The sequence below is a fragment of the Pinus tabuliformis genome, chromosome 9 (assembly GCF_031772625.1).
Source record: "Pinus tabuliformis cultivar Carrire ecotype Pingquan chromosome 9, CPIR1, whole genome shotgun sequence".
NCBI classification, from domain to species: domain Eukaryota; kingdom Viridiplantae; phylum Streptophyta; class Pinopsida; order Pinales; family Pinaceae; genus Pinus; species Pinus tabuliformis.
Genome location: NC_142307.1, coordinates 284,241,727 through 284,313,815, shown reverse-complemented (window position 1 = coordinate 284,313,815; position 72,089 = coordinate 284,241,727). Strand labels below are relative to the sequence as shown.

At 39.6% G+C, this 72,089-nt stretch overlaps 1 protein-coding gene across 1 annotated transcript; it reads right to left on the bottom strand.

The window, feature by feature from the left end:
• Positions 1 to 19,168: 19,168 nt before the first annotated feature.
• Positions 19,169 to 26,344, bottom strand: LOC149148283 (uncharacterized). Its single transcript, XM_089441447.1, has 8 exons — positions 26,120 to 26,344; positions 25,901 to 25,991; positions 24,949 to 25,094; positions 24,590 to 24,833; positions 22,820 to 22,924; positions 22,480 to 22,662; positions 22,136 to 22,337; positions 19,169 to 19,857 (listed from the first exon to the last, which is right to left on the bottom strand). The coding sequence occupies exons 1-8, from the start codon at positions 26,257 to 26,259 to the stop codon at positions 19,355 to 19,357; spliced, it is 1,614 nt and encodes a 537-aa protein (XP_089297573.1). The 5' UTR covers positions 26,260 to 26,344; the 3' UTR covers positions 19,169 to 19,354.
• Between the last annotated feature and the right edge of the window lie 45,745 nt (positions 26,345 to 72,089).

Here is a 72,089-nt window from a genome sequence, read left to right as displayed (position 1 = left end):
TCATTGACATAAAGAAAATGAATGAGCCCCTTAGGCCTAAAATTTACAACCATCTCCTAAAAATGGCGCCAACTAATCAGCAGAGATTAATGTCTGCCTATGACATTCAGGAGCAAAAAATGGCTCTTAGTCATTTCAGGCCCACCATGCAGCAGCCTCAAACAGCTGCTGATTACATCAGAACAAATCTGGAAATCTTTGCCAGAGACATCCACCCCTTGGACCAGATTGAGCTACACAGACAAACGAGGGAAATGATATATTCCACACTGGCTGATAAGACCTTGTTGGCACACCAACTACAAAATTCTCTGCACAACACTGCTGCTCAGCTGGAATTGGAGAAGGCATCATCCCAGGCCAAGGACAACAGAATCAAGTCCTTGGAAGAGATCATCATAGAGTTGGGTCATGATCCAAAGGACCCCAAGGGTGTGCAAGCCTTACTGAAGAAAAGGGATGAAGATTTAGCAAGCCATGAGAAAGCAGATCAAGTTGCCAACTACCCTTCACCCTCAAACTGGAGAGATAGCAGAACAAAAGAAGGATCAGGATGTAATGACTCTACTCCTGAGTTTATATAAGAGGTTAATGGAAACAGAGAGTGCACTAGAGGTGGCACTAAAGTCAGGACAAAGTGAGGCACCCATGCAGCCAGCACAAACATCTGCATCTACTGAAGGGGTGCCACTTTCCACTACTATAGCAGGCCCTCCCACAGGACAGACATCAGAAGCAGGCCCTTCAACATCAGCACCAGCAACAGCACCAGATCAGGGACCAAGCCTAAGCATGCAGAAGATGATGAAAGAGATTGAAGCTTTAGAAGCACAGATGGCAGAATTTAATGAAACTAAAGAAAAATTGGCCACAGTCAATGAAAAATATGATAAGTCCAAGCAAAGTGTAGCTGAAAAAACAAGAGAGGTAAGAGCTCTTGAGAAGAAAATAAAGGAACTTGAGAAAGAACTCTCTCTTGACAAAGTGGTGGTTGAGATTAAGAAGATCCTATGGACCAGCATTGGTCAATCTATAACAGACCAATGGCAATATATAGAAACTATGCATGAGCATATGGATCTAATAAACAGAGCCCAAAAAGAAAATCAAAGAGCAAGATCATCTCTAGGCAATATGCCTGAAATAGCTAATAGGATGATCAATGTCCTGAATAACCGCACTGGCCCTCAGCTGGCAGCAATGGGTATCATTAACAGGACTGATACCATTTTACTTGTGAAGAGAGTGCTCACTCTAAAAAATCATGTGCAATCATTGGATAGAAGGTGCCAGGAGATGCAGACAGAGGTGAACAGGTTCATTGAGAAGATTACAACATTACATAACAGGGGCCTTCCCAGCTTAGTAACAAGTGCAGGAAGGTTACTATCTCATGAAAATTATGCTAAGAGGGTAGACACATATGCCACAAATCAAATCATTGCAGCATCAAGTACCTCAGAGGGATCAGGGCCTCCATCTGGGCAAAGTCTCTATGACCAAATAGAGAATTTATTTTTCATTGCACATGAGATCAGACATCTTTTTGAAGTGCCTCCAAACTACTACAAATATACTGAGGCAGATGAGACTCTAGGCATATTTTTGAGGCACCAATTGCCTACTCAGGAATGGTGGACAGGCATGATACAAACACTGCTGTAAAAAATTAATTGTTCACCATATTTTTGTATTTTCATCAGAAAGTCAGCAATTTCAGGAAGTTAATACATGTTTGCTATGACTGGGAAAGCAATTGAAAAGGCCAACTCAGCACTCCAGTTTGACCAGAAAAGCAGATGACTACAGATGCAGATGACAGGGCTGAGATAGCCGCACCTTGACAGAGCAATAAAGAGCGTATCACTCAGGATCAATGTAAAGCACCCAACCGACCCAGTGGCCTCCAAAAGTCAAAGAATTCCTGACAAAGCTAAAAAGGCATTCATTGTGTATTTAAAGTAGCAATAACTTTTGTATCGACTATTTTTGAAAGTTGGTAAACGCAGTTATTAAGAAAATGACTCAGTGTTATGATATTTTGTAAAAACAATTGTATAAATATCCCCTCGCATAACCTTATTGGGGTTGTTGATTTTTCTTCTGGAGAAGCTATGCTGTAATTTCAGACTATCAATACAGAAAGCTAATGGAATTTCTGAAGTTCTGAGTTGTTTTGAGGTGTTATGGTGTGCTTTCTTGCTGCTACAGGATTCTTACGCTATTTCGTGTCACAATAAGTTCTCTGAACCATCTTGTAATGTATTTCGTTCTTTCATAATCCACTCATGCTCTATATTTCACAGGTTTAATAGCGCAGAAAAAGAATAGTTCAGGATTTGTTCATAGAACACCCTAAACTCAATCTATGCTGTTATGAATGTTTTTCTTCAGTATTAGTTGTGAATGTGTAATTCTTAGTTGCTCACCTTCATACTAAATCTATCACAGTAAATACTGTTCAGGAATTCAAATCTACTCCTGAGTAATATTTCCTTTCCCCACATCACCAGCCTATTGAAATATTCTTAGTTGCCTTTCACTGGCTGGACATGTTTCATATTCATAATTCTAAGTTTGTTTCATAATATATTTATATGGCCCTGCAGTTTCATAAATCTTCCTCAATACCTCAAACAACATATAATCACAGACTCCATTGCCCAATGGACTGAAACTTCTGAAGACCTCATCTTAGCTGCTGGAAAACATCATTCAACCACAACTTTAAACAAGATTCAGTACATCATATCTAGCCTAAAACCTTGTCAAAACAAAGCTAAATCCTAAAGAGAGAGCCCTCTCTGATTACAGGTAGGCTAGGACCTGTAATCCAAAGATTGGTTTGTGGTTACCTCGGCCGTATTCCCTTAGGAGTCAAAGGCAACAACCTGAGTGATAACACGCCCGATGGGAACGCCGGAATCGACAGGGATTAAGCCACGATCTATAAGAATTCGACGTCTGATTTGGCCACCAAGGTGGCAGATGAATCATTCCACGACATAACGGAAAAATTGAACTGACGAAGCAAGCTGGCACAGTTGCAGGAGGACAAGTGGCCACTCCCTGTGAACCTGATGATGACGCCGAGACAAGGAACTCTAAGCGAAGCTATAGCAGGAGATCTGACGGGAAGTGGAAGGGGAATCGAACAGCCATGAGATCAAATGGTTTTAAATCCATGAGCAGACAAAGTAGAGGACATTGAACACCAAGAGGGAGACAGAGAGAAAAAGGAAGAAGACAATGAAAACGAAAAAAGACAGTGAAGCAAAAGAAGCAGAAAGAAGACAGAGGGCCGAGCTGACCAAAGGTAGCGTTGAGCACCAAAGAGCTTGAGGGATTCAAGCCATCCTTGAGAGTATCTGTCGGGACTGAGCACCGCACTAGGCTCTTTCCATCAAAGACCAGAGAGGTCAAAGAGCTGGTGAGGAAAAGAGCGTGTGCACTCTAGTGGCCTAAGGAATCCAAGAGCCACTCTGCTAAGCAAATTCTGCTACAGGAGACTCATATTGAGCTCTTTCATTGTAATTCTCTGCATTAAGACACAATAAAAGACGGACACCACTGAGAGTTGGACCGGAGATGTAGCCCTGGAGGATAGGGTGAACTCCTTATTAAATTCTTGTGTTCTTATATTTGCTTACTATATTTCTTTGTTGTTTTCCATTTCAAGTGTCTGTGTATTCGCAATCTGATCGATCCGTTGCCTAAATAACATAGACACACACTAGATCAAAGCTCAAATTAGGAGAAGGAGAGTTGGTGGAAACTAATCCTGAAATTGGGAGATTCTAACCTCAGAAGACAATGTCAGAGGAAGGTTCTATGGGGCCAGACCCTCAATTCATAGAAAGTTTCCTAGCTATAAAGTCCATGGCAGAAGAAATGTATAGGGACTTTAGAAAACATAAGGATGAAGACTTATCAGGCTCTAAACAAGACAAAGAAGAAGATGAGTCTCACTTCCATGACCACTCCAAAGGAAAGGGAAAGAGGAAAGCTTTCTCACACCTCCTAATAGCCCTGTGCATAACAAGAAAGCATCTTTAATAAAGCTAGATGTTAAATTTGATTTGATTATATATGATGGAGAGTTAAATGCAGAAAAGCTGGACAATTGGATTAGGCAGATTGATGTTTATTGCAAAGTATAGAACATCGACTTAGATAAGAGCAAGATTCTGCTAGAAAGCCTACGCCTAGAAGGCACTGCCTTGGTTTGGTGGGAAGGCAAAACCCAAGCTGATATGAAAAGACATGGTAAGACTATCTTTGTCTGGAATGAATTTGTTTCTGCAATCAAAAAGTAATTCTACCCATTGGCCTAGATGCAACAAACCATGATGAGTTGGCAAACTCTTTGGCAGTTGAAAGGGCAAAGTGTGCAAAGGTACACTCAAGAATTTAGAAAGAGAGCATTGATTCTAGGAATTTCATTAGGCTCACTAGAGACTCTTTTGAAGTAAATTGGTGGTCTACACAGCTACATGAGGCATACCATCCTCATGTTTAATCCAACTAGTATAGATGAGGTATCTGTACAAGATACTCATCTAGAAGCTAGAGGAAAGAATGGAAATCCAGAAGTTGGGGGGAGCATCCCAACCCACTGCAAGCAAGAGCAAGGAGAAAAGAAAGCAGAAGTGGAAAGCAAGGAAGGCTAATACTGCATAGAAAAGCAAAGTTTCTTGCACTCACTGTAAAAAGGATGGGCATGACGATGAGCATTGTTGGATTCTGCATCCAGAGCTGAGGCCTAAGAAGTTCGAGGGCAAGAAGAAGAAGACTGTTGCAGCTATTTAGAAAGATTTGGGGTCAGACTCGGGAGATGAAACAACCATTGCAGCCACAGGTATCAAAGGTAAGAATTTGGAAGCATCTACTAGTAATTCTTCTCAATCTGTTATTGATGAAGAGAATGAGAGAAAAAGACATGAGCTTTTCTATATTCGAGTTGTTTCCAAATATCAAAAGATTGATACTTTGTTTGATAGTGGCTCACAAGTAAATTTAATTTCTGAAGCAATTGTAAAGAAATTGGGATTAGCAACTACACCTCACAAGAAACCATACCCATTAGGATGGTTGAATGATAAAGCACAACTACAAGTGACTAGACAGTGCAAACTCAAGTTTTTTTTTGGGTCAGCATTTGTAGATGAGGTGGAGTTAGACATAATTCCTTTGGATATATGCGGAATTGTTTTAGGAAGTCCTTACTTGTATGATAGAGCTGAGAACAAGTATCTACTTGTTAAAGATGGAATTGAATACTTTGTAAGAGCTCATAAGTTCAAGAATAATTATACTCTCATAAACTCAGGACGGATGAAAAGAATGATAAATTCATGCAAACAATTCTTACTTATGGTTGTAAAGGAAAAGAAACCTGATAAAACTAATGTATTTGAGGGTTGTAATGCTAAACAACAAGCTAATATAGAAAAGGTTGTTTCAGAGTATGATATCTTGTTTCAAGAACCTAAAGGTCTGCCACCCAAAAAGGAAATAGTACATGATATTATTTTGCAGCAAGATGTTCCATTGCCTAACATTGGAATGTACAGGTTGTCAGCTTTAGAGAATGTTGAAATCAAGAAGCAGGTACATGAGTTGCTCGAGAAGGGGTTTATCAGGCCTAGCACATCACCATGTGGGTCACCAATCATTTTGGTGAGAAAGAAAGATGGATCGTGGAGAATGTGCATTGATTACCAAGCACTGAATAAGATAACAATAAAAAATCGTTATCCCCTTCCTCGCATAGATGATCTTTTACATCAATTGAAGGAAGCTGTTTATTTCACCAAGCTAGACTTGCACAGTGGATACCATTAGGTCAGAGTTGCAGAACAAGATGCATGGAAGACTGCTTTCAAACCAAAGAAAGGATTGTATGAGTGGCTGGTTATGCCTTTTGGCTTAACTAATGCTCCTGCTACTTTCATGAGATTAATGAATGATGTACTCAGACCTTTTCTTGATGATTTTGTTATTGTGTATCTAGATGACATTCTGATTTTTAGTAAAACATGGGAAGAACACTTAAAGCATGTTAAGCAGATACTAGATGTTTTGAAAGGAAAAAAAACTTTATGTTAAACTCTCAAAATGTGAATGTGGCAAAACATCTCTGAATTATTTGGGTCATATAGTAGGGGGTGGTGAATTGAAGATAGATCCTTCTAAAGTGGCAGTTATTGTAAACTGGCTTAAACCTAAGTGTTAACACCCAGGTTGTTCCCTATGACTCCCAAGGGAATACGGCCGGGGTAACCACTAACCAATCTTTGGATCACTGTTTCTAGCCAAACTGTGATCAGAGAGGGCTCTCTCTTTATGATTTGTAACTGTTTATGATAGGGTTTTAGGCTAGCTATTATGCACAGGTTTTGTTTATGTTTTGGTTGAAGAATTTCCTTCAGATCTTTTGTGATGTAATATTCAGAGAGTCAGGTATCATTGGGCAATGGAGTCTGTGGCTGTAGGTGTCTAGAAACTTTGAGATGAACCGGTGAAACTTACAGGGCCATTTGGATGCTTCATAGAACAAATTTTGATTAATAACAGGAGACAGGTAAGACAAACAATGAAAGCATTCAAGAATTTTCACTCATTATTAACTGTTTCCACCAAACTGGTTATGAGAAAAGACAGATGTCACAGGGGCAAACTTGAATCCCTGGGAATGTCTATCACAGCGAAAGATATAGTTTCAAAGTGCAGCAACTAAGAATTACACTTCTGTTACTGTATCTGAGGAAAACATGGATAATAGCTCAGTTTGAGTTCAGGGTAATCATGGATTAAGTCCTGGAACCATTCTTCTACTTTGCTATTAAATGTAAAACATCTGAACAATAAAAGAGAACAAAAGACTCGAAAACATGTAGTACAGAGATTTGAGAAGACTTATTGTTTTATGAAACACTCTGGAATCCTGCAACATTCACCATTCATCACAACGCACCAAATACACCACGCTTTGGAAATTCCATTCTCCCTTTGTATTATTTCTCTGAGAATTTTTACAGCAAGTGAGAGTTTCCAAAGGAAAATAACAACAACCCCTTAAGCTTCTGTGAGGGGCCAATATATACTTGCGATTGTTTACAAAAATATCTGAGTCCTGAGTTATCTCAGACTTAATGCTCTTACCAACTTTGAGATATTATTATCAGAAATTTATTACAGCATTGAATACAAAATAAAGGCGCTTTAATGTTCTGTCAGAAGATATTTTGGCCTTTGGGATCTGCTGAGTCGGTTGAGATATTTTGATTAAGTGCTGGAGAACCCGACTTTATGGCTTGTGCGCTGTATGCTGTGTTTGTCACCTGTGATTGTGACTGCTGCAGTGGTGAGAGAATAGCTCTGCTGAGTTGGCTCAGCTTCTGCCTCTTCCTTGTAGATTTTATTCATCAAAATTGTGCCCGCGTATGACTGCTCATGTGCTGGAGAAAAAACCAACCTCACGGGTTCGGACCTGATAAGATTACCTGTGTCAGATTCCTCCACTCTTCCTGTGTGGGCAATTGGTGTCTTATGATTGCTCCCATAGTCTCATCTGCCTCAGTATACTTAAAGAAATTCGGTGGTGTATCAAACAGATGATCAATTTCATTCATAATAAAAAACAGATTATCCACCCTATCATACAGATTCTGCCCCGATGCTGGCCCTGTGTCTGCTGAGGTACTGGGCTGTTTTGCAATTTGTGCTACCGCATAGGCATCAATCCTTTTGTTGTAATTTTCTAGGGTGAGCAGTCTTCCTACACTGCTTAAAATGCCGGGGAGGCCTCTGTTCTGTAATGCCAGGAATCTGTCCAGGAATTTGTTGATTTCAGTCTGCATGTCCTGTGTTCTCCTCTCCAATGTTCCAACTAGGTTTCTTAGTGTCAGGACTCGTTTAACTACTGAGATTGTTTCAGTCCTGTTAGTAATTCCCATGGCAGCTAGTTGAGAGCTAGTTTTGTTATTTAGAACATTGACCATTCTGCTGGCAGCATCTGGCATGTGGCCAAGGCTTGCTCTTGCTCTGTGTATTTCCTTGTTTGCCTTGGTGATGAGTGCTATTTGCTCATCCATAGTCTCAATGTACTGCCACTGATTGGTGATGGATCGACCGATGTTACTCCAGAGGACTGCCTTTAGTTCTGCTGTTACCTTCTCTAGTGCAAGCTCTTTTTCTAGTTCAGCTATTCTCTTTTTTAGAGCTTTTATCTCTCTCTCCTTTGTTGCTTCATTCTGCTTGCTTTTGTCAAATTTTTCATTCACCTTGGCCAAAGTCTTCTTGACTTCATCAAGCTCTTTCATTTGGGATTCAAGAATTTGGATCTCAGCTTGTAGCTTCTGCATATCCAGACTGGGAGTCTGTCCTGGTGTTGGTGCAGTCGTTGCTGTAGATGGTGCTGTAGTTCCCGTTTGCTGAGGAGGAGGAGTAGTTGTTGGAGGGACTTCCTCAAGATTAATTATCATAGGAGGAGGCTGGGAGGGTTGGCCCTCTTCTCTTTGCTTCATTGCTGTTTGTAGTGTTGCCTTTGCAGCTTCTGATTGTCCTAGCTGGTCTTGAGTTCGAACCAGCTCCTTGTACAGGGATACCAGCAGGTCTGTAGTATCCTTTCCCTGCCTTTGCTGGGCAACCTCATCTGTTTGTGGATGGATGGTAGCTGGGAGCTTGATTTTCTTTCTTAAAGCCGCCATGTCTGCATCCCTTATCTTCAGGAGTTCTTGGATACCCTTAACATCTTTAGGATCATGTCCTATTTCGATAATTACCTCTTCCAAGGACTTGATCCTGTTGTCCTTGGCTTGTGATGATGCTCTCTCCAATTCCAGCTGAGAGGCTGTATTATCAAGGCTGCTCTTCAATTTGTAGTTCTCCAATGTCTCTCCTGCCAAGGAGGCATACACCATTTCACCAGTTTGTTTATGTAATTCAATCTTATCCATAGGGTGTATGTCTTTGGCCAGCACCTCCATGTTGGTTCTTAGGTAATCCGAGGTAGATTGAGGATGCAGTGTTGTGGGCATGAAGTGACTCATGATCATCTTGCCTTCACTTACATCAAAGGCAGACATGAGTCTTTGCTGATTTGTAGGAGCCAGGTTCAGCAAATGATCGTACAGCCGTATTTTAATAGGATCACTCCTCCTCTTAATGTCAATAAATTGCTGCTTGATGCTTGACTTTCCCTCTCTGTGCTGGCTGGAGGAGCTGACCTCTCCTCTTATAGTTCTATCATGTTCATGCTGAGATGAACTGGCTGAAACTTCTCCACTGGGTGGGCCCATGCCCATTGCTTGCCTCACTGCTATGTCATCCTCTTGGGAGTCATTTAGTCTTTGTCTTTTCTCTCCCCGATTAATGGATGAAGTTAGGGGAGTCTCTCTATCCCTTTTCCTGGTGAAGTCCTCCTTTTGTGGGGTTTGGAGGACCGAGGTATCAACAGTGGTTTCTGCTCTAGGAGGCACCACTGTCTGAGCCTGTTGCTCAGTGGAGCTTGGAGGATCAGTCACTTTTTCTTGCTGCAAGGGCTGCTGTTCACTAAACTGTTCCTCTTCCTGTTGCTGCCCGAATTCCTGTTGCTCCATCTCTTCTTGCTGCTGTAGCAATGTGTCCACTTGTTCTTCTGTCAATAGAGGTGGTTGTTCCACCTGCTTCCCTTTATCCCTGCTTGCTGTCTGTGGTGCTTTCTCGGCACTTTGCTGCTGTGCTGTTGATGATGTAGCAGCTGCTCCAAGTTGCTTTTTGTAGGAGAGGGGCACCTATCCACAAGTTTCCAAGTCAGCTTCCTTTTGCATATTTCTAGCCTCTCTCTCAAGTAACTCTTCATTAGTAATTTCCTCCTCTAGGGTACCCTCCTCCCAATTTGATGCATTGGCATACTGTTCAATCTCGGGTTGTCTCTTGTGTGCATAGCTACCCAATTTGTATCTAATCCTCCTGAGGGAGATAGCATGATTGGGGTCATAGGGTATCCATTCAAAGCTGGTTTGCAGTCTGAGGCCTTCCAGGATAATGTTTGCCTCTTTCCATCCCTCTTCTTTCTTGTTATATAGGAAAGGACCCAGCTGGTTCCTTACCTTCAACTGTGACTTCTTGTTGTTGCTCTGAAAATGAAGATAGTCTGAGTTCCCAAACTGTCTGAAATATTCCAAGGCAAAAAGCCTCATGGGGACATACCTTGGCAACCTAAATGGGTTCAACTCACAGCCATATATCCTGATGACTGTGTGGTTTTGGTAGAAGTACCAATTACCAATGCTGTAGGACTTATTCAAATGGAGAATTCTCCTCATGTCATCAGTTAGTCTAGGAGGAGGAGTACCATGCAATACTGTCATGACTGGATAGATGAATAAGTCAATGAACTCAGTGTATGTGTAAGGTGATACAGAGGTATGATGAAAAACAGAAGTCCAGAACACAACTGACCTTGGAATTCCCTGGGCATTGAGTGGTTTCAAAGGAACAGAGAAGGTGGCTGGCTGATAGAACAAGAATAGATGGTATATATATGAAGTATACCTGAATAGTCTTTCCCTCTTCAAGTTCATAAACTGCTCATGGATTTTATCTGCAATGTAGGTTGCATAGTCATAATGTACAGCTGGGGGTTTACCAGGAGAGAATATAGACAGCATTGCCATTAGGCTATCATCCACATCCTCTATCCCCTGAATCCTAGGACATAACTGATTAAATCCACTAACATCCTGCCCAAATCATTCAAGTAGTGATACCCAATAGGAGGGGTTCTGACTGATTCAGAGCCTGGTCTTACAAACAACTGATTGATTTTAATGATTTGGTCATTTGACAGCTTGGTCCCTTTGTTTATCAAATTCTGCATAAAGAGGGGAGTCAATTGCTTGGCAGTTTGGAAGTGCAGCATTCCATTTATACTTTCTGGGGTAATCTGGAATAGGATTGAGCCTGTGGGGCTGATGACAGCTCTTTGGCTTGGGTCATAACATTCCTGGCAGCTGTAGATGAGTTCTGGCATAGGATTTACTTGGGGAAGGTTGTAGATGGGTAAATTTGAGTCCCAAATTCCCAAGATGTCTGCCCCACTCAGGTGCTGGGCTTTTAACTCATTCATCATCTGGATATTGTATTTGGTTCCCATAGGGAACCAGTCCAGCATTTGGTAATCCATGTCTCCCAGGGGTTTCCATGCTAATTCCTGGTGAGGAGCATTGAGGGGCTTGATATTTAGAGCAATAGGAGTCTCCATAGTTCTTCAAAGTGCAACAATTGTAGGTGAATAGTCAAAATGGAAGCAACACAGAATAGAGGTGATTCTCTGTAAAGACAGTTTGTATTTTGGACACCAGAGGGGAATTTACTCAACAGCAATTGAAATACTGTTTGTTTTTTAGGAGCAGAGCTTCTCTTAAGGTCTGACTATGTCCTCTTTTTGTGGGTAAATTGAGACCAACCAGGAATTTTCTGAGAATACACAGTGAGTATTGTTTTTGGGTGAATTTACCGGAATTATGGCTCGGCTGGTGTTTTTCGACTTCACAGTGGCAAATGTGGACTTGCAGAGGGAAATGGGCGGTGTAAATATAGTTTTTGAGGTGCCTTTATCCTTCTGAACAAATTAAAGTTCGATAACAGTGGTATGGAGGGCAAGACAACTGTAAATACCTGTAAATTGGCGAGCAGAGGTCGAGCAGGTGTGCACGTTTGCTGCTGAGGAGGTCGCTCGGGTTAAATCAACAGGTTGGCGGAAATTCGAACGTAAACGGTCATGCAAGGAGAACAATAGCGACAGGAGTGAAAGTGGGAAAAACACGGCTTTTTTGGGTAAATATGGGTTTTTTACCATTTTGGCGCTTTTTCGTGATGACGTCAGCATGACGTCATTGGTGGGTCACGGTGAGGTGACGTCAGCTGACGTCGTCGGGTGACGTGGCAGTAGATTATTGGTCCAAGGGGCGATGAGGTGGCAACCACGTCAGCGGACAGGTGGACGAATAACAGAGGTGAGTACGAGCGGACGCGACGTGGCGATGAATTAGCGGAAAATAGGTGGCAGTTAGGACCGTAGCGGTTACGGTTAAAGCTAACCGCTACGGTTTCTCGGGGCGGTTTGGGTACGGCGCGGAAGTTGTCAGGCCCGGCTCCGAGATACCTCAGTGCTTGACGCGTGGAGAGGCCCTGACGCGACGCAACGTCAGCATCTCGGGCGGTAAAGGACAGCAGTGGGAGCCGCTCCGATATTGACGTGGATCGTCAGATCTTCAGGCCTTGATCCGACGGTGGGCGGAGTATGGAGGTGCTCGGGTTATATGCGGGCGGGGAACTTTAGGTTTTATGGGTTTTTTGTTGGTTTTTCGAATGATTTTTCATTAAACCAATAATGCGCTAACCCTTTGGAAATGCGCCAGAGGCGGGTTTTTCAACTTTGGTAATTTTTTCAAAGGATTTGAAGGCGGAATAGGGTTTTGTAAGGGTTTTCCAATGCAAATGGTGATTTGAGGAGCAGTTTGACTTGCAGCAAGGGGGAATGGGATGGGACAGGTTCACCAAAGTGACCAGATGTCACTTTGGTCCCTTTTGAAGACCATATGGCTATAATGCCAAGGGGAGGGAGTATATATAAGATTTGGGGCTTTATACACCTTAGTGTTAGTATTATTAGGGGAAGGGGTAAAATAGGGGAGCTATATAGTAAAATTAGAGGTTAATATGAATGAAGGGAGCAAATGAAAGGGATTTTACTGAGTTTATCTAAAATTGACTTGGTTTTGGGAGTAGATCAAAATGAAAAGATCTTAGACAAGAAATGTGGATTCTGAATGAACTAGAACCACCATAAAACCATGATCTCTCTTCATAAATCTCAGCTGAAAGAAAGGGAGTGTTAGTAATGGAATAAAGGGGAAGAGGGAAGTTAGTCATGCTCCTTGCTGTAATATGATGGAATTAACCACTTTTTCTATTGATAGATTTTGCCTTGGCAAAACACCTGTTGACATATGTGTAATGGTGAAAATACCCTTTCTGCAACCACAACTGCCTACCCAGCTATTTCCCTAGCATTTTTTGTTTCTCCATAGAGGGTGCATTTGGACTTGCAAACCCTTACTTGCCTTTTCTTTTCTTTGGCTTTTTCTTTTTTCTTTTCTATCTACTTCTACCCTTATCTCTTCCAAGGTCCCAGATTAAGCTGTTGGGAACCTTTGCTTCTCTACCTAAACTACTTGTCTGCCAAGATTAAACAGTTTGGACAGACTTCTTTCTCTATTCTATAACTCAAAATTGAACACATGGCATGATCCAGATTAGACTGTTGAATCATCCACAAAATTGAAATAAGGTCCTCAATACTTGAAACACTTTACCCACCTCTTGCTTTCTAGGAAATATGGGATCTTTGGGATACCAAAGCAGAGCATATTTGGCCTTTCCCTTGCCAATCATGAAATATGAAACCTATTGGTATAGGTATCCAACACTAAGTATGCTACAGAAGTGAGAAGCTTCTTAGGAGCAACACAATATTGGAGGAAGTTCATTTCTAATTTTTCCTCAATTGCAGCTCCCTTACATGCTTTAACAGGATTGAACAAGGTGTTTCAGTGGGGAGGCAAACATCAGAAAGTCTTCGGCACCTTGAAAGAAAAGATTAGTACAACACTTGTACTAGCACTGCCTGATCTGCAAAGACCATTTGAGATCCAAACTGATGCCAGTGACTATGCCATGGGAGCAGTGTTGACACAGCATGGTAAACCCATATGTTATCATTATGAGACTTTTAATCATGCAGTAGTTAACTATCCTATACATGATAAAGAATTGTATGCATTAGTTCAGAGTGTGAAAAAGTGGAAACTTTACTTAATGGGCAAAGAGACAGTAATACATACTAATCATCAACCACTTCAATATCTACACTCCCAAACTAAGTTGCAACAATCAAGACACTACAGATGGATGGGTTTTCTACAACAGTTTCATGTATTCATCAGATATAAAAAGGGCATACATAACAAAGTTGCAGACATGTTATCTAGACCCATTATAAATGCATCTACTATACTTAAGCATAATTATGTGCTACATGAAAGCTATATTGAACAATATGCTCAAGATATAGACTTTAAAGATGTATATGCAACTTTGAGTCAAGACAAAAGAGTAGAAGAAATTGATTACCATATAAAGGACCGACTCTTATACCATTGTGGGAAACTCTGCATTCCACAAATTGAGAGAATAAAGATAATTAGGGAAGCACACACTTCTCTAATATCAGGTCACTTTGAGATAAGTAAAACAGTTGCACAGTTGCAAAGATTTTGTTATTGGCAAAAAATGAATGAGATAGTTTCTAGATATGTAAGAGAGTGTACTATGTGTGCTAGAAGCAAGCCCATCAACATAAAACTAGGCTTGTACACTCCATTACCAGTACCTTCTCACCCTTGGGAAAGTGTTTCCATGGATTTCGTTGGGGGGCTGCCTAAATCTAGAAAAGGTCATGATTATCTACATGTTGTTGTGGATAGGTTCAGCAAAATGTGTATTTTGATACCTTGTAATAAACATATTACAATTGAACAGACTGCAAAATTGTTCTTTGAACATGTATGGATTCATTTTGGATTACCCACTTTCATTGTATCTGATCGAGACACCCGATTTGTGGGGAAGTTTTGGTCAAGTCTGTGGGAACTGATGGACACCAAACTAAGGAAAAGCATAGCTTTTCATTCACAAACTGATGGCCAGACAGAAGTAGTTAACAAGACAGTGATTCAATTACTCAGAGGATATTGCAACAAACATCCTAAGCTTTGGGATGAACATTTGTGTTATGTGCAACATGCTTACAACAGAGCAAAACATTCTTCTACACAGAGATCTCCTTTTGAAACTTGTTTTGGTTTCACACCAAGGTCTCCTTTGGATTTTGTCTTTGGTAAAGATACCACAGTTGATGGACACAGCGATGTGGACAAGGCAACTAGATTCATTGAACAAATCCATGAGATCCACCAGGAAGTATAGGAATAGCTAGAGAAAAGCCAAGCCAAATACAACGCTAGGCATGACAAGCATCGGATGGAGCATAGTTTTCAAGTTGGTGACCAAGTCTGGCTGTATATCAGCAAGGACATGATGCAAGGTGAAGGTAAAAAGCTAAAGCCTATCAGGTATGGACCTTTCAAAATACTTGAGAAGATTGGTGAGAATGCTTTTCACCTTTATCTACCAGCTTACATGCACATCTACTCAATTGTAAATGCAGATTGCTTGAGATTGTTTGAACCTTCAATGATTGAGGATCCTGAAGAGCAGAGTCTATTGCCTTCTATTGATGACCTGCTACCTGAATATCTTAATGAGTTGCAGGAAGACACAGTGCTAGACAGGAAGGCGAGGACGACGTGTAGAGGAGATGTTGAGTACCTCAGAGTAGGGTTCAAAGGTTCAAAGTCGAGCAGTGCAAAGTGGATTGAGATTAGGAAAGTGAAAAAACAGTACCCTCACTTAGTCGATGCTTGAAAACCAACTTTTGGTGGTCCAAAAGCTTTTTAGTGGGAAGGCCGTGATCCGAATTGGATCCATGAAGAAAAATCAAAGAACCATGACTGTATCAGGTTGGACAGGCTTCAAAGAATTAAGAGCAGTGATAAAAAACACATCTAAACAGTGGCAGTTAGCAGCCAGCGTGGAACAACGAGGACCTCGGTCAAAGCGTGCTGACTGAGGCCCATGGAGACTACGTAGGAGGCGAAACTAGCCCCTGGGAGGCCCGGATCGGGAAAAGGAGGCTTAGGCAAAACCCCTCAAGAAGGAGAGGCCCTGAGCGCTCGGTCGCATAGGAGCCGGGAAAACCATGGGGAAAAGGCTAAAGGCTAAGGCGGGACTCGCGCTCCAAAAATCGGTGGTATTTATCGGGGACACCCTTGGGCGGTAAGCAGTTTTAGCAAAAACGGAGCGATTCCATTCAGCGGCTGATGCGTGGCAAGGGAAGGAGAGAAAACCGCCGCTCATCGCGCGCTAACGGTCAAGAAAGTCCACTGTGCGAAATGTGCAAATAACGTCGGATCTGGAGGCCCCAGATCTAACAGCTGAGATCGCGCCTGATGGAAAAGCTAGAATCGACAGGGGAGTAAGCCACGATCTATAAGAATTCGATGTCCGATTTGGCCGCCAAGGTGGCAGATGAATCATTCCTCGACATAACAGAAAAACCGAACCAACAAAGCAAGCTGGCGCAGTTGCAGGAGGACAAGTGGCCACTTCCTGTGAGCCTGATGATGACGTTGAGACAGGGAACTCTAAGTGAAGCTGTAGTAGGTGATCCGACGGGAAGTGGAAGGGGAATCGAACAACGATGAAATCAAATGGTTTTAAAGCCATAAGTAGACGAAGCAGAGGACACCGAACACCGAGAGGGAGACGGAGATAAAAAGGAAGAAGACAAAGAAAATGAAGAAAGACAATAAAGCAAAAGAAGCAGAAGGAAAACAGAGGGCTAACTGACCAAAGGCAGCGTCGAGCACCAAAGAGCTTGAGGGATTCAAGCCATCCCTGAGAGGATCTATCAGGACTAGGCACCACACTAGGCTCTTTCCATCAAAGAGCAGAGAGGTCAAAGAGTTGGTGAGGAAAAGAGTCTGTGCACTCTAGTGGCCTGGGGAATCCAAGAGCCACCCTGCTAAGCAAATTCTGCTTCAGGAGACTCATATTGAGCTCCTTCATTGTAATTCTCTGCGTTAAAACACAATAAAAGAAGGCCACCACTGAGAGCTGGACCGGAGATGTAGCCCTGGAGGATAGGGTGAACTCCTTATTAAATTATTGTGTTCTTATATTTGCTTACTGTATTTCTCTATTGTTTTCCATTTCAAGTGTCTGTGTATTCGCAATCTGATATCAGATCATATTGTATAAAGTTCAAGCATATGGTGATCTGGAAAATGTTATGAGAAGATACTTATTACAGTGGCAGTAGTATAATTGTTACTAGAGAGGAGTTTATCTATATCTGACTAATAACATTGAAGGAAGTAAGTTAGGCTCCATTAGCTATATATTTAAATAAATAAATAATTACTTTGATAAGGAGATGTGACAAAGACTGTTTGGATCTCCTGCATTGTATGGACATTATTGTACTCAACAATTTCTTTGACCTACTTTGTGGTCAATAGTTGGACATAAATATAATTATCTTATCTTATCTTATCTTATCTTATCCTAGCAAGGGTTTTGGAGAGATTGGAAGGCTGGTACCAGCTTTTTATAAGCAAAGTATGCACTTAAACTTCACCTTTTATCTATATATATATATATATATATATGAAGGTTTCAGCGGTCCAAAATGAACTTATTGCTTATTTGATTATCATCTAACATTGTCATCACGGTTTGATAAAAGTTCTAGCACTTATATGTCTTGCTGACTTTGACATAAATTAAGGGTGAAATTGTTAAGGAATTTAGCATTACACTAAAGATAACAGAACATATTTACTGCTGTAAACCTGCATTCATTGCAATGATTTCAGATCTAGTTTATGCATGCACATGAAAAGATTGCCCTAAAGGGCTGAAACTCATTGGCTTTGGCAGCCGCCTTAAAGCTCAGAATGGCAGCATTTCAATGTTCAACATAAATACTAAAATATCTCAACTAATTCTGTCCAAGACACAACAAACACATCAGCCACTACGTTTTGGTCATGGAGGACTACTGACAGTAAAGTCAATAGCTTCTGCCACATATAACAGAATATAGACGCTTCTGCACTGACAACAAGACGCGATGGAGAGTGCCAACCTTTACAAGATAAAAATTAAATATCCCTGTTTTTAATCAAATTATAGATTAAGGGTGCCAACCTTTACAAGATAAAAATTAAGTCTGGAAACACGCTAAAAAGCAACAAAGATAAAGAAAGTACACTTCTTATTGAGCATCCAAAATTTTATTGTAACGAGAAAAAAAAGCCCTGCTTCATAGTCTCTTTTTTGTATGCTTGTTGAAGTAGGGTTTTATGGATGACTAATGTCGTCTTGCCTTCTTTCATAAATAGATTTTTCCTCAGATTACTTTCCCTTGTTCATGTCGTCTTGCCTTCTTTCACAAATATATTTTTACTCATATTACTTTCCCTTTTTCATTAATAGTTCCTCTTGATTGTATGCTTTCCCTTGTTCATTAATAGTTCCTCTTGATTGCATCCTTTGTTAAATAAGGAATTAGGCAATATTTCAATTATTTTTCAGTTCTGTTTTATTAAATTCACGCATATTATCTACAAAAAAACACAATGAATTCAGGACTATTTCTTTTTAAAGGCACAATGAATTCAGGACTATTTCTTTTTAAAGGTAAGTACTTAGCTTAGCTGCTAAAGGAAAGGAATTATCAAGGTTATGCTAATGTTTACTTTAGCCCCATGTTGGTGAGTGGGTGAGAATTGATTATTGTGTTTGATCTGGTTTCTTTGATTGACCTTGACCATCGTTAACATCAATTTAATTAACGATCTGGTTTAAAATTAAATTTAAATATACCTTTAAGATTTAGGGCATGTAAGTTTCCACAGTTGTACATAATGCTCTGATTGTTTCTGAAGATAAGCCATGTGTATGGGAAGGAGATACACAAGAAGCAATCGAAGTACTTTTACATCTTGAATTCCGACCCATGTTTTTAGGTATCCAAGCTCTCCTCAATGTGGGAGGTGTTTATGGTTAAGGTGTATACAGTGGCTGACGGCAAGTGGTGTAAACATACGTTAATGGCAGCGATAGGGTTGACGATGACAAGTGATGTACATACCTCTGTCATGTAAAACAATGTAGAGCAACCTATACACTAATTCAGATGAAATCCTGACTTTATGCCGAGTAATCCATACCCTGTTAATCCACATGGAGTTCTGATATTATACTATATGGTGGTCACAGTGTAATGCCATCTCCTATCATCCATAATACAGATGAGCCACTACTCCTTTCACATGTAAGACCAAGCTGACAACCTTGACATGATCTTTGTCTTCGCCCTGTTTTTGGCAAACCCTGCTCCTTCCCTGGACCCCTCCATGTGATAGTTAATGCAAAGGCCAGGCTCAATATAAAACAGAAAATCAAATTCATCGTTCTCAAGATAATAAACCTGTTAAGAAACAAAAATTTGCCAAGCATTCTTAACAAAATTGAAACCAATAAGTCCATGATGCCATAGTTTATCAGAATACAGAGAGCTGATGATTATTCATCCGAGAGATACCAGGATCCATTTACATTTACAGCAGCCGTGATTCTTTCATTTGTCTTGATCGTTTGTATTTTCTTTTCTTTTTTTCTATTGATGATGATGATGGCCGCTCTGCAAATTCATGCTCATACTGAACCCAAAAGGGAACAATGGATCGTAATCTTTATCACCCACATTCATAGGCAGTTGATCCACGCGTTTAAACCACGTTCTGGGCAGTTGGCCTTGAAAATCATAATCCCCAAATATAACATCCGTAATACCCCGCCCTTCACTGCCAGGTAACCATGCAGCTACGAACGCGTCCATCCTGTTCAAATAGGGTTCCACGACCAGCGGCCTCCCCGATATCAAGATCACCAGGCACGGAAAAGCGTTGTTACATACATTGTTTATCACATCGATTCCCCCAAGAGGGATGGTCATATTGGTGTTATCTCCCGTTGATTCCACGTAGGGAGGTTCCCCGATTACTGCAATGGCGTAAGAGAATCCCTTCCCTTTGGTGAAATTTGCATCTGGGTTCTGCTCGTATACTACTTCGGTTGATGGACTCACGGCTTGTTTTATGGCATCCAGAATGGTGGTTCCTGTGGAGTGCAGAACAGAACAATGGAGATTTCAGATTTCAAGGAATTAATAACCTTGGTGACAAATCCTAGAGCACATTACACAGAATTTGTGAATTCATATGAATTTTACAGCGGTGAAATTTAGAAGGACAATAGTTGCAAGGAGAAAAGGAACAAGGTACATTCTACAATCAAGGGGCTCGCGTGCTCCATTTACTCTTAGTATAAAGATATATCTTATTGGATATAGAATCCATAAGAGTCATGTAAGCCCAATGGGTGGGATGGGGTGATCCATCGACAGTTATATCCAGAGGGATGCGTTCGGTCCATTGAATATAGACCCCAGCACCAACCGATCAAGTTCTTGTGGGTGTAAGGGTGATACTTCGATCCATCCACTCTTCGTGTAAGGATATATAGAGCTTAAATGATGGTAGATACATTAGTGTATTAGGTAGAGTTACCATGCACAAACCCATGTAATCCCAATGGGTTGGTGTGATCCATCAAACAAATTTATCCAAAGAATATATTGGGTGCCAAAATCCATTATCCCTAGTTGGGATGGGAGTAATTCTTTATATATTGGATGTATTGAATATAGATTCAATAGAGTTATAGGTAATTTTAACATTTTTTTTAATCTAGATTGAATCTAGAGTAGGGTTATTCCTAATATTGGACGGAAAAATGATTTGTCCAACCACAGGATGCTGTCATCAGAATTTTGTGAGGCTCAGTCAAGCCTGGACAACCCTTGAGACAGTTTCTATATCCCACTGTTAGCTACCGCCCTCAACCCCTCTCTATGGAATTTGAACCTAAGAATTGACAGAAACTAAACTCCACAGAAACCAACTAGTTTACACCTCATAGGTATCTAGTTCAGCTTATATATCTACATGATATATTGAATACATTGAATATAGATCCAACAAAAACCCATCTAGTCTTGTATGGTGGGATTGATCCTTCAACCTATATATATTATAGACAATGCATTGGGTGCATTGGATACAAATCTAGCAAAGACCCATCTAGTCTTGTAGGGTTGGGATTGATCCTTCAACCCAGACAATGCATTGGGTTCATTGAAAATAAATCTAGAGAAAACCTATCTAGTCTGAACAGAGAGGGAGATGATCCACCCATACACATTTGAAGGAGGAAAGCATCAAATATCAATGTGGAACAAAATCTGGACATAGGGATATATCACTGTTGTCAGATAGTATCAGGTGCATTAAATATAAAGCACCGCACAAACCTATCTACACACATTGAAAATAGGAGCAGGAGATTGTCAATGTGAAAAAAATCCCAGCATAGTAATAAGATAGTATTAAGTGCATTGGATCTATATTACAACACAGACCTATGTATGTATTCCCTATGGGAATGGATGTGACACATTGCATGCATTGAAAGATCCCAGATCCCATCCCAATACACAGCCATCTAAATAGACATCTGATGTGTACACCTAAAATTGTGGAGTCCCAGGATATATATCGCAACTTCAAAGTTCATGCAAATAGCTTGTTGAGGGCTGATAGAACAAATATTGGAGCTCCAAACAACCTCGACATAGAATGTCACCGTTGTAAGTATTGGGTGCGTTGAATTTATAGATCACAGCACAGACACATCTATCTAGTACATATGGGGTTGGAGGAAATCTATCAACATATATTCATGCAAATGGCTAGTTGAAGGCTGATAGAACAAATATTGGAGCTCCAAACAACCTCGACATAGAATGCCACCGTTGTAAGTATTGGGTGCGTTGAATTTATAGATCACAGCACAGACACATCTATCTAGTCCATATAGGGTTGGAGGAAATCTATCAAAAAAATATTCATGCAAATGGCTAGTTGAAGGCTGATAGAACAAATATTGGAGCTCCAAACAACCTCGACATAGAATGTCACCGTTGTAAGTATTGGGTGCGTTGAATTTATAGATCACAGCACAGACACATCTATCTAGTCCATATGGGGTTGGAGGAAATATATCAACATATATATCCAATCGAAACATTTGGCGCACTGAGTACAGATACCATCCCAACACAGACACATCTAAATGGACATCTGATGTGCACCTGAAATCATGAAGTTCCAGGATATATATTTCAACTTCACATGTTTGTGCAAATGGCTAGCTGATAACTGGAATATCGGAGCTCAAAGAGATGCATATCAGACCTTGGTTTAGAGGGGGGGTTTGTGGCATGTGCTAGCAAATAACTATTGGTGGGAGCTAGCCCTTTTAAATTTGTTGGGTTTACCTACAGTTGTTGCACCACTGCCACCTTCCCAGCTTATAGTCCATCCTCCACACTGGTACCCCAGATTGTCTGCATGACTGCCTGCTACAAGTATCTTCGGAGCATTCTTGTCAAGAGGCAATAATGGCTTTCCAGGCATTTTCCCATTCTTCAAGAGAACGAGAGACTTGCGTACAGCTTCTCTGGCCAGCTCTCTATGTGCCTGAATCGTAAAGAAAGACAATGGAATTTACGAATCAAAGGGAAACAAAACTTGTACTTTTTACAGGAAGAAAGTCAGGCGAATATAACATTAGAGAGTGGAAATATAGAGAAGAAGGCAGGAAGAAAAATGTTATGCTTACAAGATTGCCAACCATGCCCAACAAGGAGCGGTCTGTTTTTGGGTGCTCAAACAAACCAGTGACGAATTTGACTCTTAGAATCCTCCTAACTGCATCGTCTATTCGGCTCATGGAGATCACACTCGAGTTCACTAGAGCTGTGAGCTCATCAATGTAAGTTTGGAAGTTAAAAGGGACCATCACCTACAATGTTTAAAACAGCATATTTCTTCAGCGATACTAAATAACATAAACGATTAGAGCCTAATGAGTTGAAACAAAATAAAGTTGGCAAAACAGAGTACAAAAGGGAGAATTTCAAGACCTATTAAAGAAGAGAATATAAAACAGAATTATCTACCATGTCAATTCCTGCATTGATTGAAGCAGAAATACTGTAGCTGTAGTTTGCCCCTGGTGGTGAGGTAATCCTGTCTATTGCTTCCCAATCTGAAATGATGAATCCCTGTACGAAATAATCAAGAGAATAATCAATGCCAATACATGCTCCAAAACTTGCTTAAGTGTATCCTGACATGGCAGACTCGGAGTGATTGTCATGTCTTAGTCAGAATTAATAAATTGCCATCTATAATTGTGATCATGTTTGATATTGGGTAAAAGATCAGGTCCTCCTGTTCACATTTGCGCAATTTTCCTAATAATAACCAGACACAACCTGATTAAGTAAAAGGACCCTCTTTCCAACCACAAATCCAATGAGAATCAATAAAACGTTCCAGACATTATTAAAATTCCACCATAATCTAAGATCGATGCATGGTAAAATGATGCATGCAGGTGTAAAATCAACCTAGGCCTCAAAAAATTGATCACGGCGGCATAACATAGGTAGGTTGGGAGCCACTACCCATGGCAACCCACAGCCCAATGCAGGCATGATTCCACAGCAGTTTAAGTCATGTTTCCGGCTTTCTGGGCTCTTCTAATTGAGTGAGCAAGCCGGCATGTTTTATTTGCGTTTAATGACAATTAAATGTATTATACAACAACTCGTCTAGCAATTTTGTACCGATACAAGGCAACTTTCATTTTTTACTCTGGATACTTGCACTCTATAGGCTGCATTTGTGGACTTTCTTTCCTCTTTATAAAATGGCCATATTATACCAGTTCACTAGCTTCTGCGGTTAGATTCACTCTGAGCAAGACTTTCTGGGAAACGGCATCTTCCTAGTTTAGGTAGACATTTTGAATAAGACTAGTGCAGTCCATCTTAAGGAAATGATTCGAAACTTGTCCATCTAAACCAAGAGGATGGAGGTTATCTAGAAAATCTGTCAATTGGGGTTATTGTGAGTGTTTATTGGAGTGGTTGAGCGAAATGATTGTTATCTTATTACCCATATTCAAATCCCTGCTAGTGACATGTTGAGCTTTGATGCTTTGAAAAATATTGTTGTAGTGACTCAAATATTGTTATAATGACTCTTAAGTGAGCATAATTGTAGTCTGGCCTGGTACCAGCAACCTCAACCTCAATCTTGCCTTTGGGCTGAGAGGGAGATTGATTTCTTGTATCAATAAAAAAAAGTTATCCAGAACCATTTTTACCATGTTCTGAAAATCTTTATAAGCAGTATTCCTAGATTTCAACTTGGTCCTGGAAGTTTTATGAGCAGTATTTCTAGGCTTCCTCGCTAGTCCTGGCAAAAGTGGGAGTATTTGTCTCTTAAAAAAAATTCAGGAATATATCTGAAACCACGGTGAGAATTTCAAATAAATAAAATTCTGAAGGGCTATGAGAAATTGGAAAAGAAGTGAACCAAAAAAAGGGTTGATCCAAAAAGCAACTGGGAAATTTTTGGAAAAATGGGTTGCAAGAAAAAGTTTAATCACATCTTTATTGGAGATATATCGTGAAACTTGATTTCAACAATGATCAAACAAAACAAAAACTTAGGAGACTTTTTGAAGTGAAAATAGCATAGCGTTTTCAAAGAATTTATGTCGGTGACAATTATCCGCAGCAGGAAGCAAAATCAACCTAAGAGAAAACAGCTTCTACATATATTTTCTTCCAACAACCGGCTGCAACCTGCGGTGTTCTGATATCATTTTTCTCACTTGAAACAATCAAAAGAAGATAAAACATTAAAATAGCATTTACCTTGAATCCCATTGTGTTTTTCAAGATGTGAGTTAGAAGGTAATGGCATGCATGCATTTTCGCTCCGTTCCAGCTCGAGTAAGATGCCATGATAGTCGATACTCCCTTTGCCAAGGCATCCACATATGGGCGCATGTGAACATGATAGAGTTCGCTGTAGCTTGCAACTGTATTGTCCTCGTTGATCCCTCTGGTGGTTCCACCATCTCCAACAAAATGCTTTGCACAGGCCACAACAGTCGTTCTGCAATTCAACTATAAAATAAGAATACATCCAAATGGGCAGTTTAAAGCTCTGAACATTGAATGTTACGAAAAAGACATGAGAAATTACAGGATAAAGAAAGTGCCCCACATACCCTCCAGCAACATATGGATACCCATTAGGATGTCCCTCAGGAGGAGAGCCCTGCAGGGCCAAGATGATATCTGTCATCCTCCGGACCACTTCTGTGTCCTCACTGTAACTCTCATAGCACCTTCCCCATCTTGGGTCGCGGCATACCTGAATATGTAGAATATTTTAATTTACTTTCTGGGGAGATCCTTAACTGCCATTTCCCACAGGGTTGTTTCTACCTGCTTTATGTATACTCTGGAGTCTAAATAGTGGTGTTTTAAAGTTCTAAAACATCCTTAATATAACTAAACATAGCATCTTTAACATAACTAAACATAGCATTATAGAATCATGAATTAAAGCAATCATCAAGGACGTCTATGAAACCTAAATAGATTATAAAAGAAAAAAAAGAACAGTCTCTATATCTTAATTCTTGCTGAGTGTGCTAAGTCATAAATTCTTAGTATATTTCGCCATTAAATATACTCTTAGTGTTTAGTTAATCTTGGGCTTTGCCCAGATTACTCCATACAAAAAAGAAAATTAAAAACAAAAGTCCAAGAAATCTAAAGCAATCTAGGAAACCTAATGGGCCACAAGACTAAGAATCTTTAATAAAGCTAGGAAATCTAGCAGATTGAAAATTGATGGACAACAAGACTATAACGAAGAAACAAGAATCTTAATAGAGCTCGGAAATCTAGCAGATTGAAAATTTATAAAAATATCCTCAGGCATCTCTGATAAAGGTATGAAGCCCATTACATAAAAATATCCTCAGGCTTCTCTGATAAAGGAATGAAGCCTATTACAACCAAAAGCAAGTACAGGTATCAAGGACCTTAGGCCTAATAAGCAGCCTTAAATGACTCGATGCCTGCAATTTATACAAAAAACCAATGCCCACACCAGCTATTTGGCATTATTCAGACCAAGTGGAACATTCAAGTTCCAGATCGAGTGCTTACTGCTAAACAAGGAGAAAACGCATATGGTATACCAGTAGCCCTGACCTCAAGAGCAGTCGCAGCTCCTATTCTCTTAACCAAATCAGGATCTCTGCATATAGAAATCAAGAAAAAGTCTGTGAATTAGTCTACAAAGATCGTGATATTTATTCTGTATTAAAGCATAAAATGCCTGCAGACAATAGAAATTGTGTAACCATGGAGACCTATCGCACTTGCCTGGTTGCCCCAAGGCCTATATTGTGCGGGAAAATCGTTGCACCGTAAACATTGTTGTGACCGTGAACAGCATCTGTTCCAAAAATCATAGGAATGCTGAGGCGAGTGCTCATAGCTGCATCCTGGAAGCTATCAACCATATCAGCCCACACACTAGCAGATGCCTGTGGTGCAGGTGCACTCCCTCCACCATTCAAAATGCTTCCTGCATTAATTAGCGAATAAACTCAAGCCCATATACTAAAATCCCTCACCAACATTTAATCCCATATGAAAATCTACTGTTTCCTATCTTTGTCTACACCATTCAAAATGCTTCCTGCATTAATTAGCAAATAAACTCAAGCCCATATACTAAAATCCCTCACCAACATTTAATCCCATATGAAAATCTACTGTTTCCTATCTTTGTCTACATTTTCAATGTAACCTATTAAGCATTAAGCAATAGTTCTTTGAAAGCCAATATGAAAGGAAATTACCCATAGATTCTTGTAAAATGTAAAGCAAATTCAAACAAATAGAGATCCATGAATGTACCTATTGCAAATTTCTCAATTACTTCAGGGCTGGCCACAGCACGCTCAATCTGAGTCATCTGCCCAATTTTCTCAGCCACAGTCATCCGAGAAAGCAAATCCTCAACTCTTGCTTCAACGGGTTGGCCAGGATCCTTGTAAATAATTTTAGAATTCCTTTCCTCATCGTCATCTCTTTTGCAGGATTTCCACTGTGAGCAGATTGCAGCCATGAGCACCAACAAAGCAAAGCAATGAGAAGTCGAATACACCCATGCCTATCCATACACGGATGGAAGCCAAAAGTGCTTTCACTGTGGATTCCTTTACTTAATATTCAATGCTTGGAATCAAATATTTTAGACTCCAAAAGTCTGGCATGAAAATGGAGAATAACTATCACGTCAGGAAAGTACTATTGAACATATTTATAGTTCGTTAGTCCAAACGGTCAAATTCCCTTCAACCAGTGTTTTGAATGGTCAGCATGAAATTGATATCACTTTGAGCTGGTTAGTTTAGGTACCTTAATGGTTTATTAGGGTGTACCAAGATGAACCTTCACCCCTTTCGAGCGTAGGTGATGGGAAAATTTTCATGGTAAAAATCTTGTTTTGTTATCTACTATTATATTATTTCCGTATACAAAGATATTATCTATTTTCTATATTGTTATTTGTCTTTTATACTATTATTTCCGTATACAAAGATATTATCTATTTTCTATATTGTTATTTGTCTTTATGATATTTGATATTTTAAATATATCCTTTTGTTTCATTCCATTTTCATTTTAATTTTGGATGAGGTAAACCTTTATTTAAATTTATTATTTATATATATATTTTTGATATGTATTTAGTAATTAAATCATATATATATAGTGAATCGGTAAGTCTTAATCTATAGGAGACTCGGGATCAATCGCTACCTCTGTAACACCTGGTGTTATAAACTGTATGATATATTACTATTATACTAAATGAGTTTTGTTGGCTAGATTTGATCAATAAGGTCGGTGTATTTTTGTTTTCTTTGTGCAAATAAAAACTGACACGTGACACTGTCTTTGGTGAAATTAGTTAGGAAGTGTGTTGTCTTTTGAATTTTTCTAAATCCGGTCTTAAATGAAAAAAGAAAGATTCTAATCTCTAAATTTTAAAATAATTTGATTTTTCATTAGTTTTTAAATTAATTTCTCACAAAATTAAATTTTATTAGGTTTCGAAAAATAAATCTATAAAGCTAACTAGGAAGTGTGTTGTCCTTTAAAGCTTTCTAGATCTCATCCTAAATGAAAAAGAAAGATTATAACCTATTTGGATTTTTTATTGATTTTTAAATTAATATATCATGAAATTAAGTTTTATTGGGTTTTGAAAAATAAATCTATAAAAATATTAGAATAATATTTATATTCTTTATATTTAAATTTTTAAAATATATTTATAATAAAAAATTAAATATTTATTATACAACATTTTAATATATATTATTACTATATAAGTATTTATGCCCCAATCATTATGGATTTCCCTTGGAAGTGCCATGTCCTTTAAAGTTTTCTAAATCCCATCCTAAATGAAAAAAGAAGATTCTAATCTCTAAATTTTGAGATATTTTGATTTTTGATTGGTTTCTAAATTAATTTATTATAAAAAATTAAATTTTGTTGGGTTTTAAAAAATAAATCTATAAAAATATTATAATAATAATTTTTTTTAATATTTAAATATTTTAAGGTCAATTTATAATTAAAAAATTAATATTTATTATACAAAATTTTAATATATATTATTAATATATAAGTATTTTTTATTCTTTTATTATGATTATACTATATATTATGATATCATAAAAGAGAGAACAAAAAGAGTTAGCAAAGATGTGATGGACCTTTAACTAAAATGTAAGGAAATATTTAATTCTTGTAGATTAACCATGGAGTAATGTCGCTTTTGTGCCAGTTTCTTTTAATCAATCTAATGGATTGGATGTGCCTTTAATTTATTAAAGCTTTGGCCAAAATTAATTCCATTGGTGTTGTTTCTACCCAAAAATGGCAAATTATGCGGACTTGGAGGGGATTTGAAGCATTCCAGGATTGATAGTTTTATTCACAAGCCCAAGCTTGAGATCACAAACGGTGTGCTTGGATTTCGCAGGCACGACCTAGTAATTGGTTGGTGAATTCAAGATTGTCTACTTTAGAAGATAACTCCTATTCCAAAAAAATATTATGTAATTGTAGTCACCACAAGTGAGATGTGCTACCCATTTCACTTAATTTTTTTTCTTCTAAAAGGACTTTTATATTATCATGGTTCCCATATTTACAAAACTTAGAACCTAGAAGTTCAAAACTAGCACAGAAATGAACACAACGAGAAAATGATTAATGAAATTAGATTGCTTTTCCTAGAAGAGTGCCTCTCTTTCCACCTCTGGAAGAGTGACACTCTACTCCAATTCCACCTCCTCTATTGCCATTCCCATTCCTCTTGCTTGGACACTAGACTGTATTAAAGGAACTGACAATGAGGTCTTTCTGAATACCAAAAATGCCTTCTTCAATCCTAATAGCAGCCTAATTCTCTTTAGTTAGAGTGTAATTCTCTTTAGTTAGAGTGTAAGGAAATATTTGATTCATGTAGATGAATCATGGAGCAATGTCGAATTTATGTCGCCTTCTTTTAATCAATCTGATGGATTGAATATGCCTATAATCCATCAAAGTTTTGGCCAAAATCAATGCCATTGGTGTTGCTTTTATCCTAAAATGGAAAATTATGGGGACTTGCACGGTGATTTGAAGCATTCAAGGATTGATAGTTTTATTTGCAAGTCCAAGCCTGAGATAACAGACATTGTGCTTGGGATTTCACATGCATAGCGTAGAAATTGGTTGGTGAATTCAAGATTCCCTACTTTAGAAGATAACTCCCATTTCAAAAAAAAAAATGTAATTGTAGTCACCACAGGTGAGATGTGCTACCCATTTCGCTTAAATTTCTTTTTTCTTCTTCTAAAATAACTTTTATATTTTCATGGTTCTCACATTTACAAAACTTAGAACGTAGAAGTTTAAAACTAGTACAAAAATGAACTTAACAAGAAAATGATTAACGAAATTAGATTGTTTTTCCTAGAAGAGTGTCTCTCTTTCCACCTCTGGAAGAGCGTCACTCTACTCCAGTTCCACCTCCTTTGTTGCCATTCCCATTCCTCTTGCTCCAACACTGGACTATACCGAAGGAACTGAGAATGATGTCTTTATTAATACCAAAAATGCCTTCTTCAATCTTAATTGTAGCCTAATCCTGCTCATCAGTTGTTAAAATCTAACATGTGGAGTCCTCTTCAAAGATTTATATGCTCATTTCTAACGTTTCTTAGTGGTTTTAGATATTTGTCATCTACATAGTCTTATCGAGAAGAAATTTTGTTGCACTCATGGAAACTATTTACAATGCTTGCATTGGAGTGCGTGGCAAAATAATCTTCCCAAGTCTTCTATTCATTCGGTGTACCTTTGCACCTTTAAGAGCAATTGCTAGTATTATTTATTGATTCATTTAATTTTAAATTAATGTTGATTATAATTTTTAATTATAATTAATAAAAACAATAATTTCAATATTAAATGTGTTTAATATAAAGATATTTTAAGTTTAATTTTTAAAGTTTTAAAATTATGATGAAAAAGGGAAATAATTTTGTGAAATCCTTATCAAACACATTAAATTAAATTAAATTTAAAATTTATTAAATATAAATATAAATATTTCTCATTCATATATATATATATATAAGGTTTTTAATCAATAATAAATTTTGATTAATAAATTTTGATTAATGTAAAATTGCATTTTTACCAATAATTATATAATCAAATTAAAATAATAATTATTCAAAAAATAAAAAATATTTCACATTTAAATTTATATATATATATATAATTAATTAATTCTTATTTATTAATTTATTTAAGGTAATAATGATATATTTATCCTCTCTTTAAATATATAATGGAAGATTTAACATCACATTTTAAAAATGATTATAATGGAAATGTCTAGAATTGTGAGTAAAGACACCAATGCCTCCTTACCATTCTTTGCATCTATAGGAAAATGAAAAAAAGTTATATTTTATATTTTATATATGTTAAATTGGTGGGAATTCTTACTTCATTTTGGTTATCAATTTCACTTCCTTAAGTTGTAATTCTAAATCATAATGGGAAATTTTTAGTCATTTTATTCACTGTTATTCATTGTTTTGTTGATTAACCATAAGGAGTTGTAACGGATCCCATGCATTTAATATACAATATATTTGGTTCCACAACCAGTTTTGAAAAATGGAAAAGTTTGTTAAAACAGAAATACATCTGAGGTTTATTTTGATTTTGATACATAGGCATGCCCATGAGATGAGAACTATTATTACATTTGTACCACTTCATGAGGATAGAATTGAGAAATACCATTGTAGAGAGGTGAACAAAGTTGGAGATTGATGAACATGGTGGTGATGTTATTCTTGACCCAACTCCTCCAATTTTGCTAAAAATTTACATTAACCATGGGAACTTTGAGGCTTTTTCATGATGGCGGCTCTATTGCATTATCAATTGATTCTTCCAATTGAAATGAAGCATGTTTGTTATGAGTCAAAGCACAACTATGAACAATTTTGTAAATTATAGTAGTTAGTTATTGAAATCACTAAAGGGTTGACATGAAAGGTTCAGTTGGGTGACAAAGGGCATAACAACAATATTTATTGTAGTATATTAATGATATTACCAACACTGAATTGATGTCATGATTGTGCATGAAGACCCTAAAGTAAACCAAACATTGTTTTTGTGTTTAGGTTGAGTTGAGAATTCTAGAGGAACACGAGGGATAGTTAGCCCATTTGTATGAGCTATATATATATATATATATATATATATATATATATATATATATATATATATATATATATATATATATATATATATATATATATATATATATATATATATATATATGCATGTGCACATCAATTCTTATGATAGCGCTACTAGGGTAGACTTATATATCTGATATTTTAACAAATATGTATGGACTAAGATGACCTATTTTGATATTGTTTTATTCTTGAAGGGGCCTCCAACCTATGATGACTAGTATGTCCATATTTTAAGTGCCTTGCTAACATAGTAACATGTGTTGTGGGCCAACATGCCCATGTGTGAAAAAGAAAGGGTATCTTTGAGGTTAGTTTTTCATCAATGGAGGAGAATTCACACCCTTCAAGGTCATGTTTTCCCACCTTGGAGGGTTGGTGTAGTGTTACACTGGTTTGGTGGTTGTTTTGAATACTTGTAGAAGAATCCATGCACATTGGATGACCTTTGGAGGCTAGATGTTGCATCAACACCCCCATTTCCCTTCATTTTAAGGAGATGTGTCAAGGGATTTTGTCCCTTTATTATTTTACATGTGGTATAAATGTCCCTAAATTCATGTAATTTATATTAATCGATTGTGTCAGAGGACCTTATGCCCCTCCTCAGGGTAGAGTAGGGGATTTTAGTCTAGGAAATCAATATTTGATTGAGAGAGAAGTTGAGCCCCTCATCTATAAATAGAGGTGCACTTCCTCTCATTTTTTCATGGTTATATTTGGGGAGAAATCCCTTATAAAGTCTATATTTTTTTAAATTCTCTTATTTCTTGATTTTGTCCATGGATGGATGAGTTGAGTAACTTTTGGGGGAGTACAATTTGATGGGGATAGTTCCCTCTTATCGATGGGTATTGGTAGATCTTGATGGGAAGGCCTTGTTGATGTGGATAGACTATTTTCATGGATGATTATTGGTGAATTTTGATGAATGTGTGATAAAATTAAGTAAACTATTTTTCTACAATCTTGCTTCTTGTTGATGGAAAAGGGTTACTAAATATTCATCATGGTTTTGTTGGTATTTTTGTCTCTTTATTCACCTTGATCAATATTTTCAGCAAGTTTTTTGAGGTGACCCTAATTAAGTTGCCTCCCTTATTGATCCTTAAAAATGCAAGGCACCTAGCCTAAACCTATAGGGTACACCAATTAGTCTACCTTAGTCCGTGAGGATGAATCTGCTCCATGCCTCTTTGACCCTTTCATCAACCTCTTTTTGAGATGACCTTGGCTAAGTTTACTCCTTTATCCCATCTTTGAAAATAGGAGGACACCTAAGTCAAATTTCTAAGGCACATAAGCTACTCTACTCTAGTCTTTGAACCTAAATCCATTTCATTTCTCTCCAAGTGTGTAGTTCCTTGACCCCACATGCCCCCACACATTTATTGGAAAGCTACGACACTAATATTTTATCCTCAATCGCCCATTTTTATTTTAAATCATTTAATCATTTTGTCATGGCTTTATTCTCCTTGTATTTCCATGGTTTTGTGTGTTTGGGGATCTTCTTTTTGAATTCAAACTTGGGATTTACCCTAATAATCCTAACAATTCTATCATATTGGAAACTTGCCTATACTGAGAGGGGGGTGAATCAATATAGTGTATTCATGATCATCAATTTACAATTTTACTTTTATTTTCAATGGTTATGTGAATTATTAGATGAGCAATAATATATCATATGAATAACAGATTTAACATGAAACCACGACATAAAAATCAACACATAAAAGTAACAAATGTATACACCAGATATAAGTGGAAATCCATAAAGGGAAAAACCACAAATTTTGTGTTGTGATGTAAATGCATGCATCCACTGCCTTTTTACATCAACTTTTATAGGCACCCATCTACAAGAGGCTCCAACCTCTCTTCTTTTTTGCAAGCTACAACTTGTTGGAAGCACCCACTCCCACTTACATAAAATTTTGTAGGCTCCTATCTACATGAGGCTTCAACCTCGCTTTTCTTCTGCAAGCTACAACTTGCTAGAAACACCCACTTCCATTTCTATAGGCTCCAACGTGTTCTTTTTTCAGGCTACCACCTAAAAAGAGACACCAATCCCTTGAAATATAAAAGTTTTAATATCTTGGCTTACTAGTTCTTTAATTTTGAATACCTTCATCTCTTTGTCTCGGTTTGGTTCTTTGTCTTTTCCCCCTTTACAACTCTTTGTCTCCTCTGGTCCTCTTCCTTAATTCTGCTTCACATCCGCTCTTCTTCCTCTTTCTCTCTTTGTTAAGTAAAATGTGAGATCAAGTCTCACAACAATTCAAATCAACTCCCCATTTTGTATTCCCAAAATCTATGTTTATATAACCCATTGTCTCTTTGTATTCCAACTCAAGACTTGAAACTCAAAGAATGTCTCTTTGTATTCCACCTGTTTGTTTTTCATTTTTCAAATTTGAAGACTGCAACAAAATAAATGGACTTGAAATAATTTGAAATATAGTCACATAAGCCAATAATAATGGTCACATAAGCCAATTACAATGTATATTTCTTTTTGCACATTAAAGGTTGCATACACACTAGCAACAATACATCAACATCTTCAAGCATTTACATCACAACAGCTACAAGTCCATACCTCTAACAAGCATCATACTCACCCACAACTTTACGTGATCAGTAATACATACTTACTAAATACCTCTAATACCGAATACATACTTAGCAACATCAATGTTGAATACCTTTAGAATCTCCCAAAATTTAAATCAACTATGGCTTAGACCTTGAACTTATCTCTGTGGTTGCTCATAAGAAAATAGGATGACACAAGAAACCTTCAACACCCTTTGCCATCAATGACAACTTTCCCAACATATCCACCATAAACTCTAGTGATTCAATCCTTTGATTGGTGGAATTTGAAGTGGAAGCCTCAGGGGGATCTTGAATTGGTTTGGACAAGCCATTAGATCCTTGAGATCCACTAGGGGAACCCCCCATTGAGCTAGACAAGAGTCAATTACAAGTGAGAGAGGGGTTTCTAAGGTGACAACAAACCCCTCCTAAGTTCACAGGGTCTTGCACCTGAGATTTTGGACTTTATCTCAAGAAGTGCAAGATTTGTTGTAACTATAATCAAATTCACGATTTCATTGATTGAGTTATCCAATTTCATTTCTCTAGCTCTTGGGCCTTTTGCCTAAAATGTTCTTTGCCTACAAGCAAGGAAAAAATTATTTTTCTCTATTCCTCTACACATGTAACATATGCATGCTTTCTTTTGGTGACACGTGTTAAATACAATTCTATGAGGAATGAATGCTCCCCTCATTGAAATGTCAAGAACACGGAAAGAACGAGCTCACAAATTAAGTGGTAAATACATGTCGAATTGTCATGCCACCCACCATAGGTTGTGTATCATTTATGTGATGAAACGTGCAGAAGTTTCATTTAGTTTTGGAATTTGACATGTTCCACAAAACATATTTTCCCTTTCATAATGTATTTGGCAGTTGGTTGTAAATACAAGATGCAAAAAATGATGCTCTCTTCAAATTTAAATATGTAATTTTAAAATTTTCTCATATATATATATATATGAAGGAAGGAAATGGACCAAAAAAAGAAATGGATGAAAGTTTACAACATTTTCTAATATGAAACAAAAGAATGTTGAGGATTACAGAATTGAATGGAAGTTTGCAACAATAAAGATAAATCTTCCGTCCTTTTTTCTTAAATATATTTTAATGTTTGGCTACTAAATATGACTATTATAATTTCTGAAGGGACCATTCACTAATAAGTTTTGAAGATTAACTTCAACTAGTTAAATATAATTGATGATTTTAAAATATTTATACTAATCATTTTTTAATATTTTTAATTTAAATTTTCACTTGGCAATATTTTAGGCATATAATTATATTTTTTTTTCCTAAAGAAACATGTATCTTTTGTATTAATCAAACTAGAAAACAGGTCATTGCCATTACATGCAGGAATCGATCCTCTTTACTAGTGTTCATAGATTTTTCAAAAAATATCCTCTCTCTACCAATCCTTTTCCTTACTAAAGTTCTAGCTAGCCTTATTTTATACAACCTCTAAAAGATTCCATTGTATAGCGCAAACTTACAAAACATTTTGCAAGAAAATGGGAGTGTCTAACCACTACCATCCTTTTCATCTTGAAGATTTCCTTCTTGTCCAATCGGTTTTGCTTCCATCTATTGCGAGAGAGTTGTGTCTAGAGTATGGTCCAAGGGTTCTTCCAGTGGGGGCACAACATGTGAATCAAGAGAGGGGATAGCGGGGATTCCGAAAACCTCCTTTAAAATGCCCAAGGTCGTAGTTTCCACTTTTATCTCAATGCTATCCACCTTCATGTTCAAGGTAACCACCTTAGTTGTTAGGTTGTCCACTATCAACTGAATATGTTCCACATCTTCGTGAAGCTCTTCTAGTTTCCTGGTAATCAATGCAAAGTGAGATCGAGCCTCCAAGGTCCAATTTCTCCATCAATTTTTCCTTCCCGAAGTTTCCACAGTTGTCCCTATTTCAAGACACCATCTTGCCCTGCACTCGAATTTTATCATAGACTAATGCAAATTTCATGACCAACAGACTCCTTTTATATTCTTTAGCTTGGGTTCTTCCCACTCTGATTGTAGTCTCATCGCATTGAATGGTGATGTCCCTTCCCTGCATGCTCCTAACATAGAGATCCATTGCTAAATTTGTCTCCCAACATCCAAATCTTGGAAATGTTAATTGCTTTAGAGCGGATGGGGTATCATTTTGAGTTCTCTTGTGGAAAAATATAAATGTGATGGGGGATAATATCTACCCATCTTTGATCAATTCATGTATTTCCATGTTCTCCAAACTGTATGATTTTATCCCACTTCTCATCTTGCGAAGATGTCATTCGCCAAAGCTCCTCTCTCCCATTAGGTTAGAGGTAGCATTAATGTTGTTGACAGACCTTAACTCACATTTAATCAAACTGTTAAGGATGCATACTTGATGTATTTTAATTTCGAACATATAACACATTGAGACTATGGAATAGAGGTTATATATGGTTCTCCTTGGTCAATGATTATTTTTTCTTGGTATAGAGTTGATCCTATGTTCACTTGCTCATTTTCCATTTGATTATTCTCCCCTTTGATGTGGAAGAGGTATATCAATTCAAACTTCTGCATTTGCATCCAAATTCTGAGAGACATTGGAGACAGATCCTTCTCTTGGAGTTTTTTAACATTATGGAATTTTTGGATTATTATCATTAAATCCCTAAAGACTTTAATATGGCATATCCCCCTTAAAAGGGAACTCACCAATCCTTTCCAGAGGGCTAAATCCTTCACTTGGTTGTTTGTTTCCTTGCTTAAACCCCAAGCGAATTTCATCTTTGTTTTTGAATCGAGGCCATAGATACCCTTCCCACTCCTGCCTCCCTTGGTTTTCCTTTCGAGGCTCCATCGAAGAAGAGATACCATCCTAATGATGAAGGAAGGCTTAGACTTAGGCATCTTGAAGTTGCCAACATGAAAAGATGGTTTACTTAGCCTCAACCATTCATTTTCTTCAGTAGAGTGTTCTTCTGTGGTAACATTTGAACATGAGATCCAACTGAGACTAAACCCCACACAAATCAATTAATATGCACCTCATAGATTAGACATATAATTATCTTTATTTAACAAGTAATTTATAAAAAAAATTACATGTAACACATTTAAAATATTACAAAATGAAAAATGAAAAGTAATCCAAAAGTGTACTTATTCTAAAATTTTCACGAGGATAATGCAAAATTATAATTTCAAGCATGATCCTTTCTAAGGCGTAAAACACTCTTCAAGAAAAATCATAGTGTGATCACATGCTCTCCATGATAGGGGATCTCCCATGCTTTTGCTAGACCTATCTAATCATTGTAACTTTGAAATACATCATTATCATTATTCCATCCATGCTTATTTACAAACCTAGGTGAATAGAAATTTGGACTTAAGAGAATTTTTCTTGATGTGATGTCCATGATTATAAAAAGTATTTGTTCCAATAACTTTCGATATGAAATCTATCACTAGAAGGTTAGAAATGTTAACAATTTTATGATGATTATGAATTAACACACAATCATTGTTGGGAAGAGTTGATTGTGACTTTGAACAGTTGTATGCTTATGTTAGAAAGGTTAATGGCATTGTGTGTCTTGCAATGATTGTGAATTAACAAGAATCAATGTTACTGAGGATTGATTGTCATTTTGAAGGGTTTTATGTTTTTGTTGCAAACATTAATGGTATTGTTATTGTCTATCTTGCAATCAGGCCTAGAATTTCAAATTTATGTTTCTTGTCAAGTGAAAATTTGATGGTCTTTTGTTTTTCCCACCTGTCGCTTTACATTTTATATAGATTCATGAGTGTGAGGTAAGCTTGCAGGTAGTTATACTTAAAAGAAAATTCTTCTAAGCACAATAGCATACTAGTTTAACTCTATAACATGAAACTTGTTTTAATGGAATGTATAACAACATTGTTCAATTAGAGAATGCCACTACTCCAACTCTTCGTATTCCTTTTAGTCCATCCACCAAAAAATTGTGACAAGAAATAGATGCATTTCTAATGGATCCACCAAAGAATGGTGACAAGAGATAGGTGCTACAACAAATTGTCTAAGTGAATCTATGTCTAAATCATTTATTATATTTTATGAAAGCCAACTTAAATCCTTACACATCAAACCCTGGTTGTCAAATACGTTTAAAATTCAAAAAATTGTTATGTGGAACATCAAATTCCAGGTCTGCCTACAATTTTTATACTTATAATTATGCATTTTGGTTTTTTATTATTATTTAATCTATGAAGAATCAACTTATTAAGAATTGGGTAATTTGTGAGACAAAATGTGAAAACTAAGTCAATAAATTGAATAGGTTGAGGGATTAGAGTTGACAATATTTAAGGGTAGATATTATTGCACCGAAAGGTGCTCTACAACCTAGTATATGGGAGATGTGTAGGTTTAATGTAAGTAAGTAAATAAGTATATCAACATTTTTTAAATGTTAGGAAAAAAAAACATGTTAACTTCATATGCTTTAATTAATATTCAAATTAAAACATATATAAATGTAAAATATAAAATACAATCTAAAATGTAAAACGTCAAATGTAAAATGTAATTTACATTTTACATTTTGAATTTCACATTTTACATTTAAAATGCAATGTAAAATGTAAGGTGGAGAGTTATTGATTTGATCATGTAAAGTTAACATACTATTGTTTCTTTAACATGTTATTTCTTTGTATATTATTATTAGTTTAATAATCAATAATATTGACTATTATTATTCCAATATATTATAATAATAATCATCTCCATTATAAGTATTATTATATTATACCTTACATATATTATTGATTACACAAAGTGACAATTCTTGATCATATTGTTGTAGGGAGAAAGAGAGACAAAGAAAGGGGGGGAGAGAGAGAGAGGGAGGTGGGAGAGAGAGAGAGGGAGGTGGGAGAGAGAGGGATAGAGAGGAAGGAAGAGAGAGAGAAGGAAAGAGGGAGGGGGAGAGAGCGATGGAGTTGGAGGGGAAGAGAGAGGGAAGGAAGAACAAAGACACAGAGAGATAGAGGTGGAGAGAGAGAGAGAGAGTGAGGGAGAGAGGAGAGAAGGAGGGAAGAGAGAGAGAAGGAGAGGTGAAAGAGAGGGAGAGAAGGGGAAGAGAGAGAGGGAGACACATAGATGGAGGGGGTAGGGGAGATAGAGAAGGAGAGAGGGAGAGAGATAGTGATAGAGCTGTAGAGCAGAGAGATAGAGAGATAGATGGGGGTGAGAGAGAGAGCGAAGTGGGAGAGTGGGGTATAGAAAGGAAGAGAAAGAGGAGGGGAGAGAGAAGGACTGTAGAAATTCCTTGTAGATTCAAACTACTAACTTTAATTTACTAAAACAATAGACTTGAATCTAATCTACCAATTACGGAAACCAATTTAAACTCACGAAATCATGAAGCATACAAGAGAAAGAATTCAATCAGCAAATTACAAAATGATTTTGTGGGGAAAACCATAGCTAAAAACCCTGTTATCTATATATTGCATTTGTAACACCCCATCCTCCCAAGTCCACCCAAGCAGCCAACTAGCCAGGCAAACATGTGATGAGATAGGTTATTATAAGGGATTCAATCTCCTTGGTGACCTTAAGGAAATGGAATCAATGGAAGTCATCAAACAAACCCATCCACATCAGCAATTACACCCCCAAGAGACATGTTATCCACTCAGACATCCTACCCCGAGGTCCCATTGATGTTTTAAGCCTTTTAACTCAAATTCACTCTCATGCTATAGGCAAGACAGTGACCAAAAACTTGAGGTCACTCTCATAGGCCTTTGTGCTAGCGACTGTGGACTTTTCTCAGCATACCTGTGCCAGTGACCTCGAGATTTGAGCCACTTTTCTAGCCTAGAATCCCAACCTCTGCCCAGAACTTGCTACAACCTTCAGAATCCATCAAAGACATGATAACAATGTTGATAAATCAAAAATCAACCTCAGGACTAGGCCTAAGCATCCCCAACTGGGACTGACATTCTGTCAAACACTTGGCATCAATGCAACCTACAGGTCTAAGATACAAGACAAAGCATAATTGATTGAAAGGACTTATGAAATATAACTAGAAGGATCACCTCCTTCTCCATTGGACTATTATATCATCAATTAGGTCTCGCATCCATCCTTTTAAAAATTACAAGTAAATACATGAAATAACCATGACATGAACTAGTCACATAACCATGCTTATAACCAAGATTAAACCATATAAATATCATAGATGTGATAGCCATTAAATCCACATATAAATAATCACAGAAGTAAGAGAACTTAGATTTTATTAATCATAGGAAAATCCGACCAGATTCGGGACTTCCAGGTATCACCAGAGTGTAGACATGGCTGAACCAAATCTCTATTTCATCCAGTCACCCTCATGCCATATTCCAAGCATGAATGTGGGATCTCATAGAAAAACCAATCCAAGAACAACCTAGGGAATATGGAGGTTAAACCACCTTCACCAAACTGTGATCACACCAAAACCGATGCTCTGATCACAACTAAACCGAACTTGGAATTCCATCTAGAATCCATCACTATCCTTGAGGAATTTTTCATCTCCTTGCCTCTCAAGCTTTACCGCAATCCAATCATGGATCACTAGGCCCTAAACCGAGACCAGTCTCTCAGGCTTTACCACAATCCAAACTCGAATCACTATGCCCTAAACCGAGACTTCTCCCTCAGGTTTTACCGTGTATCCTGCCAAAACTGGTCAAGGGATTCCTAGGCCTTTGGGAATGAACCTTGAGAGCACCTCTACTCTGTATTCTAAAATCCATACGGAAAACCCAAGCTCATAAACCAAAATAAACATCCCAACATGATGGCATCCATAAAAAGGGAAGGCTAGGTTGAAAAACCAATACCATAACCCAGCAAAACCATGCCACCGATAGCAAGAGAACCATACACCAACATTCAAATCCATGCATGTCTAAACCAACTAGGAAATCACACATGTAAAAGGTTACTTGCAAGTTTTCCTACTGAAGTTGCTTGATCTTGCTTTTCTTTCTTTCCCTTGCTTTCCTTCCTTTCCCTTTTCTTGATTTTTCTTCCTTGATCCAAAGCTAGAGTGCTCTAAGAAAATTTGAAGTGACCAAGAGTAAGAGAGAGAGAGAGAATAATGAGAGAGCCCCAAACATGAATTGACAAAAGGTTACCAACTGATCCTCAGAAGCCTTTTTATTAATGAGGCCTCTAATTTCTTCATTTTCCATTATTTTCCTTCAATTTCCTCCACACATGCAACCTGTGACCTTTCACCTTACTTTTCTCCTAATTTCCTTTATTTTCATAAATAAATGTGTCAAAATTGCCTTTTTTTCCTTTTAATGCCTTTACCTTAGCCTTTGCCAATTTTCTTTAGCTAAAACACACATCTAGTGATGTCGAATAGGATATGTTTGCCCAAAATTCAGCTTGGAATAAGTGTCCCTTAACCTTGGTCTTATTTTGTTTTTATTAACTTTTATTATATGAAATTTTCACCAAGATTGTTATAGAACCCTCTCCCTTGGGAACACCATCCTTGGTGTTAAAACACACCATGACCTCAACAAAAACATTGAAACGAAAACATATTGCCCATGGACCTTTATAACTTAGCTCGTTGTAGTATTTACAATGAAAGACCTGCTCAAAATCAAAACATCATGAAAACATGAAAATATAACAACCATAATGATATGACACCCATACCGCTTATTGAATATTTATAACTTAGATTATGGCGATATTTACATCCATATACATATACATACATATACCAAAACATCAACAAAACATATGCCAAACATATCCAACATCAAACCAAAACTGCTTTGCCTCAACTGACACACAATGAAGGATACAGTGCCCGCATCTGATCTGCCATCTCCCATGTAACTTCTTCAGGCCCAAAGTGCTTCCACTGCACCTTAACTTTCTCTATGACTTTGTTCCTTAGCATGAAATGTTTCTGCTGCAATATGCACGGAAGTTCCAGCTGTAACTCTCCTTCTTGCTCCACCTGCAATACAAACCAATAAATAACATGATCAACATCCTTTATATACTTATTAAGCAATGAAATATGGAAAGCATCATGGACTTTCACTATTCGAGGCACTGCAAGTTGATATTCCACTAGTCCAATCCTCTCAAGGATCTTGAAATGCCCGCAATACCATGGTGCCGACATGGCACATGAACCAATCATCAAAGAGATTTTCTTGGGCTTGATGTGAAAAATACGCATGCTCCCTAACCTAAAACTCCTTGAACACCTAGTGTTAATCTGCATAACTCTTCTATCTATCATGTTCTACCTTTAGATTCTTCTTTATAACCTATGTTTCCTGCTCCATGTCTACCAACATGTCTAGTCCAATAAGCATCTTGTTCACTGGATCACTCCAGTTGATGGGAGCGTTACAACTTTTTCCATACAATGCCTCGAAAGGACTCATCCTCAATGACTCCTGATAACCAATGTTGTATATGAACTCAACCAATGGAAGATACTCATCCCATTTCTTCTACTGATGCATCATGTACATCCTCAACATATCCTCCAAGATCCTGTTGACCCTCTCTGTCTATCCATTTGTCTGTGGATGATAAGTTGTGTTGCAGACTAACTTTGTACCTAAGCTTGCAAATAGCTCCTTCCAAAACTTGGAAGTGAAATTTTCATCCTTTTCCGACACAATCTTCTTTGGAACACCATGCAGTCTCATTGTCTCTTTGATGAACACCTGTGCTACCTCACTAGATGAATATGTATTCTTTACTAGAATGACGTGAGCTACCTTGCTCAATCTTTCAACCACGACCATAATAGATTCATGTTGCTTCACTATCCTCGGAAGACCTGTGATGAAATCCATGGAAATGGCCTCGCATTTCCATTCTGGAACCGCTATAGGATGTAGTAAACCACCTGGATTGTTACATTCTGACAACCTAAACATCTAGCCACGAACTCTACCACTTCCTTCTTTAGATTCAACCAATAGTATAATTTCTTCACCACCATCAATGTCTTCTAATATCCTGGATGACCCTAGTATGGCTTGGTGTGAAATTCCCTCAAGATAAGCTTCTTGAGTTCACTGCAATTCAGTACATAGATCTTGTCTCTAAATCTCACCAAACCATATGTCGTGAGACAATAGTTTTCATCCTAATCACCTGTACCTGTACCTGTACCCATACATGTACCTGTACTTGCAGCTGTACATGTACTTGTTCTTTGCTGTAACATGTGCATAATCTCCAAGTATTTGTCATCCTACTGTCCTACTTGCAAGATCCTATCATGTAAATCTATCCCATAGGATCTCATAGCTGTTATATGATTTACCTATACCTTCTTGCTAAGAGCATCCGCAACCCGGTTCTCCTTCCCTTTGATGTATCTAATCTCGAAGTCGAACTTTGTAAGTGTAGCCAACCATCTAGCTTGTTTGGAATTCAGATTTAGCTGATCAAAAAAATATCTCAACCCACTGCGATCACTCATCAATGTAAACCTCCTGCTAAGAAGATAGTGCCTCCACATCTTCAATGCATGTATAATCATTGCTAGCTCAAGATCATGTGTTGGATAGTTTTGCTCGTGCTCATTCAGTTTCCGTGACTCATAGCACACTACCTGTCCTTCTTGCATGAGAACTCCACCAAGTCCTCTCTTGCAAGCATCTGTACACACTACAAACTCCTTGTCCAGATCCGCAATCTTTAGCACTAGTGCATGTATCAACAACTACTTAATATGCTCAAAACTAGCCTCACATTCTTCAGTCCATTCAAACTTCTTACCTTTGCTGCAATGATGTGATAGGATATTTAATGTGTTAGAAGTTCCTAATGAACCTATTATAGTAGCCTGTCAATCCCATAAATGATCTCACCTCATCCACATTCTTAGGAGCTGCCCACTCCATAATAGCCCTTATCTTTTATGGATCCACAGTTATGCCATCATTGGAGACAACATGCCCCAAATAATGTACCTTAGTCTGAAAGAAGTTTCACTTGCTAAGTTTAGCATACAACTGATGCTCTCTTAGAAACATCAACACTGCTGCTAAATGCTCGGCATGTTCCTCCTAATTCTTAGAATATACTAGTACGTCATCAATGAATACAATAACAAACTCGTCCAGAGAAGGATGCAACACACTATTCATCAAACACATAAATGTGGCTAGAGCATTAGTCAAACCAAATGGAACAAAAACAAACTCATAATGCCCATACCTGGTCCTAAACATAGTCTTGAAGATATCCTCTTCCTTGATGTGTACCTGATGGTATCTCAATCTCAAGTCGATCTTAGAGAACATTGCTGCTCCCTTCAACTGATCAAAAAAACCATCAATCCTCGACAAAGGGTACCTGTTCTTGATCATTACTTTGTTCAGATGCTTGTAGCCAATGCAAAATCTAAGAGTACCATCTTTCTTCTTCATGAACAACACTGGTGCACCCCAAGATGATACACTCAGCCTACTGGACCCCTTGTCCAACATTTCTTCAACTGCAACTTTAACCCAACCAACTCAGGTGTGCTTATCCTATAAGGTGCTTTTGATGCTAGAGCTGCCCCTAGTACCAACTCAATAGAAAATTCTACCTCCCTGTGATGTGGAAAATTTGTAAATTTTTTAATGTCCCAAATGCTGAAAATTTGGAACCGACATTGATATACAAAATAAAATGTGATTCATACAGAGAAAAATTAAACGAACAACAAGTGCTCAATACACAATAGAAATGTGAACCAACTGAGCCATTTTATTAATGAAGTGGAGCAAGTACAATAGTGCGGAAAATGCACCTGGGCTTGCCTCAAGGGAAAGCTTGACAAAACTCAAGTGTCAAATAGTAATCTTAATGCTGGAAAGAACTGCTCCTCTAATGCTCTGCACTATCTCCCAGTAACTATAACTCATGGTTGTAAAGGAGCTGCAAGAAACCCCACCTCCGTTGCTCAGAAAGTGATGAAACTTCAGCCACAAACGCCTTTGTTAAAACCCACAAAAACCCAGAAAATGGTTTTACCTGATATTGACCTCCCAAAATCGACCCCCTAAAGGCATTATGCAATCCCCAATAATTCTACATTGTCTGTTGCAAAGATACGGCTGAAAACCCCACTTTCGGCGCTCAGAAAATTCTAAAAATTTATATCTGAGATCGCTGGAAAAAACCCATAAATGGCTTGGCCAGATTTTGACCTCCCAAATTCGACCTCTTCTATGGCCCATGCCCTCCAAACAACTCCATAAATATGGCCTACAAGGAATGATCATAAAGTCCTCCTCCAAGATATGAAATGGAAGCAAACACCACTCCAAATATCTCCTCTAACCTCCACAGCAAAGCTCAGCCTCAAGGACTGATACTCTACCCACCAAATGAGCTCCCACACACTGCCTTTGCACTAGCCCAGGTAGTGCGAAAGTCACATTGCCAAGCCATAAGCTCAATCAACTCCCAAACTATCCTAGATTTTGACAATCCTCCCTAGCCTTCTCTCCAAAAAATCTTACGTCAAATATCCATTGCTAAGCACCACTAATGACTCGGCCTCCTATCTGGTTGAAGGGAAAATACCCCTAGGGTCCTTTGGGCTAAGACTCTACCAGACTGAAAATTGCTTATTCAAAGAAACACACACAACAGCCATCATTTTACTTTTAAGCAAATGCTAACGTTAAGGGCACTTACCTAAGGTCCTACGTTTGAGAAGACCTTAAGGGTCCAAACCCTTCTTGGAGTTCCCTTCTCCTTTCTTTGACCTGCAAGACAAACAAATCAAAGAACACAACAGTACAAGTGCAAATACTTATATATAAATCATCTTCATGCTATAAAGTTAGTTATAAAAAACCTTTATGTAACCACTTTCATAAGAATTCAACACAAGAATCTCATAAGCATAAAGAAAGATTATTCGGGAACAAAGACGTGTTTCTTTATATATAAAAGCAAATAAAGTACATATATCGGAAAGATATCACCTGAACACCTTCAGCAGGCTCCAAGCAAGCTTCCTCCCGGATTCGTTCCAGCCTCAAGCCTCCAACAAGAGCTCCTTCCAAGTCTTACTCAATGATGATGTCAAGGATGAATGATCACCAATACACATGGAAACAAGGGTTTCCTATGCAAGATGGGGGAAGTGCAGAATGCACCAAGGACTTCAGACCTGGTCTAAGGGAAAAATCTCAGCATAATAATCTTGCTCTCCTTTCTCTCTCCCCTTGGCCTTCCCTTTGATGTCTTTTTATACCCTCTCCAAAGTAGTTTTTTAGTTAGGAGTTGGTTGGGAACAGTTGGGCCACGGGCACTAACAGGTGATCCAGCAGGTAAACCCGCGATCACCGCCCGAAAAAGAGGAATTTATTATTTTTTTAAGTGTTTTAATAGGTACACGCGGGTTGGGTATGACAGACCCGCGTGTACACGCGTTTAACACAGGGCAAAGTCGCGTATAGGGAATAAAACACTGTTTTTTAAATTTTTGGACCAGGTCTGGAAGGAGGGGTTGCCCTAGGCCATAAGTGCAGCATCACAAACCATAAGAGTGAGATTTGGAGCTATAACAGATGCCCCCTAATGTATGAGGTCAGAAGGGGAACATGATGGCCGAAATACATTAAGTAAGTACAAGGAAAGGAACTCTGCCGAAAAACCGAGGAGGACTTCACCAGAATTCAGCCTGCCAAGCCACCGAAAGGAGATCAGAAAGAAACACTGTCTGAGGCGGGCATACCCATGCTCAGGAAAAGTAAAGCATGTCCGCATATCAAGTACGAGCGGATCCACTAAGTATACAAGTATAAATGACTGTAAAATACATAATGGATCATCTGATCATAATGAGTAAGTATATGTCTGAATATCACATATAAAACTGTCAATGATGCTGAAAGATGCAACGGATCACTGAAATCAAAGACTGATCCCATAAGGTACCAACTGAACATGATGGAATAGGATGGTACTACACTGCAAACTCAGGTGCCAGCATATAGAATGTCGCCATGACTGACTGCAACATATAAGGTGGAGTGGTATCAACTAGCAGCAACAGGAGCAACTGTCAAGTGAACCAATGAATGCTGATACAACCTGAGGTCTTCACCGACCGCCGTGGTACATTTCTACACCATGGGAATAAATGATCTGAAGTCGACCATGTGAGAAATCGTTTGATTACCGGTCATTGATGTATACCGTTAACAAACGCGAGACTACTCACCGATAATGATAATGAGCGTCAAGGTACCCAGTACAATCTAACAAGTGTGAATAGATGAGCTGAAGTCGAACACCTGTAAGAATCTATCAATCAGGAGACAATGATGGTTTCCCACTGTCGATAGCGAGGAATCTGCCACTAATGACTGCAAACCCCAAGGTACTGCCAAATGGACTCTAGATCTTTGCCCCAGAGCAATGAGTCGGAGTCGATAGGGAAAGATCCGCTAGAAGGAAGGCATTAAGGCATCCTCCATCAATCTAGCGCGAGTGTAACCCGTAGGCCAATAATGTGGAAGGAATCGGACGAAAAAGATGTAGTAACCCAACCGAAGTACGTTTCCGGCGTACACAAGATGTGGCTAGCGCACGGCAGAAACCCTCTGAACCAACCAATAATGAAAGCTGACACAGAGGCGAGGTATCCACCAATAGGGTCAAATGGAAACCAAGGTACTGCACGAATCCCAATGTGTGATAATGTATGCTGATGTCGAACACAAGGGAAACCACTCAGTCAAAGACCCATGATACTGATCGATGCTGAGCACAAGGTGACCTATCAATAATGAAAATAGGGCCAGGGTGCGGTCTCTAGGTCTGCCCTCAGAGCAATGTGTCGTCGTCGATAAGGACAAGACCCGCCAGCAAGAAGTCAATGGGGACCTTCTCAAACCGGCACGAGTGAAGGACCAATATAACTGATGTGATGATAGACATGACACTGACAACCAGGGATGGCCGACTGAAAAATGAGTCAAGAGACACCGCAGAAAGGCCGACTCAGGCTAACTTCCCTTGAACAAAAGCACGACTCAATGTGACTATGTGGCAGCATATAATGAATCTGTATAAGTTCGTCATGCAGGAGGCACGAATGAACCCTCCATATGATTGGAAGAGATAACCAATCGGGGGAGAACTGACTCGATAACAAGGTTATGGCTTACCTAAGTCAAACTAAATCCCACCCATGCGGAGGAGACTTTGTTTTGAGTGCTTTGTTCAAGGGCGACACGACTGACTCTAGCTGCCAACAATAAATGGAAATAATGTCCCTGTTCCCGCTCTTTTTGGAATATTTAATTTTTTTGTCTTTTTCTGATAAGCCGGAAAAAGAATAAAAGAATGCTATGGTACAGTGGAAAGAACGAGTGTCGGTGAAACAGATGATCTAGTTCCTGGGAAAGGAACGTTCCTATGCTCAATGCAGTGAGGTGAAAAACTGGTCAGTGACACTCAGAGGTATGTTCCTTCCACGGATCTGGGTATGTCAAGCTGCAGAGGTCAAGGGTATGCAAGGTTGATTTTGCAGACGTCATGGTCAAAAGTGGGCTTAAACACGAGTCCAAGTGAAGCCGGCTATAGGCCAAAAGGTGCAAATGGTCAACATGCAATGCAAAAGTACAAGCCAACACACATAGGAGCCTCTAAGGTATAAGGCCAGAACGAAGCGAAGAAGCAAAGAAGAATGAGTCTTCAACGCATAAGTCATGGCGGGACTACAGAGGACTCCCGAGCCTACTCAAAACGAAGCAGCATGGGCAACAAATGTCAGTGAGGTGCTAACTAGGATGCCCATGTAAAAGGATGGCTCTACCATCATGTCATGATTTAAAGAATCGGCGAGTGAAAATGGCTTGCGAACCATAACATGATGGGGTCGACCCTACGGCAGATGTATCGGTCAAATGGAGGCTAGTATGCATAATGCAACGGAAAAAATGGTGTCCCTAACCTATATGCCAGTGAGAACACGATACCTGCCATGACGGGTCAGCAGTCATGGAACCGTCTCGAACCGTCGAAAAATGTCCAAAATGTCCTGAAAAACAACTCAATCTCGACATTCCAAGCTCCCAAGTTAAAAGTGACATGAAACCAAACAAAATAAAATTTTGAAAAAATTTTGCATTTTCAAAACTTATAAAAAGAAATTTTGGACTTACCATTTTCACCGTTTGACTTGGAGAGCAAAAATTGTGGAGCAAAAGGAGCAAACTTCCCCGCGACTTATTCAACCGTTCAAACTTGCCGAAAACTTCCAGGTAAGCACTAAACTTGTCTTGCAATCAATTGTGATAGTTTTTAGGAAGTTTAATTAATGTTTCACCGTTAGATTTTTGCAAAAAATTGTTCTGCGGCGTACACGCGGGTTGGATGTATATAAATCGCGTATACGATGGCCCTACACGCGACTGTGTATAGGGTAAACCGCGTGTGCGCAGCGAAAAATTTTTATACATAAAACTAATGGATGAAAATGATTTTTTTCTTCCAGGATGACTGTCACATGGCGTGAAAGAGAGCACTCAACCGTAGATAATGAAGTTATGAACAATGATGAGGCATTAGACGCCCTACGGGGATGTGGATTGTTAAAATTCTTCAAGTTGCCAAATATGAAAGCAAATGTGCATCTGCTCGAGAGACTCATTGATTATTGGGATGTCGAGGAAGAAGCTTTTGTGATTGATCAGATGCCACTCAGGGTAGAAGTGGAAGATATATATTTCATCACGGGCCTTTCCCGAAGGGGAGAGGTAGTACACTCCCGGGGCAGGACCCGGAATAGTCTCAGTGTAGACGACTATGTACAACTTTACTGCCCAGGTCATCGGAAGGTCGGGAGCCAGATCTCGATCCCACACGTGGCGAGTTTGTCACTGCGGATAATCTTGTTCACCATAGCTCGAGTGAACGGATCATCCTCGCTACATCAGGCATCATGGGTAAACATGAGCGTAGCAGTGGACTGTCTCACCACGGTGTTTGACTGGTGTACTCCTCTACTTGCCAACATGAAAGAACAGCTTGCTTCTATCAGGAGGGGACAGACCAAAAACTTTGGGTACGGAACCATTTTATGCACTTTTTTCTTTGAGAAGGTTCCTGCACTCCGCCCCAGGGTAGCAGTTCCCATTAGTAGTCCACGTGATCCACGCATGGGCCGGTGGGCTGACTTGATGAGACGTCTGGGGGGTGGGGAAGTGCCTAGGAATGCATTCGACGATGACTTTTTTGCTTGGTGGGAGCAACAGATCATCGCCATAGATGACTACCCCTATGCTGGACTGGATTTCCGAGGAGATCCTGATCTAGTGTTACCACCGGACGCAGCATGGGGCGAGATCGGTAAGATTTTTGATTTTTATGATTTTATGATTTTTAGGATTTTTCAAATATAATGATGAACTTTGAAAAAATATTTTTGATGAGATTCAAATGGCTAATATGATGATCATGTTCCAGACATTGGGCCTGTGCGACCAGATGGATTCCCACGGCACGGACGGCGTGGCCGAGGAGCCGAAGAGGCGGCTGCGGATGCGGAAAGGACCCTCGCCAACGTCCAGCGACACTTGGCGAGATTGAGCTACCAAGTACCGATGGCCGAGATAGAGGACCTTCCTCCAGATATGCAGCGTCATGTGGTTGGGATGCCACGTGACTGGGTTCGCGTTTTTCGGCGCGTGGCCAATGCTATAGTTAGTTATTTAGCTGCTCATCCAGAGCCGAGGCATTAGATATGCCTGACATGATTATGGGCATTTGAGTCCCAATTTTGTATATTTTTGGACACACATATGTACACTCGAGACGCTTTGCGATATATATATATATATACAGTTTGACTTTTTGATGCATGATTTTATGATGATGAATGATTGATATGCCAGTCTAATGCTTGATTAGCGATAGAATCAGCTAACCAATTTTGAGATCTTGGAATGTGCAAATAATTAATGTAAATAAATGATCTTTGCAACAACCTCACCCTTAAATATTGGCGATATAATGATGGATCTCTAACCCGATAAATGTTATTTAACTGAGACACTATCAATTGAGAATCAAGGTATACTACCAACGAGTCGATCCCATGAGAGATTGCCTCGGATAATAAATTGATAACAGCTGTATACTCGGCCATATTGTTTGAAGCAGGACCGATACACACGCCTCTCGATATCATCAACTGACCAGTTGGGTAATAAAGTACCCAAGCTGCGGAAGCAAGATTCCGAGTGTGCCGACTAGCACCATCGGCGAATCCAAAATAAACCAAATCATCCATCAACACCTGCCAAAGCAGACCAAAAAGTGCTGATATCAGAAAACGCTCGACAATATATGTATAAATATATACATAAAATACAAAGAAGCCATTGCCTGGCAAAAGCTAAGCAAAGCACTTCCTGAGGTAGAGCCCGTCAGGGGGCTCCGCCAACTGACTCCTAGGGATGTTTATAGGTACGATGATCGAACCAATCAATATACTCTCTTCGGCAAATAAATGTGTCGGAGCCAAAGGGACCGTACAAACATCACTAGTCGAACTGGAGGACCGAGATTCTACTTCATGCACAGGGGAATGAAAGTGTAACCGACGATGTAAATCTTCCAAAGGTCGATCTACGGCCGTCATTGCTTCGAATATCGCTTCATCCGATGGAAAAACAATATCCGAGCAATCCGATGCAGAGGTGGAATCAAGGGTCCGAAAATGAGCCACATCACCATCTATTTCTTTCCCAGAGGAAATAGTAGAATGGTTATCTACAGAGTTATCGATAGATTCACATCTAGGTTCTACTGTAGATATAAGAGATTCTATTCCACCCAACTTGTCGTCACCTGATGTGGTCGCAGATGAAGCTAAGGTTCCAGGACTTGAAGAATAAAGAGTTTGGACAAACTCTCTCCGTAAAGGATCCCTGGAGGATGAAATTGTATCTATACCAGCTGTAGGAGGGGGAAGATTAAACGTACCCATCAATGAAGAGTACATCCCGACTCCTAGACTCTCAATAGGTGGACGGGGGTTATCCACTAAAGGAATGGTAGAGTCAGAGTTTGCTTGAGGATCAGCTGGACAATAGTCCAATTGGTCAACCTTAACGATTTTCCCCTCATAAGGAAAGCAGATGACACGAAATAGAGTCGAAACAACGGCTTCCATCTCGTATACCCAGTTCCTTCCTAAGAGGAGATTATAATCTAGGTTAGCGTCTATGACCTCTACTTCAATATTAACGACCTTTCCTCCAACACATATAGGAAAGGCCGGGATAATCCCGTATGGCCTATGAGAGTGACCATCAAATGCTGTCAATAGGGTAGGTGAAGGAACAACCGACGGTGATCCAATGGCCTTCCAGCATGACATAGACATGACACACGTGGAAGCTCCCTCATCTACAACCGTCCGAAAAATATTCGTTTTCTGGTAGGTTGACTTTATCTGGAAAGCCATATGATGAGGAAGTCTCTTTTTGACATTACTCATATCAAAAGTGAGAGCTAAGGAATTACTTGGATCTACTGCCCCCATTGCCGATAGCAAGGCACTTCGTTGAGCAGGACATGACTGGAGAACCTCTAACGCGGACATAGCACATGGACTCTGGGCCAGATCCTCAACAATGGAGTAATTCTGGGCTGCCCTAATATTAGGGTTGATAGTCGCGCGTTTAGCTGAACCTTTCGGCACCCGAGGTATAGTCTCAACAGAAGGTCGCTCAATATGAAGTGGGTTGTTAGTTTCAGGAACTGATTTACCCTTAGAATTTTCACCTTCACCATAATCGCGTGACCGTGTGGCCACATTAGCGTGAGCACCCATCATGAATACATTCGATGACTTGTCCCCTTCCTGGTTGCCCCCTGCGGAGGTACCAGGGTTCGAACTTGCGCCAGCAAGAAGTTGCTGCCCTTGGGGAAACGGGTTAGTTAACACAGCTTGCGAACTAGAAGTCCCTTGCTGTCCTAACAAGCGCTGAGCGTCTTCAATTCTAGGGCAAAGATGAGTTAGATGGTCTCCACTGCATAACTTGCAAGGAAACTTAACTTTCTTTCTCGACTCACCTTTACCACCACCAGCGTTGTTGCCGGATTTATTTGCATCGGGCTTCCCATCTGAGTTCTTCTTTTTACCACGTCCTTTCTTTTTCCCATTGGAATTTTGATTTCCTTTGGGGTTATCGGATTGGACGGCGTTAATGGAAGAATTTTGGGAAGCGGGAGGATTAGACATTGTGACTTGGTTGTTAGGAGCAGTTTGTAATGACAACTGCTGCAATTGATTCAACAAGTTCACTGTAGTCGAGTCTACTAACCCTACGATACCATCCGCGTGCGGACCTGGCTTTGGCTTAGCTAAATCAACCTTAGATCCAGGAGCATCTGGCAAGTACTTTTGGAGGATCCCAGACTGAGAGTAAATCAGTTCTAACTGCTGGGCCCTGAAAATGGCTTGCTCCTCAGAATAGACCCCAGACATGGAGACATCCTTGGAGATCTCGGGTTGCAAAGACTTCAAAAACCACTCTAGACGGTACTCCGGAGGGATTTCGGCTTTAATGAGCCTCTTTCTCCGTCTCCATTCCTAAATGTGATCAGAAATGTGGGTTGCCTTATCCTGACGAAAGGTAGCCAGAAGTTCAGTTCCGGCATCATAGCGGACAGGCAACTGAAAGTGATTCAAGAAGATATTGGCTAAGTCAGCGAACGATGTAAAGCTGCCCCCTGGCAACTCTATATACCATTTAGCCGCATTACCAGTCAAGGTGCGCTGAAAGAGTCTCAACCTAATCGAATCCTCGATGAGGGAGTTAGATGAGCACCACAAATGGAATGTGGTTACATGATCGCCCGGATCTTCACCACTCTTCCCTTCGAATTTTGGAATGTCCGAAGGGAGTTTGGTTGGGACCGGAGGCCAGGCCGGATTATACCTGATAGGGTCATTCGTTAGCTTAGTGAGATCTGGCAAGTTTAACGTTGCCAGAAACGGAAGCCTAGGAGGACCTAGGGGATTCCACCCAGACTGGGCAGAACTCCCAAAGTTCTGAAAAGATTGTCCTGGGATTTGGGAGGCACCAGGCTGCCCGAAGTGACCAGTAGAACCGGCTGAACCAAAAGGCAAGCCTTGTGGTCCAGCAAAATTCGGAGTTTGACCAACTCCTGCCGTATAAGCTCCATAGCTTGCAAAGTTTCCTCCTAAAGAATTGTAAGGAGTCGATAACCCCTGGTATGGGTTCCAGGCCGAAGCGAGGGGAGGAATACTTTGAAACATGCTAACCGTGGAATACGGCCTACTTCCTTGTTGGCCAATGAATGGATTCGCAGTTCCTGCGTTACTAACCCCAGGGTTATTCCAACCTTGGAAAGGATTGCTGCTTTGTCCTATTGAAGAAAAAGGCATGGATCCTATCGTTGGGTTGGAATGTGGGATATGACCACTTCCAAAAGGAAAACCCTGAAATGAAGCCGATCCGCCCATCATGGACGTAGCGGCACTGAACGGAACTGATGGAATACCCTGTGCTTGGGTGCCAAAAAGGAAGGAACCAGTACTAAAAGCATTGGTTTGGGCATTTCCACTCGTGGATGGAATGGAGGTAGACCCAACCAAAGATGTGCTAGCAAACGATCCGAACAAGGAAGCGGAGGGGATGGAAATGGATCCTCCCCCTTGCACCGATGTTGGGGTTTGCATAGTCGCAGCACTCGTAGAAGCCATGCTTCCAGTAGTGATCATAAATGGTAAGCGCGTAGCGTAACCTGGACTCGCTGGTCTATATAACGGAGGCCCAACATATTGCAATACGTCTGGATAACTAGATGGTAGTGGAGAATTTGGAATCACTAATGATTCTGAAAGTTCTTCTACCTCTACGTTATTTTCCGCTTGAAAGCGAACTCGAGAAAGGACTGGAGTGTCCCTCTCTTGTTCAGAAGTACCAGGCCTTGCTTGGCCGCTAATATCCCCGAGAGGAGGATCAATCCCCGATGCGTCAACCGGCGTGGGACGGACCCCACCGGTAGTATTCCCTCTGCGCCTTCTAGGAGAAGGCTCTAAACTAGGTGGCGATAGACCACGAAGTCTTCGAGACCGTCTTGGAGACCGGTCAGCCACTTTGAATTTTTTGTTATGATCTTATCTAAAGACTCAAAAAATTAAAAGCTAGGCCAACTAGGAGCACAGAGCACACACTATAAAGTTCCTAAAGATACAGCCAGTCAAACAACTTTCAAGTATTTCCACTCCGGGTGATTAGGACCGGACACCAAAATACGAGAAAGTGAATCAAAGGGCCTTCCGAAGATAGTCTGGGATGATGAGGGCCCAGTCCTATCAGCGAAGGTATCAGAGGAAGTTACGCTGACCTCCTAACAACAGCCTGCGCCGGTGCAAGCCCCCAAGCTTCGCAAGGGTGCCCTCCGGAAGTACTGTCGAGAGTGATACAATGTCGACCTCAGGTGCCACGGGATTCCCCTCCGCAGCCACCTATGCAGATCCCTAGGAGAGGCAACTATGGGTACCAACTCGTCGCAGAAGCCAGGCGGAACAGTCGTGAGGTAAGTTCGGACAAGTAGGAGAGGGGGTATCTCTCTTCCCTGTCTTCACAGACCCTCGTGCTTAACTCCCAGATCCGGAGCTTTCCTGGTCTCCCTAACGCTATTGGATTTACTCTTTTTAATCAGACTCTTATGTTTGACGTTTTGTGTGGCCTTGGAGAGTTAACTCTCCACTCGCCTAATCCAAGGCCCTAAAATCCTAAACTTGTTGGTGTAATAACTAAAACAAAAAGTTCTAGTGGATTTTAATTAAGCGCTTGATTTTATTAGGCTGTTCTTTAAGTCAAGGGTAATGGAGGTGAAACTTGTGGTGTTTTTATGGACGCAAAAGAAATTAATAAAACCTAGCTACATGCACATGCACTTTTGTTTTCGATGAAAAGCAATTTCTATGAGGTTCAGAAGGCACTTGTAATATAAACAAATTTTTTCCTTTTCAGACTCCACACTCACAAAAACTAACAAAACTAAATATGCCTAAAAAGAGATGCAAATCTTACCCTAATGCAAGAACTATATGTGGATGCAATATTCAAAGACTACTCTAAAAACAAAGAAGGAAAGTTGCTGCTTTACCAAATTTTGTCTTGCCACTAAAATGCTTAGATAGAAGATGATGTGTTACCAATCATTTCGTCCAAACAATAAAAACAAGTTTTAAGATAAAAACAAAGCACTTTCACTTCGCAAAAAGGAAATCAAATGAAAAGCAAGTTTAAGAAAGCGAAACTCAAAACTTTCAAAAGATTTTCTTTCAATCAAACCAAAAAGTCTTTTTCAAAGGAAAGCTCTCAAAAATACTGACACCAATGACTGATAAACAAGCAACCAAACACTTTTGTGAATTGACACCTTTCAAATGATGAGAACTCAACAAAAATAAAGTGTGTTCGAAATCGCTTTTGACAATCAAAAGCAGCAATGAAAGTCCAAGAAATCAAAAGACAAGTTTCAAGAAAATGGTAACAAACAACTTTCCTGAAACAAAGGAGCAAATGGTCATAAAAATGATTTCGTTAAGCAAACAAAAATGTCATGAAAACAAAATGGACACAAAGATTGAACACAATCTTCCCACTCTGCCGAAACAGAGCAATCAAGACTCTTAAACAGAGATCTTGTGTGTCAAAAATCAATGACGCTTGCAATCAACGAAAAACAAGACTCGTACTCCTTATACCTAGAGAGAGTTCAGAACAAGATGCCCCCTGTTAAACAGAGAACTGTCACAGGGAATTGACTGCTTTAAACTGACCCAAACCACCAGACAGACATTCAGCAAAAAGAAAAATTATAAATCTTGAAAATTATGGAATATACGCGCCTGCAGTTATTTGCAGAATGCGTGTACACGCGACTGTAACTAAGGAAACCTGCGTATACGCGGGTTTACTTAGTGCAACTTGCGTATATACGCTTCTGTAATCAAGAAAAAGGGCGTATCTGAAGTCTTTCAAGAAAAATAAAAAAACACAGACTGAAAAACTGGAAAAGCTTGGATTTCAAGAAAAGATCAGACAGTCAGAGCCAACAAGCAGAGGGGCTGAGCCCTGATTGGCTTGAGGACTACCCAAACTAGGAACAACAAGAGTGTTGTCCCCAGCGGAGTCGCCAATTCTGGTTGAAGGGAAAATACCCCTAGGGTCCTTTGGGCTAAGACTCTACCAGACTGAAAATTGCTTATTCAAAGAAACACACACACACAGCCATCATTTTACTTTTAAGCAAATGCTAACGTTAAGGGCACTTACCTAAGGTCCTACGTTCGAGAAGACCTTAAGGGTCCAAACCCTTCTTGGAGTTCCCTTCTCCTTTCTTTGACCTGCAAGATAAACAAATCAAAGAACACAATAGTACAAGTGCAAATACTTATATATAAATCATCTTCATGCTATAAAGTTAGTTATAAAAAACCTTTATGTAACCACTTTCATAAGAATTCAACACAAGAATCTCATAAGCATAAAGAAAGATTATTCGGGAACAAAGACGTGTTTCTTTATATATAAAAGCAAATAAAGTACATATATCGGAAAGATATCACCTGAACACCTTCAGCAGGCTCCAAGCAAGCTTCCTCCCGGATTCGTTCCAGCCTCAAGCCTCCAACAAGAGCTCCTTCCAAGTCTTACTCAATGATGATGTCAAGGATGAATGATCACCAATACACATGGAAACAAGGGTTTCCTATGCAAGATGGGGGAAGTGCAGAATGCACCAAGGACTTCAGACCTGGTCTAAGGGAAAAATCTCAGCATAATAATCTTGCTCTCCTTTCTCTCTCCCCTTGGCCTTCCCTTTGATGTCTTTTTATACCCTCTCCAAAGTAGTTTTTTAGTTAGGAGTTGGTTGGGAACAGTTGGGCCACGGGCACTAACAGGTGATCCAGCAGGTAAACCCGCGATCACCGCCCGAAAAAGAGGAATTTATTATTTTTTTAAGTGTTTTAATAGGTACACGCGGGTTGGGTATGACAGACCCGCGTGTACACGCGTTTAACACAGGGCAAAGTCGCGTATAGGGAATAAAAAACTGTTTTTTAAATTTTTGGACCAGGTCTGGAAGGAGGGGTTGCCCTAGGCCATAAGTGCAGCATCACAAACCATAAGAGTGAGATTTGGAGCTATAACACTATCCATTGCATCCCCTAGTAATACGCACAACCTGGAAGGGAATGCTATTGTTGGGAATCACAAAGTGATCCTCCTCTTGAAAAAATGAAGAAAACCTTCCTAGGGTGGCACTCAAAGTCCCCCGAAGAAAGGGTGAGCTCTCTGCCTGAAGAAATCGTGTTAAACAGGCAGTGACTCGGCTAAGTAGCTTGAGCAACCAAAGAGAAATCAATATACTCTAATAAGATGATTGAAATGAGGAGAGCTACCTTCCTTATATAGATTTCGTTGAGCACTTTTCCCTCCAATTTTACCTCCATCGTGGGCCCTCACTTAACCACCTACATGAAAAACTTAACCACCTTCATGCAAGCCGAACTAGGAAGTGTGTCCTTCCCTAGTGTGGGTGCCCCCCATGTGTAATTTAACCACAACAAAATAAATTCTCCTAAGTCTAATATCCTAATAAAAATTGAATGGGCCCCATCACATCCAAAATCGGCCCCAAAATATAGAAATTAATCATGTTCCAAAATAATTTAGGAAGGGACATTACATTCCTTCCCTCCCAAATGTTGCTTGTCCCCAAGAAACTTCAGTGCTAGATGCTCAAGTATGTGCTCACCCTCCCAAATAGCATCCTCATCTGGCAATCTCCTCCAATTCACCAAAATTATTGCTTAAGAAATGCCTGAGCAAGCATCCTCTCTAGCTGCTACTCCCCACTGTCACTGCAAAATGTGTCAGGGTCCCAGGTGTGCCACTGGATCGTGCTTGACCTCTGCATTGTCCTGATATGAAAGAATCCTTCAATACCAGGATCCCAGGCCATCCTATCCAACATGAAGCTCCTCTCACTCCACTCATTATCCTGCTCGGTGTAAGTACTAGAAGTCCGCTGCTCCATCAATGACTCCCAAAAGCCCAATGGAAGATTTGTATGATCTCCCCCTATAGTAGCCAACTCATCCCTAAAGGTTATTGAGCTATGAAGAGTTGTGATGCCCCAGCTCCCTGCTAGTCCTAGAGTGGTGCCACCATGCTAACGATGCACTTCTCTGACTATAACATACTCCCCATCATGCGCAGATAGTATCCTCCCCACCTGAGGCCTAGTGGCGAAAAATCTGTGAGAGTTAAGCTCATCCTCCCTGAGCATCTCCATGATGCCAATATCTACCCCTCCACTGCCAATCTCAACTCTGAGCCATAAAAGGACAAGTTTTTCTTGGCATGAAGTGGATGTTTCAGCGATCCCCCATGTTTCAAACCCAAAATGAACTAGATCATCCTCTATAGTGACCCTGCTCATCTCAAAGTGGAATGATCTTCCTGTCAACTGGATCCCTGGATTCCCCAAACATACGGGGAGTTCATAACTCCCACTCCTCATAGGATGTCATTGCGTAACGTCGTTACCAGCTAGAACCCATCTATCCCTCATCTCTGATCCCTATATGTATTCCCTAGGTGGAACCCAAGTATAAGGAGTAGGTCTCATGCTTGTGAACCTGCCCTACTCCTGTCATACCACACATTAAAATCCGCTATCCCAACTCCTGATGATACAACTCGACACTGCTCAGAGTCTGGGTACCCTCCTATAGACAAAGTCTACCATCCACTGTCCCTCAAGTGTGAGCTCAAGGGTGGAATATATGTTACCTCGACTACCAACCACACCATCCCTAAGCCTGTATCCGACAGATCATGCTCCTACCATGGCTCTCAACTGAAGAGTCTCCTCCCAACTAATGGCATGCGGTGTCTCATCCAATTGTCTAGGGTGAGCCTCCCATACCCTACTGCCTAAATGAAGAGTGTCAAGAGGAAACAACCAAACACTCTGTGACTATAAGCAACACTGGAGGATGATGGGAGAGTATGTCCCAAACGGTATGATCAACATTATGCCAGAATGCCCAAGAGTGATCCTACAGATGACACTATCTCCGCCTCGGATCTGTTGATAACTCCCTCGAAGCCCTATCTTCGCTAAGAATGGTGTCCCCATATGCTCAACAATTTCCTCATCGATCCTAGGTGAGCTACATCCAACATTACACCTAATGGCCCTGGCCATATTCCTCCTTGGAGGAATGCTCCAAGAGCTTGTTGCATCGCACCATGCGTCACTACACAACACCAAGAAATACTGCATTCCTCGACATGCCACTATATACCGCAACCTATCCATGTACACCACTGATACCCCCAACTACAGCTATGATGTCTTATACAGTCATGTGTCCCGCCTATGCTACTACACCGGTCACTCCCAGTATGTACTCAATGCGATTTTATGCACTCCCCCATGCCTCTCCATGCCCATCTGCAGACCAATGCTCCACACTAGATGCTCCTACCCATCCCCAAATGATATGACCTAAAGTTGTGTCCCTATGCGTCAACCCACACCTTGCCAGTATCATCACCTCCATCATCACATCATCATACCCTCCAGTGAATCGATCTTCACTCCAAATCCTCTTTGAGGGATCCAAGAAGTGAATCTCCTTTTGTGTCAACAGTGATGCTACCCCTGCACTGCTCTACGTCCTCTGTGCCCCACACAAAAGTGAAGAATCCACAACTCCATACAAGGTGTCATCTAGTGGCTTTCCATTTCCACCTCCTCCGACAAACTCCTGCCAAAGTGTGCTTATCACCCTGTGATCCTATGTACAAATGTCACACCAAGTCAACCCAAGAAGCCTGTCCATAAATTGGTTGGCCACTGGTGCTGACGAAAACTCTCCTAGCGGAGGTGCACGCTTGGCTGCTAGGTCAAATATACCCTCTAGGTCGTAGTCAATTGATATACCTAGGAAATGATAGGTGGTCCCTCCTGAATCAAAATGCCAGTCGGGGCTTCTATCATCCCTAGTGCCTGGAAACTCCTGCTGAGCTCGACCTGGGTCCAGTACCATCTCCATATCCCACTCCACCAGGTACCAACTCAGAATCTCTCACCACCCAACCCCAAGAGAGGGATCGAATGCAGAAACTCCCGCAAATAGAAAAACCCTAGCATGCGAGTGTTGCACCCTATGCAACTCAAGTCATCTCATCTCACTATCCTGGTCAATACATAAAATCTAACTAGGTATCTTTGTCTCTCTCTATCCAATGGGCCAAGGTAACATAACAGTGCTGCTAGCCCCATCTATGTATGCTCGAAGAGGGCTGCTCTCATGCTCCAATGTGCACTCTAGTTGCACTAGTAGGGAATCCAACCGTCCCCCAACGTGAGTTAATTTTACTGTGGACTTGGCACAAACTACTCTCATGCCCTCTAGCTCCTCGTTCTGCTACAAAATAGCCTCACACACTAATGCGACCTTCCTTTTTAATGGTATAAGGTTGGCCTGAAACTAGTGGAATTGTGATGGCCATCTATTGCCTATAAACTTGGTCACAGTTTCAGATACCTTAGCAACTATTGGCATCTTGTCCATGGGTGGCTCCTCCTCAACAGATGGATCTATGTGTGTAGGCTCTATCTTCTCCACCAAGGTGTCAACTGGGGCTATCAAAGAGGTCTCTAATAAAGGAGACTCTTGTGCCACACCAGGTATATCGATGTTCTCCTCACCATCCTGTGGGCTCAGCATCATGGTCAACCTCCTCCTTAGGCTCTTGATATCTAAAGTCATGTATCCACCATCAAAAGCATTCCTTGGTCTCACCCTCTAATTGTCTCTGTCCTGCCTGCTCCTTTTTAGGAGATCTGGTGCCCTGATCTGGTTGACTTTCCCCACATGATGTAGATGGTTGCATCCCCACAACCTGCTCACCTCTAACGTATCTATTGTAACGGTGAGGATGGGTTTGGTCTATCACCCTCCCAATTGGGCTAACCACTCATCGTCCCAATGAATTCTACCCGAGATTTTTCGCATACTAGATTTCCCTTGAGCCATGGGTTTGTCTTCGATTTCACCAGTCACTGTGCACTCATACCCAAAGCTTCCATGATCTTCTGGCTAGTTTCCCACAGTTGGGCCAAGATCATGCTCTAATATCATTTTAGTGTCCCAAATAGATAAAATTTGGAACAAACAGTGATATACAAAAGAAAATGTGATTCATACATAGAAAAATTAAACGAACAACAAATGCTCAATACATGACAAAACTGTGAACCACCTGAGCCATTTTATTAGTGGAGTGGAGCAAGTACAATAGTGTGGAAAATGCACCTGGGATTGCCTCAAGGGAAAGCTTGAAAAAACTCAGATGTCAAATAGTAATCTCAATGCTGGAAAGAACTACTCATCTAATGCTTTGTGTTGTATCCTAGTAAATACAACTACTGGCTGGAAAAGAGCTGCAAGAAACCCTACCTACGTTGCTCAGAAAGTGATGAAACTTTAGACACAAACTCCTTAGCCAAAACCCACAAAAACAAGAAATGGTTTGTCCCGAATTTGACCTCCCAAAATCAACCCCCAAAGGCACTGTGCAATCCCCAACAATTTTGCACTGTTTTCTACATAGATATGCTAAAACTCCACTTTTGGTGCTCAGACAATTCTGAAACTTTATATCTGCGATCCTTGTCAAAAACCCAGAAAAAACTAGAAATGGTTTGGCTAGATTTTGACCTCCCAAATTCAACCTCTTCTATGGTCCACACCTTCCAAACAACTCCAGAAATACGGCTTGGAAGGAAAGATCACAAAGTCCTCCTCCAAGCTCTGAAATGGAAGAAAACACCACTCCAAATATCTCCTCTAACCTTCATAGAAAATCTCAGCTTCAAGGACTAATACTCTACCCACCAAATGAGCTCCCAAACACTGCCTCTACGCTAGACCAAGTAGTGCGAAAGTTACACTGCTAAGACAAAAGCTTAATCAACTCCCAAAATCTCCTAGATGCTAACAATCCTCCCTAGCCTCCTATTTGGAAAATCTTACATCAAATCTCCACTGCTAGCCACCACCAATGAAATCGACCTCCTCTCCACTATGTCTCCTAGTAATATGCACAACCTGGAAGGGAATGCTACTGCTGGGAATCACAATGTGATCATCCTCCTGAAGAAATGAAGAAAACCTTCCTAGGGTGGCACTCAAAGTCCCTTGAAGAAAGGGTGAGCTCTTCACCTAAAGAACTCATGCTAAACAACTAGTGACTTGGCTAAGCAGCTCGAGCAACCAAAGAGAAATTGATATGCTCCAATAAGATGATTGAAATGAGGAGAGCTACCTTCCTTATATAGATTTTGTGGAGTACTTTTACCTCCAATTTTATGTCCATCGTGGGACCTCACTTAACCACCTACATGTAAAACTTAACCACCTTCATGCAAACCGAACTAGGAAGTGCATCTTTCCCTGGTGTGGGTGGCCCCCATATGTAATTTAACCACAACAAAATAACTTCTCTTAAGTATAATATTCTAATAAAAAAAATGGGTCCCATCACCTCCAAAATCGGCCCCAAAATATAGAAATTAATCTTGTTCCAAAATAACATCACAAATTTCCTCAGGAAATACATCCTAAAACTGCTGCAAAACTGGGTATTTTCTTAACACATATGCATCCTCAACCTCCTTACCCTTGTCACTAGAAATGTGTACTGCAAAGATCACACAACCTTTTCTGTGACTACGCATAGCCATCATAGTGGTAACCATCCTCACTCATGTAGGCTTCTTCTTTGCTTGAAAATTCCTCTTTTCCCCACTATCATCCACACACTCAATGGCCTTATCGAAGCAATCCACTTTAGTTTTGTGAAGGTATAGACAATCCATACCCAAAATCATACTATATGAACGCAATGGAAATACATTCAAATGTGTTGTTGTAGGCATACCATTTAACTCAAATGCACAAGCTCTTACCCAATGATGAAATTGCTTCTTTGTACATGTAGCCAATTGTACCAACCAGGATTTTGCATGCACTTCTTTTCTCAAACCACACTTATCCACTAGGTCGGGATTAATATAACTATAGTTAGATCCAGGATCAATCAAAATATAAATAACTTGATCACAAATCTTACCGTCCATCTCAATGATCGATGCTTGATGATCCGCCCGCGTGTTGTCCACAACTGCATAGATCTGACAAATGATATTACCAACATCAACAACTATATGTTCCTCCTGAGCACTGTAGATCTGGGGTCTACCACCACTCTGATACTGCGAACAATCCCTCTTACAATGATCGTTACCACATATCTAACACTATAATGGTTCCCTACCATGGCCTCTAGCTTGGTGCTCTCCATGTCCTTTCTTAGTTGTATTAAATCTTTTGTAAGGAACTGCATTTTCTTTCCCACTTGCGTCTTGAGGTCTTCCTCTCTTTGGTGGCCATTTTCCTTTAGCTTTCTCACTTCTTTTCAAGTCATGCGTTGGCTTAACTTTGCGCTTCGACTACTCATAACAATTCTTCAACTTCCGGATGGCCTCCTCCAATGATCTAGGCTCATCCAACTCAATCCAGTATTTGTATGGAACAGGAAATCCACTGATGAATCTATGAAAATTGGCATTCTCCTCCCTGAGGTAAGGCACATATCTCAACAACTCCAAAAATATGCTAGTATAATCATCATCTGTCATAGGACCCATCTACAACTCATAAAACTCCTTAGCTTTGTCATCATAGTACCTCTCAGATAAGTACTTCTTCTTTAAGATCCTTTCAAATGCACGCCAAGTTAAATCCTCCTCATGTATACCTTGATATTATTCACGTATTCCCACCAAATATCTGCTTTACCTTTGAGACTTAAAGTGGATATCTTTGCTTTCATGTCTTCTAAATAATCATGCAATCGAAAGAATTTCTTCATACCAAGAAATCATGCTTCTGCATCCTGTGATTTCTTTATGTCTCCATCAAAGGTAGGTGGCTTTGCCTTCTTAAAATCATCCGGAAAGTATCCCTATCACTCCTCTTGTAACGACGATGATGATAATGATCATGATGTCCATTAGAACTAGAATTGGAATAGTACCTGTGTCAATCACCTCTCCTATCTGGAGTGTCCAACAACCTTCCATCTCTTATCATGTCATATCTATCTGAACTATGTCTACTAGGAGACCTACTGCCATATGCCCCATTAGTTTTGTACTCATGTTCGTGGTTGATCCGAAGTGGTCCCTGTCGCCGCAAATATGACAAACTTTGAAGTAGTATCGCATTCACCTCTACTTGTTTCTCTTGTGCCTGCATGATTTTATCATTGTCTACTTTACAACTTCTTATTTCTTCCTTTGGGCTTCTCAATGTGTCTGCCAGGTCAGAAAAGTGCCCCACACCATGCTGCCCATCTGATGAATAGGGAGATTCTATGTAGTCTTCCACCTTGCTAGCTATTTGATTTCTTTCCTGGAAGGCATACTATGTTAACTAAACCAAATCACAATAAACAATGTACCTTAGCATAATTTGGGGAGGATACCTTGTCTGCAAGATCACCAAATCAAAGTGATACATGTATAGCATAATCATAAGTACATATAGACATATATCAAATAAGTGTATCAACACATAAACACCATTCTAGCTAGGGTTCGGTCATCAATGCAAGGCCATATCAACAATGCATGTTGTGACCTCATGCATGAAAACAACCATTACTCCATTGCACACATTGTCACATGCAACTATCAACATGCATAAGTAATTCCTAATCAACTATACACACGTATGAATGCATGTAGTCGATCATAAGTGATCAATTCTTGCAATCAACCTAGAAGACTGATACATGTAATCAAAACATTCGAGAATGCACCTGACATACAAGGATGTAGTCAAGCGACATATAATCAACATGTAAGCGACATATAACCATATGCAACTAGTCATAAACTTTCGACAATGCATCCCACAAAATCACATCAAGTTCCTCATGACAACCTTACTAAAATCATGATCAACATGATGCAATGCAACAAGCACATGGAATGCAAGTGTAAGAGACACACATGCAACTAAAATGCATGCATGACCAAGCACCTTCACCCAAGGAGAGCGCAACCATGCTTTGATACCAATCTGTAACACCCCCTCCTCCCAGGTCCACCCAAGAAGCCAACCAACCAAGCAAACATGTGATGAGAGAGGTTACTATAAGAGATTTAATCTCATTGGTGACCTTAAGGAAATGGAATCGACATAACTCATTAGAAAAACCCATCCAAATAAGTAATTACACCCCCAGGAGACATGTCATCCACTCAGATACCTTGCCCCTGGGTCCCACTGATGTTTTAAGCCTTTTAACTCAATGTCACTCTCATGATATAGGCAATACAATGACCAACGACTCAAATTCGCTCTCATAGGCCTCTGTGCCAACGACCGTGGACTTGTCTCCACAGACCTGTATCAGGGACCTCGAGATTTGAGCAAATTTTCTAGCCCAGAATCCCGACCTCTACCCAAAACTTGCTACAACCTTCAAAATCCATCAAAGACATGATAATAATGTTGATAAATAAAAAATCAACCTCAAGACTAGGCCTGAGCATCTCCAATCGAGACTGACATTCTATCAAACACTTGGCATCAATGCAACCTACAGGTCTAGGATACATGACACAGCATAAATCAATGAAAGAACTTATTATATATAACGAGAAGGATCACCTCCTTCCCCATTGCACTATTATATCATCAATTAGGTCTTACATCCATCCTTTTAACAATTACAAGTAAATACATGAAATAACCATGAGATGAACCAATCACATTACCATGCTTATATCCAGCATTAAACAATATAAATATCAGAGATATGGCATCCATTAAATCCAAATATAAACAAGTACAAAAGTAAGAGAACCTAGATTTTATTAATCATAGGCAAATCCGACTAGGTTTGGGACTTCCACTTACCACCCGACCGTAGACATGGCTGAACCAAATCTCTCTTTCAGCCAGTCACCACCATGCCATATTCCAAGCATGAATGTGGGATCTCATAGAAAAACCAATCCAAGAACAACCAAGGGAATCTAGAGGTTAAACCACCTCCACCCTCACCAAACTGTGATCACACCAAAATTGGTGATCCGATCACAACCAGACTGAACTTATAATGTCATCTGGGATCCATCAATATCCTTGAGGAATTTTTCATCTCCCTGTCTCTCAGGCTTTACTGCAATCCAATCTCGGATCACTAGGCCTTAAACTGAGACCAGTCTCTCAGGCTTTATTGTAATCGAAATCGAGATCACTAGGCCCTAAATCGAGACTTCTCCCTTAGGCTTTACTTTGTATCTTGCCAAAACCGGTCAAGGGATTCCTAGTCCTTTGGGAATGAACCTTGAGACCACCTATGACCTAGATTCTAAAATCCATCTAGCAAACTAAAGATCAAAAACTAAAATAAACATCCCAACACCATGGCATCCGGAAAAAGGTAAGGCTAGGTTGAAAAACCAATGTCATAACTTGGCAAAACCATGCCACCGATAGCAAGAGAACCATACACCAACATGCAAAGCCATGCATATCCAAACCAACTAGAAAATCACACATGCAAAAGGCTACCTACAAGTATTCCTGCTGAAGCTGCTTGATCATGTGTTTCTTCCTTTCACTTGCTTTCCTTCCTTTCCCTTTGCTTGCTTTTCCTTCCTTGATCTAAAGCTAGATTGCTTCAAGAAAACTATGACCAAGAGAGAGGGAGGGAGAGAATAATGAGAGAACCCCAAACCTGAATTGAAAAAAGGTTACCAATTGATCCTTAGAAGCCTTCTTATTAACGAGGCCTCTAATTTATTCATTTTCCATTATTTTCCTTCAATTTCCTCCTCACATGCAACTTGTGACCTTCCATCTTACTTTTCTCCTAATTTCCTTTATTTTCATAAATAAATGTGCTATTATTTATTTATTTATTTATTTTTAATTTTTTAATGCCTTTGCCAATTTTCCTTAGCCAAAACATACATCTAGTGATGATCATAATCTGGATTAGGGGAAAAAATTTGTTAAAAAATTAGAGTGCCTGAAATCGCTCAAAACTTGAACGACTGTGTCTGTCTCGGTGATATGATCCCAACACAACTCATTTCACTCAAAACGGGGCTCGTATGAGAAATATATTGCGCTCTGTCCGCTTTTCCAAACAAAATAATTAAAAAAAAATACAGTCACTACCCATTCATCAGTCTGTATTGCTGACCTGGTAGGTGACTGTGTAGGTCAAAGGTTGGTCAATGGCGAGTGAGGTCATGCCAAGTGGCACTTTTTGAATGGTCAACAATTTGATGCGTTGGTGGTTTCTTATTAGACAGGGGAGAACCAATGAGAAGGAGACATGTGGCAAGCCTAGAGGCCACCACATGTCCCTCCCCAAAGGCCTATGAGCATCGACGCGCAATGGCAAAATTATATTGGTAGGTCGGTGGAGTCAAACCTGCGACCTCACCCACAAAACCACCAAGCATTACCACTACACCACAACCATCAAACTTAATAGTCTATGGGCACATTTTCTATTTAAATGCTATGCTGGCGGAGTTTCGAGGTAAGGAGCCAACCCGGTCCCCATATGACCAATACCATAACCGTGGGCAGTGCTTAGCGATAACCGCCTGGATTTATGCACTAAGTGGAGGTTAAATGCTAATTAAACCATGATTATCTGTTAATTAATTGCAGTTTAAACTTGGCTATAGTTTTGGTAGGTCCGCTAAATCCGAAACTACCCCAAATTTGGCAGGGTTAATTGGAGTTTCTCCAGTTTTGGTGGAGTTTTCTTAGGGAAAACTGAAGAGACTATAACCTTCATTATTCGACCAATTTTGGCTCAGAAAGAGTCATTACTAGATGATTTGGATGCTCTAAACACAATAGAATAGATTGCAGAGGTAGAAAGACACTTATTTACGTGATTTTTCTATGTTGAATTTCAAGGAAGCCTAGGGCCACCAGGAGAGGAGGTCAAGCCTAAATTAGTTGAAGTCCAATTGTAGAGATTGGAAAGTCATTTTGGGTCTTCTAAGTCCAACGGAGTAGGTTGCAAAGCCATTGGAGCACTTCAGGTGCATGTAATCAGATAATTCACCATTAATCCAAAGATGGCCTAGCCATTGAAGCGGGTCCAAGGAGATGTAGCCCAGGAAGGGTGAAATCCTTTATCAAATTTGTGTTATGAGTTTGTTGTGTTTTATTTCTCTGCAATTTACTTGTTGAATATGTGTTTTAAACAATTAATTAACCTCATGAATTTCTCATAAAAGACACTCAACACTTGACACATAATTACTCACATTTTGGTTAATTTGAGATGATCCTAAACACATTTTTAATAATGATGAGGGAGCTTGCATACATTAACAAGTTTTCCCAACATTCAGATCAAGTTGGTATCAGAGAACTGTTAGCTCCTTCTAACCCTGAGATGGTTCTCCAAGGTTAGCTAGAAAATTAGCTATTGGTTTTGTATTTGTGCATGGAGAATTTAACTATGTGCAAGTTTATTTGTGTAAGGTGAAGAAGGGAGATGCTTATTTTTTTAGTAACTTTTTGAATCTTTGTGAATCTTTTTTATGCATTACAAGTGTGATGGCAGCTTCAACAAGTGATGTTTCTAATCCATCTTCCTTAGCAAGACTCTTTGACTTAGAGATGTTGCAAGAGCTTATCATCATGAGAGATATGGTGAAAGAGATGAATTAATATAGGAAGGAGAACACTATACTTCAAGAGGAGTTGATGGGCATGAAGGAGGAGAAGCAAGAGCTTCTTGAAAAGATGCATGAGATGGAGATTCAACTCCATGATGCCAAGGCAACCCTAGCCAAGTATGTGCATGAAAATGAGGTATGAAATTAATTTTATCTTCAATTTCCTCTCAAAATGAATATTTTGTTGCTTTTGAAAGACACACTAGAGGAAGAGGGTCCAAATTATTGATGAAGAGGGCTATTAAGGTAAAGGGTTAGGAAAACATGCATAAGGCATAGTTGAGCCAATTGTTGTTGAGGAAAGGTCTAGGTATTTGGGTCTTGGTTATGGACAATGTGATGGAGAATGCTCCAAAGCCAAGGAGGCATATGAAGGTGTTCCAAGAAGGACTTTCATTACATGTTCATTACCTCAAGCTTGTGAAGTTTGTGTTCATGAGGAATGAAAAAGTTTTATACCCACTTTGCAAGAAGATGCTCATAAGCATGCAACTAGTGGAAATGGAAAAGAAGAGGATGTTGAAAGCTCTAAGGTCTCTGAAACCATTGTTGGTATTCCAAAAAGAGCCACTACCTCATCAAATTCACCTCCTCAAGAAGGTGACAAAGGTGAATGTGCAAGGTATAAATCTTCCTTTAATCTAGTTTCTTTTGATATGATAAACATGGTAAATCTTCACATAAGGTTTGGAGAAAATTTACATGTTCCTTTTCTAGTTTGAATAACCACATTGTTTCAAGGTGTTGGAAGAGGATAGCCATACACAGGAAACTTTCAAAACAAAAAGAGACAGAAAGCCAAAGGTCCATTGGAGAATGAAAACCATGTTGAAAAGAAGATGCAATTATTTTACACTCATTGCCATAAGCAGGGTCATCTTGTAGACAAGTGTTGGAATTTGCATCCAACAAGTCATCCATGACATTTGAAGGAGGAAAGAGATTTTGGCAAGAATGGAAAAAAGGATTCCATAATTGATGTGGGTCAGGATGATACACATGATGAAGTGCAGCTGAAAGAAGCGCCATTGAAATGATTTGTAAATAGACGGTTAGATTTCTTAACCAATTAAGGCCTTGCATTTATTTTGATGATTGATGCAAATCTTGCCTTGTTGATGCATTTCCTTGCTATTTGGAATCATTTCATTTCTCCTGAAAGTATGCTACATATTGCATGAAGCAAGAAGTTGGAAAAGTAGAGTTATGTTGACTCACTTAGATGCAGCAAAGATGGAAATTCACAACTACAAATTTGCATGCATGTTGCATTCTTGAACTTGCATGTTTATGCTAGGAAGGTGTTCGAAAGTGGAGTATGTTGACTCACTTTATTACAACAAATTTGGTCATTGCAACTCTTTAATTACTCATACATACCAACGGAATTCTTGTACTTGTGATCGTAATGTGAGATAGTTGAGAATTGTTACACATGCATGAGAGTTTGGGTGTGTGAACAGTGGAATTTTTAATAGTTTCATTGTGTTTGAACATGTATGAGTGATTGACTTGTGTTGGTTGATTGCTTTCTTAATATGTATGTTATCAACTTGAGAATGTTGATCATTTGCACATGCATGAGTGTCGGCTTGTGTGGTCGATTGATTGTTACATGTATGTTATATCGACTTGGAAGAGTTGAATTTGTCTCCAAAGGTGAAAGGGAGATGTGATGAATTGTTTCATGAGAATGTGGAATTCTTGTTGTAAATCGTCAAGTTGTTGTACATGCTTTTGCTTGACTTGAAAGTCAGTTGTTTGAAGAAGCATGTTTTGTCAACTTGTGTTTAGTCGATGGTTTATACACCAAGATGTAAGAGTACATGGCGATGTTCACATGATGTGACATTTGTTGCTTTGAAGAAGCAAAAGGAAGAGGTTGTCAAGTTATATTCTTGCATGAGTGTTTTTCAAGGTTAATGGTGTTTCTTATG

Coding starts and splice junctions, on each gene's coding strand:
- LOC149148283 (XM_089441447.1), bottom strand. CDS start 26,259: ATGGTTGATAGCTTCCAGGATGCAGCTATGAGCACTCGCCTCAGCATT. Junction 24,834..24,948: donor TATCCATATGTTGCTGGAGG/GTATGTGGGGCA, acceptor GTTGAATTGCAG/AACGACTGTTGTGGCCTGTG. Junction 22,338..22,479: donor TGGGCATGGTTGGCAATCTT/GTAAGCATAACA, acceptor TTTACGATTCAG/GCACATAGAGAGCTGGCCAG.